The sequence below is a fragment of the Nesoenas mayeri genome (genome assembly GCF_963082525.1).
Source record: "Nesoenas mayeri genome assembly, chromosome: Z".
Classification (NCBI taxonomy): domain Eukaryota; kingdom Metazoa; phylum Chordata; class Aves; order Columbiformes; family Columbidae; genus Nesoenas; species Nesoenas mayeri.
The window spans coordinates 48,327,961-48,394,153 of record NC_137542.1 but is presented as its reverse complement, the minus strand read 5'-3'; the positions used below and the strand labels follow the sequence as shown (position 1 = coordinate 48,394,153).

The following is a 66,193-nucleotide window of genomic DNA, read 5'->3' as shown; positions in this document are numbered from 1 at the left end:
ATTACCTTATCAATACTGTTAAGTGAGAACAACAGCTGAAAAGGCCTTTATTTTACAGTCCAAACCACCTGCATTGCCAAAGACTAACAAGTCCTTGTTATGAAGCTTAGTATAGAGTGCCACACCTCCAGAATAAGATGCACTTACTACATCACAACGCATCATGACATGAGCTTGCTGTTATGTAAAACCTGGCAAAAGATATCTTTTCAACTTCACGTACATAATGAACTTTTAAGGAGTATACAAATGAATGTAGTACAGAAGCTGGCAAGGCAGGAAGGTCACATACACAATAAAATACATTGGCACAGGCTCCACATACAATGGACAAAAGGAAAAAAAAAAAAAAGGAGAGGAAAAAAGATATCTAGACTGAATTCACAGAGGTGAGCCTAGCCAGTACAAAATGTATATGGAGGGCAATAATTCCTAGGACACTGTCTTTGAGGAGCTATTTTCCAAGTTTTTTGGCACAGATGCCTACTTAGTAAACAGACATCCAACTCAGGGTGGTTCCCCCATTAACCAACAGCTGGAAAGGTGCTTGGACCTTCCAGGAGAGGGAAGATTTTTGATGCGAACACTGCCCATTGTGGGGATTCATGAAAAGCATTTGTAACTTCATTAGGGGACAGCTGGAATATATTCTTATACTCTTTGTATTAGAAACATGAGCTTGGGGAAGGCTTTGCCAATACATGATTGAGTTCCTCCTCAAGGTATGCTTGCTAGGATATGGCAGCCTGAACACTTGTTTGTGAATTATGATAGAGATGATACCGGGTGCGGAAGAAAGACAAAAGCTGCTGGTTCATTACACCAGTCCTGCTGGTATCCTGTCAAAGCACTTTTCTAATCAGTTCCTTCTTGGGATCATCCCCTTTGAGGGTCCTACCAGCTGTGGGTATAGATAAGGGCTCCTAACCATGCTGCTGCAAGGATGTACACTTAATCATACAAAGAATTTTAAACTTAATCTAAGCTGAGTAGGCACAGTATCACTGGACAGTTTGGCTACATGGAAACTTGAGGATCAGTAGAAGACACCAGGAGGAAAAATAGAAGGTCTAACAAACAACTACGTATGTAGCAGTGAAACGCCTATATTTTGGACAATAATTACAGGCATCGTAACATTGGGTGAAGCTCAAGGAATAAACTTGCCATAAGTGCTGTCTAGTACATGTAGTGTAGATTGTTTTATTGTATGTATTTGACTGGTTTTGTTGTTAAAGTCTAGGAAAGCTACTGATAAACGGTAAATACGAGAACATTAAATGAAACTTACTGGCATGTATGTTGTTGCAACTGTTGGCTGAACAACAGGTTATCATTAAGCTCTACATCTACAAAACTGTATTACATTGATTTTGCAACCTAAGAAAGCAAAAGACCCCATCCCTTCTGTAAAGTCTCATTACATGTAATTATGTTTAACAGGAAGCTCCACGGTGTTCAAACCATAAACCTGGAAATGTCACATGAGATTAGTCAATTTTTGTACTTGAGCAAATTTGCATGTTAGGCTCGGATAGTCTCATCAGGCAAAGTGAAAGCAACTGGCAAAATCCTTTCAAACAACATTATTCCTCTGCTGTTTACAGAAGCACACACACAGGCACTGAGCACAAAAGAAACTGTTTGCTCAGTTTTCTGTTTAAATAGCCAGCTTTTTCGTGATCTTTATTGCATGTGACACCTGCTCTGTAAATGCAGTCTCCCATGTTATTGGGAGTAACGCCTCACCAGCAGCCGCTGCCGAACCAGCTGAGGAATAGCGCACAAAGGCCTGTTTAGCAGAAATCTGGAGATTTATTTAACATTTGTCAGCTCACTATGAGCTGGAAACTTATTTATGCTTATAACTATCTCAAGGGTGGGTGTCAAGAGGATGGGACCAGGCTCCTTTCAGTGGTGCCCTGCAATAGGATGAGGGGCAACAGGCACAGACCGAAGCACAGGAGGTTCCATCTGAATATGAGGAGAAACTTCTTCATTTTGACAGTGCCAGAGCACTGGAACAGGCTGCCCAGAGAGGTTGTGGAGTCTCCTTATCTGGAGACATTCAAAACCTGCCTGGATGGATTCCTGTCTGATCTGCTTCGTGTGAACCTGCTTTAGCAGGTGGGTTGGACTAGATGATGTCCAGAGGTCCCTTCCAAGTGCAACCATTCTGTAACTCTCTGGTATGGAAGAAGGGAGAAATGGAAAGGACTCCTGGTCTTGGCAACAGCCTTAAGATAGATGAGTTCCCAAACATCAGATAATCATACCTATAATATACTTCCTTGTTTGCCCACGCCTCTGCACCCCCCCACCTTGAAGCTATAAGCTATTTGGTACACATTCACACCAGCAAGGTGGAAAACAACACTTTAAATGAGTCTCACCACACCAGGATGAAATGCCACCACTTGCTGCATATTGGCCCAATGTCCGTGGATAAGTTTGGTCATGTGTATGACTCCTACCTACAACTACCAAAGTGATTTGGGAGCTTCCTCAAAATTAATTTTCTGAGAAAGAAAATAAAGCACTTTTTTTTAAACTTTCTTAGAATAAGCACTCACACAAAATGTAGATGGTCGGACTAACACTCTTCAGAAAAAACAATTCAGTCACCAACTCCAACTAGAAAAAAAGACTAGTGATGTGTCTCTGTTGCCTTCCATACATCTGCAGTTTCAAAGCATCTTTCCAGAAACTGATACTACCAGATCCTTCACAGCTGGCAGAACCCTGTTGTTTTTCCAGCCTCTGTGCTGTGAGTGACGACAGACAAAATTTAAATTTGAAAAACAGAACCAAGACGAAACAAGAAAATCAACTTTTAAAATCAGATTTCCAGGCAGCCTGTGCAGCACACTATAGAAAAAGTTACTAACACCGTGTGCTAAGCCTTTGCTGCAGATTGCTCGCTTCCTTAAAGCTGCACATCTTTCCCACTTAGTTCTGCAAACTAGCACGTCACCTTTGCCAGACAGCAAAATGCTTCCTTGTGGCTTTTGTTCACACTACCCACTGCAGATGCTGGGAGGAAAAGCCCCCTCGCCCTTTGCCTGCCTCCCATCCTTGCAGGAAGAAGGTTTTTCTTGCTTGTCACTGCTGCTGTTACTTCCCTCCCCTTAAATCACCAGACTGTATTGCAGGATTGGAAACTACTGCCCTCACACTTCTAAACTTTGCCCTCACAGGGTCTCCTGTGTCCTGCATCTCCTGGTCTGCATGTAACACAGTACCACACACTGCCCCACTGTGCAGACGCCTTGAGACACCCTCCTCCTCCTCTCAGAAAACAAGGAGCAAGGGTACCAGGTGAAGAGCAGAGATGTGGCCACACTGAACTGCATCAGGGACCTGATGTGACCAGAGTCACATGAGCCACACGCCGCTTCTTTCTTTGGAGGGTCATTTACTTCTCCTCTGCCTGAAAGAGGCTGTTGCACCTCTGTCCAGACTCACCTCCCTCAGCATGCTGCTGCACCAGGCTTAAGGGCATGCACCCACTTCTGATTACTCATTTACTCTGGTAATTACTCTGTTCACTTACGGCTAATGATAAGGGTTTAGCCAGCTTGTTTTACATAAGGCACATGCTAAATATTATCGCTCTCCCCTTGTTTTCCTACAGCAAAGCATGTCCTTGCTGATGCAATGGAGTAACAGGCTAACTCAGTTCAGCTGCTGGATACGATCAGGTTTCCTTGAAGTTCCTTTGATAAAGGTGACTTGTGGCATAAATTTTTAAACCATAAACAGAACTACAGACTTATGTTACTGCTACAAAATTAAAGGGAGTGAAGTAGAGAAGAAGGGAGAGGATGAGGCCAGAATCCAAAATGTTGCATAAGTGTGTAACTGTGGAAAGACTACAGAAAATTATGGAAAAAATAAGAAAAAATAACTTATTTCAATAGTTTTCCTGTGAAACCAAGTATTAAAATAATCTCACAATAGCTGAGGAAGAAAAGGCAGAGGCTGCAACAGGTAGCCTGGAAACACGAGCCAGGAAGGCACATCGGGCTTCCTCAGCTGTCTGAACATTACAATACTCATCCAACATCCTTTGAGAAAACGACTCAAAAATCTGGGGTCCAAATTTCCTCCACTGTTGCAATTGGGGAAGACCCCGAGCACAGCTAAGTAAAAGGAAGCACGTCAGGAACATGCAGTTCCTAACCCTTTGTGCTGGGTACCAGGTTTTGTGCAAAATTTGTACTGTGAGGTGGAAGCCTCCTCAGGTCATGAACGTCATGTTTGACTAAAACTGATGGAAGGAATCAGGTTCATCCAAATTATAGCACCGAGTTGCTTGTTTTAAAAAGGTTTATTTAAACAAAGTAGGTACATTTCACAGAAATGGTTATAAAATGCATAGCATATTATAAACAATACTGTTACTTTATAGATACTAGTTGTTATGTTAAATATTGCTTTTTTAAAACTAACCAGAAATGAGAAAGGTAAAATCCCCATATAGCCCATCTTAGGCACTGTGAAAACAATAGTATGATATAACAAAGGAGTCCACTTTTCATTCACTCTACTGATTGATTGCTGCATTATTAATTCACAAGTTCCCATTATATGGAAAGATCTAGTCTCTGAAGTCACATAGCAAGACAAGACTTCCATCAACTTGAACACAAATTGTGCCTCCTCAACCAACCAAAACCCCATGCAACTCCACGGAAAGGTGACTGAGGGTCTTAATGTCAATTAACTTAATGGACAGAGACCATATGAGTGGACAAAAAAACTAGCAGTTCTAAGTCGTGCAGACATGTCGCCCTTACTGCTATTCGTAAGCAACTTGATCGTAAGCTGCTGAGTCCATTCATATTTCAAGCTTGGCTTCAATGGAAACTGGATGCCCCGTAGAAACAGATCTTACCCTCAGCGGTGATGCAATGCCACAGAAAGTGGAATTGAGCCTTTTTACAGCACCTGAGAACTGAGCACAACTCAAACATTCAGAACTTCACATAAGCAAATCCAGAAGTGCCTGTTTTCTGATCTTCGGGATGTTAGGGCACGACGAAGTAAAAATGAAGAGCACAGCCATAGCCGTAGCTGAGACAGTATCAGCTCATTCACACAACATTTCAGCACATGAGTCATGACTGAAATTCTTCCCATTTATGCTTCAGTGACAATATGAAGAAAGCAAATGCTGAGGTAAAAGGAGTTGTGCGAGGTTTGCACTGCTGTAAAAGCAAGTCTAGAATCAAGCAAGCTATAAAATCCATTAATTCACACTCAACAGAGAAGGAAAAATCCCCTTATTTTCAAAACATATAGATACATATAGATCAAAAGATATGTTTTCAAAATATATAGACACATGCTCAAGAATAAACTTTCTGTATTTTGACATGAGCTTTACAGTAGTTTAAGCTTGGCCTGGACTAAAGAAGCCTGAACTCTGGCCAGCAGAGCTCCTTTGGAACTGTTCCTCAAGAGGGAAGAATGAGGTCTGAAGCAGTCCAAGAACATTGACATTTCATTCACCATCTTCAAGTAGTTTTCGTAAGTTGTCCTGTATCTTAGAAAAAGAGAGAAAAATAATTGAGATGCAGGAAGTGTTATACTGCATTAAAAACAAAAAATCAAGACATACTCTTCAACATACTCTTTGTGTGCATAGTAATTCTGTCACAACTATTCATATCAATGACATTCATGTTAAATTCTTTCTGCACTAGAGTCAAAGGAAACATCTGGATACAATCAGCCAGCAGCACATCTAGCTTCTGTACTATGAGTAACTCCTGCAGTTTCCTCCTGTAGATGCTCTCCTGTATTGGGTATGAGAAAATAAGACACAAAAAAACAGAGCTAGAAAGAAAGAGACAAGGAACCCAATTATTTTGAACTTGATCAAAATCGAGTAAAAGCCTCAAAGTTGCAGCTCCTAGGTCTAGGTGGATAATTCAAATATTTTTATTACCTTCAGCTGACATACGCACAGCAAAATAGGGTCTTCTAACCATTAGCAGACATGTCCCATTTGCCAGATTTAATATACTGATTGTGGGTTATCTTCCCTTAGTTGCACTGAAGGCAAAGTCAGCCCAGTCACATCCTCAAGGATGACTTGCACAGACCTATTTTACACAGCCTATTTATCCACCTTTCATCTCCTTGTCCTTAAAAACAGAAAGGGAGGAATATAGTGGGTCACATCCCCTGGCACATATGTTGGCTACATCTTAGTAACTAGCAGTCACTGGCTACAGAAGCTTTAGTCATAGCTACTTTCAGGCTTCAGTTTGAGGGGTCATTGTACTTTCTGTTCAAGGATACAATTTCTTAATCTTATCTCATTATTTTTAGTCCAGATGCACACCTTTTTCAAGAGATGCATTTTGGGTAAAGGAAAACAGTAAGAAGCACCTACTTTTGTAAGAGTCACTTAACAAAGGAATTTCCTTTCAATGAGCTACATTAGAATCAGGGAATCAGTAACATTAGGCCATGTTTTCCCTCCCTCAATTTAATGCTTTATCCTCTGATAGACATGGTGCATTTTAACAACCTGTTAAATACACTTAAATGCCAAAGCAAAATTCTGATAAGCCATGGTAATACCTTGGCTCCAAGTGTAAAGCAGAGCTTGCTAAAATCACAAGGTCACACTGAAAACAGCATTGCAACATACTCTTGCACTGAACATTTTTAAACTGGAGAGCAGTTTCTAACCTAGATTATTTTTGTGCTCTAGTTTAGCACGCTGCGGTCACACTGGAAGCAAAGGGAGAGATGAGAAGTTAGACTGGAACTCATGCTTCCTCAGCAGCTGAAGCCAGCTGCAGCCCGCTGCCAGCACTTTCAACTACGTCATATGAAACACTTAAGCAACTGCAGTAACTTTGCTCAGAGAACATACAGCTCTTCAATTTCTACCAGTTTTGTAGTACAAGAGTAGGGTCAAAGATTCTGTTCTAAACACTTCTCATCTAGATTAGAGAGGACTGGGATGTGCCCATGTGCGGCTGCAGGTGATAATCATTTAGCTTGTATGCACAGCATGGATTGTGTCTTGAGTGACTGGCAAATACAACATAAGGCTTTAAGGATCCAATCCTATAGACAGTAACTGAAAAAAAACATGCAACTTAAGACTCTAATTCAGGACAGAGGGCCATTTCTCTGGGAAAAGCTGAATGATCTGATCATCCAGCCACCTTTTGCTGTGTCTCCAAGCAGAGACTATATAAGGGAGTGGGAAAGTGCCTCCTGCTGCTGCAAAGGGCTGCCTGGCTGGCTTCCCGCTGAAAGGAACTGAGGTCTCCCATGAACCATCTTGCCAGCCTGTTTCAGAGAGCTGGAAAGCAGTAACCTCTTAAATTACCTAATTTGGCTAAAGATTCTATTGGGTAATCACCTGGTGAGCATTTTCCCCTTGTATTCATATTATTATCCAGAGAGCACAGAGCGGTTATGCTAGCATTACTCTAGACTTCCACAGGCAAGGAGGTGGAGATGTACGGAGAGAAACTTCTTTTTGGCAGTCTTTGTAAAACCTATGCCACATAGGCAAACAGTGATATTATATAATCCTAGCTTTATGCTATTTGAGAAACTGGTCTGGGAAAAAAAAACGTGTTACAAGACCTTGACAGGCACTTGGTTTTAGAAACAGAGGCAAAAATATTGCACATGACTTAAGCACAAAGGAATTCAAGTAACTTTCGTTTTCACTTCACGCATACTTTTTTCCATGCTTGGGCAGTATATGTGTTCCCAACACATAACATTACATACACCTGTACTGGGTGCAGGGGTCAAGGTTTGGGGGCAGGGGTGGGACAGGGGGCTGCAGGGGCAGCTGTTGTGTCCCTGTGCAGGACACAGCCATTCCAGAAGACTCCAATGGACCCACCACAGGGCACAGCCAAGTCCCCCAGCCACACCAGTGGTGAACCCTCTGGGAGGGTGTATCTAAGAACAGTGAAAAACACCAAACAGAGAGAGAAGGAGAGTAAGAAAGTGAGAAACAACAGAAGGAACATCAAGGTCTGAAAAGGAGGAGGGGGAAAAGGTGCTCTGTGGCAGAGAAGATGTCCACACCACAGACCATGGAGAACCTATGTCAGAGCAGGCGGTTATTTCCTGAAGAACCGGAGCCCTTAAAGGAGCACTTGTTGCAGCAAGGGGTAAACGGGGGAAGAAATGATCAGAGGGAAAGTTGTTACGTACTGACTATAAGCACCCCCCAGCTGCACTTGGGGGCCAGGGAGTGGCATGAGGAGTCAAACAAAGGAGTGAAGTTGAGCCTGGGACAGGAAACATTCTGTTGTATCATTTATCCTTGTTTCTCACTAACCAAACCTATTTTAACTGCCACTATATTCAAGTGATTTTCCCCAGGTGAAGTCTGTTTTGCCTGCAACAGTAACTGGTAAGCAACCTCCCTGTCTTTATCCTGATCCACAAACTTTCCCATTGTATTTTCTCCCCCTGCCCTGGTAGGAAGGGGGACTGGGAGAGCAGCTGTGTGGGCATCTGACTACTGGCCAGGGTTAGCCTACCACAACACCTAAAGTGGAAACAAGGTCTGCACACCCACTCTTGTTTTGCAAGGGTTTCCAATTTAAGTCAGCAAGTGCATTTAGTTTTGCAATTTGAGAATGGTAAAAAGTAAATGTCAGGTATAGGGAATTACACAACTGGTGCAGCAGCATTTGTGTTACTAAAGTGAAACAGGCAGATTCCAGACCCTTCATATGAAGAGGCTGACTACATATGTAAGTCAGCACTGTTTTTCTTAATCAAAAAATCAAAACTCAAAAGCCCCAGAAAAGTTCATCAAATAGTAATAAAGGTTAAGTTCAGAATCCTTAGTTTTGATGGGGAAAAAAAAAAAAAAAAAGAAGAGTTCTTACACGCAGTAGTCACCCCTGAAGTATCCAGTTTATTAGTATTTCTGGTTGTAAGCCTCAGCTCAAGACAAAATATTTGCATATACCAATGCTTGCACTTGGGCTAATTTATAGTCCAAAAAGCAGTCTTTTGTCTAGGAAAACATGCCAGCTCCTGGTAGCAAATCTGGGGGTAACTTGGCACTTTTCAAAATAACAGACTACAGAAATTCAGCAACAACCTGGTTAGTGTATCAGCATTTGCATTATATCACAAGAAGTTACCTTTTCCAATTTTATAAGATTAGCAGTTAACTCATCACAAAGGGCATCAGCATTAATTTGCAGATGAGATCCCAAGCCTTGGCGCACTGGATGTCTGTCAAACAGAATGAAGAAGTGTGACAGAAGCAAAATAGGGGAAAACAGAACTGAGAGATACATGCAGAGGGGAATACAGTGGTGACATGGTGAACTGTACTTGTTTACAGAAACAAAGGCCTGAGTTGTTTCTGCAGTCTTGGGTACATTCTTTATGTGGTCTTATTCTCCAGAACGTTGGCTGGAAAACTTTACAGATATTTCCACTGGAAGGAAGTTGAAAAGTTGCATAAATTCCTTGTTCTGTGACTTGGAGGAAATAAAAAAATCCCAAACCCTTGACATTGTAGAACTGTACAATAGATCACCCTGCATCTTGTACCATTTGGGATCAGAGCAACAGAAAACAGGACTTTCTTGTGTAAGAGTGCTTCAGAAGAGGGACACAGAGTCCTGCTAATAAAAACATGTCAAAAGTGGGAAAATGGCTTTTGATATCACCTATTATTAGAGGTAGGTTTACCCCTTTCCTTGCACTATTGGTAAAATAAAAATGCAAGCCTGTTTAAGAGTAATTTTCTTCCTATTCATTTTTTATCAACAACCTAACTCAGTCTTCTGACACAAGCATGGAAGTCCTGCTGCCTTCCACAGAAGACAGCTGAGAGCAGCTGGATCCTAAGCAGCACAGTCATTGTTCAGTATGACCTCAAGCACATCGTCAGAACGACCTGTTTGTCATGGACAGGTCATCAGAGAAAGCTGAATTAACAAGCACGCTTATTCAAGAGCTTGCTACAGGTCTGAAACACTTTTCAGACAGTTTCACCCAGTGTGGGAACAGCTCTGTCTTGAATTTCATTTGTCCTGTTTTTCAGATGGTGCTTCTCCAGCTGTCAGCATTCCCACCCATACTGCATGTGGCTGCTTGTTGTGCACTGACATTTATAAACAACTTTTGAAGCCATGTTTTTAGGAGCAGCTCAAGAATAAATCACTTACAAGGAGAGAAGAGTTAATGCAAAATTTAATGCTAAATAAACTGATCAGTATTCTCAGCGGTATCTAGTTAACTGCCTTCTGTCCTAAGAGAGGAGCAGGAAGCTGATAAAACCTCCAGCAGCATATTGCTGTGATGTATGCCCCTGCAATGCGTCTCCATTTGTTGTCTGCGTATTTCCTATCCATGCAGCACGGAGATTAGAAGAAAAAGGCAGAGGCAGATGACATCCATGACTCTAACTATAAAATTCACTATGGAACTATGGCCCGTTTCCCTATATCCTCTTCAAATACACAAAGGACCTTCCCTTGGTATGTCTGGATTGGTTTTTTTTTTTTGCTTTGTTTTGGTTTTGTAGTGTGTTTTGAAATCTTATTTTAGCAAGACAGGGTATCAGTTTCTAAAGAGAATATAGGTAGCCCAAAGCTTTAGAAAACATAAAAGCAAGTCAGATGTGTTCGCCTAAAGATTATAAAGAATCTTCTTTCATGTCAGGCTAATCAAATGACATTAAGGCTGAAGACTGAAGTTATACCTTTTCTACAGAATCACTGCTCTGGAAAGGAATTGCTCAGTTCAGCAGTTTACACTGAAGTTACAGCTATCTGAAACATTCTCAAGACAGCAGTACACCATAATATATCACATTTGTACTAAAAGTCTTAAACAGAAAGCTGTGAGATGAGGCTACTACAGATACAAGAACTACAGGACATGAAAGTATCACAAAGGCACTACAGTATCTCAGTGCTTTCTGAAGAAAATAGATGAGCATGATGGATACTGGAAAAAGATTTTAAACCCCTAAAATTTTACAGAGTGTATCTTACTCCTTAATATGTGAATCAAAGGACGTGATGGAAACAAGACGTTCCTCCAGGACACTGATTTTATATCTCATGTAGAACGTAGAAAATATTAATATGCAAACACTGTAAGAAAGAAAAATATGGTATGTCAGTTAATGGAAACTTTAGAGATATGTGACAAATTTAATGTTTAAAGCCTTAAATTGTTACTTGTACATGTTGAACAGTAAAGGTATCATTCTTAGAAACACCTTAGGAACACCCAGCAGTGGCATTAAGACAGTTATGAAATTCTCAGCCTTGAATATAGCTTTGCTAAGCCACATGTAAAATGAACCTGCAAGTAGTTAAACTCTTTTAACATTCCAGAACCAAAAGACCCTTTGCTTTTAAAAGCAAAAGACCTGTAAAGTAAGCCTCCCCCAGCATTTCTACTTCTGAAAAGCATAAACACCAAAATTATTAATCTATGTAAGCATAAGAAAATCATAGTATTTTGAAAATCTTGGTATTAATTGCTAACTTACAGAATTGCGTAAAATATAAGTACATGGTTCAGAGATAAGAGCTTCTGGGACTTCACTTTGTGGAAGAACCTGAAGGTTTCAGAATGGCCTGCAAGGAAAAGCACCAAATGTTACTTTTATCAAAGCAGACCATGGCACATAAATGGTGTTCTGAAGCATGCAATAGATAATATGAACAGAGGGATAAACAAGAAAGAGATCTTTCAAATTAGATGAACTGATGTAAACAAACTTATGTCAACTAACTCCAGCTGAAGATCTGCCCTTGACTCCTTACCATTTCGAGGACTGTTTTGGGCTTTTCCATCGGGTCCACGTTTATTGTGTGCATCTGAACGGACAGACTTTGCATCAGTCTTGGAAACTTTTAAGTGAGTCTGTGTCTCAACAAGATGATAATCTGTGAAAAGCAAGATTTTTAATAAAGCTGAACTGTGAAGTCAAAGGAAGCTCCTGGTAGCTTAAGATAGTCAAGGAGCAGGGGAAGAGGACGATTTTAAAAGGTGAATTTCTGGACTTGGACAGAAAGCAACAGTTGGTTTAGTAGCCTTAAAACAGTTTGCACAGTAACTCCACATCATCGTGAAATATAAAGAAGCACCTGGACTGGAAGAGGATGATTTATTCTGCACATACATTCCCAGATCATTTGAAAGATGGCAACCTATGCAAACTTTGAAGGTTATCACTCAGTTTCCAGTCACAAGGTTATAGAGACACAAAATACCTCTCTCAAAAGGGCCAAATATGCTGATGATTCCAAATGACTTTAATAGCAACATCAAATGGAGAAATGGCATTGATACATTAAAGAAAAGACTGTAGCTCCATTTCCTGACTGTTCTTTAAATGCAGATGATGTCTTGAAAGGGGTGGGACAGAAAAATCCAGTCACAGTCAGTTTTGTTCATGTTTTACTTGCACACCTTGGACTGCTCTAATAATGCACAAGAAATGGAATGACAAGTGACAGATGTGTTTTATCCTACCCCTCAACTCCTTTTGCTAGGGTGATTCTTTAACTGGATACTGGGTTTTAATTGTGGAAAAGGAAAATGGATAGGTTTGAAGCAGTTATTACCTGTGAAGAAGTAAGAGAGTACATTGTTATTCAGAAGCATTCATGTGGAAAGTGATGACACAATAATTTAGTCACTGCTTCATGAACACCACCAAACAATTAAAAATACACATACAGAAAACACCAAAGACCAATGAAAGCAAATAGCCCCAAATCATACCACCAAACAAAAGACAAGTAGGAAAATTAACAAGTTGATTAAAACTAACAGGACAGAAAACTGTTATAAAGAAATGACAGTACTTCATTTAAAAGATGGAACCAGGAGTAATAATATACCAATGTATTGTTATGCTGTTAATATGTATTAATTGTACAGCAGAATAATACCCTAGGTTCCGCTAATAACATTCACCATGATCTACATAAAACTAGTTCTGCTGTTTCTACACAGCATTCCTCATTCCTGCTAATTAGGTGAAGAACATGAGGCATATAAGACTACAAACAGTAGTGTTAAGAAAAAGTAACTTTGGACAGTATCTTCAAATGTGTTAATAACTGCAAAGAGTAAAATGAGGGTTTAAAAAACAAAACCACAAAAACATGTGAAAAAGCTTTTTTTTGACGACCAAAAGCCACCACGGGACAGAACATTATTTGTATAGATCAGAAGAAGTTACACTGTGTCTGAAATACTATAAAATACGGGGTTTGTTTGTTTTTCCCTTTTTTTTTTTTTTTTCTGAAGGAGGAATACCTCCTGCATTGTACCTCTGCCAGCATAGCTGATGGGTGATGTAGGGAGCAGACAGCACATGGATAAGCAGCTGGAGGCACTAGTGACAAATCAGATCTGCTACTGACCAAGTAACTGCCTGAGTTTGGAATGCAAAAGATTACAATAACAGAAACACAGCTATTGTGGCTTTGAGGAACACCTTAAAAACCATGGAATTCTCCAGGACTGTGGAGAATGCAGATTCCACATCAGAAGGGCATTAGAGAACAAAAACTGAGAGTTAAGCCCTTCTCATTTTCTTGGAGCCTCACAATCTCACACACCTTGGAAGCATTCCAGCTCCGGGGTCTGAGAGCCTGTGCTGCTGGACTCTTCCATCTCTTGTCTCCGCTGCTGCACTATTCCATCTAAGTCAGAATAGTCTTCATTGAAATCCTGACGGGGAGAAAGAGTCATGAGAAAGCTCAGGTCTGTTCTAAATCTAATAAATCTTATTTCCTCTGACCTCCCTCTAGAAATTGAACCAACAATTACAGATTTAAAACTGCTCAATCAGGAACAATCTCTGGCATCAAGATGTTGAGATCAAGTTAGCAAAATAAGCCCTGTATGACCACCAGAATTGAAGTGTCATCCTTTGCCTTCATTTAAGTGAAGAGATTAAGTCTGTTAAGACTGTCAAGTTAGACAAACTCACAAGTCCAGGACAGGCATTACTAGAATTAGACTCCGGTCATCACATGTGGCTACAGAGGTCTTTCAGACATCTGAAGTGCCTCACAGAGGAAACTAGAAACACTTCAAAAACTGTTTATGGCAGAGGAAGAGGCAACTTGAAGTCAGTACAAAGCTCTGTGAAACCTGACTGCTAACAAGAGATATGCAGAGCATGCAAACTTTGGAGTATATCCAAAGCATACACATGTATATATATACGTACTGCATGTGATCAGATCAACTTACTTCTATGACAATCTTTCCCCATTGCTTCCTGATGTTAAAAAAACTCATGGAAATTTTAGAAATAGATGTCACTATTTCCTTCAGTTGCCTTTCTTCAGACATTGTAAGCACTACTTGCAATGAAAGGTGCCATGCAATGAAAAAACAAACATCTAAGCCATTTACCAAGGACAGAGTTGTAGGATGATCAGCCCTGAAGCTGTTTTCTAGAGAAGAGGGATTTGGACTGTTGCCTGTGCTTGTATCCTGAAAGAAGCAGCAGTGTTAACAAGGAACACACTCAGAAACTGCCTAGCATTTAACAGTAGGAAAGTAGTAATAATGAACACAAAGCTATGTACCATCTTCACTCCCATTAGTACTTACCTCAAGATGTCTACAGATAGATTTTAATAGCTTGTAAGTGGTATCTCTGGAGAGTAAGGAGACAAACATGTACTGAAAAACAGAAGTTTCAAAACTGTTTGAGAAAAAACATACAGTACAAGCTTCCTTTTATCAAAATGAAACTGATAGGTGGTTTTGCACATCAAGTAACTACTTTGAAGAACCCCCACCCCTTCTAACCCTGCAGCTAATCACAAGGAATATAGAACTTGTACATCAAAAGTTACCATGTTCTGGTAACCAGAGCAGACTTTGCATACTATGTTTTACCTGCCCCTTTAAAACAAAACAAACAAACAAAGCTACCAAAAAAACAGAACTCACTTTTTTTGTACACTCTCCTGCATCCACAAAATACTTGTGCAATGAAAATGGACTGGTTCTAAAGCTGCTTGTAGGATAACCATATTTTCTACTGATTGATACAATTACTAGTCTGGAACATTACTGTAAGCATCTGTATTTTGTCATCTAAGGTACTGCTGGTCAGGCAAGAGACCCAAGTAAAAGAAAGAGTACTCTCAAAGCTGCCACAACAGGGCAGGTAACTCCCTGTGCAGGCAATTCCTGACCCAGCTGTTCCAGTTCTCCCAGAGCCACCACACAGCAATCTTGGAGAATCTGGAATGATGGGTTACAAAGAACAGGTGGCAACCAGAGATTCTGTCTCTTATTTTCTCACAGAGTTCTACCTAGCTTTGTTTACTGCAGATCCAAAGAGAAAATACAGGGAGTTAGTAGGAAGAATAAAAATAGTCCTTGACAAGAGAGGAGACAGAAGATGACAAAATCATCTCTTAAGAAACCAGATCCTCCAGGGTCCCAAGTTTAAATGCCCATACGCAACCAATTCCTATAGCTCTTTAAACAGCCACTCAGCACCTTCAAGGATCCCTCATATTACTGCCAATAAGTAAGGAGAAAAAAAAAAAAAAAGGCAGAAAAAAAAGAAAAGCAGATGGAGTGCAATAGCTTTGCGCTCTATCAGTACTTACCCTATCTGTGACTGTTGCTATGATCAAAGCATTTGGCACAAGAAGAGCAGTTTTTGTTTTCTTCAGAAGTGTCACTGAGAGCACAGGTATACTAATCTGAAACAAGATCAAGGTAGCGTTAAGAATCCCAATAGACGCATACAAATCTGCATGCTCTCTCACAAAGAGCCAATTTACCAGCTGTGATAAGCCAGACCTTCTACACTCTTCATATAAAGATTTCTCCATTATGTCTCTGATTACTAATGTCATGCGGAACAGATATGGTTTCAGATTATTACTATTAACTATTTTTTCTTCTATTTTAATGAAATGCCAATCCAGGCTTTTGCTTGTGTCTTCCTTTCCTCATTTGTTCTGGCTCTGGCAAGGCTACAGGCTTAGTTCATTGTGTATCTGCAGAAGAAACCTGTCTTAAAGCTAGGCTTCTTTGTTTAGAAACAAAACATTTCAGAACACATCAGACAAGAGAGGGTTGTTGAAGAATGAACAAAAGTATTCTCACCACTTATAGATCCTTCAGTCTGCAACAAGCAGCTGAGTAAACAACTTTTAGCAATGTTGAAAGATCCAACAACCACACACCTACTGACGTAAAACTGATTCTGGTGTGTGCCATCCAGACAGTCTACACTTACACTGAAAAGTTTTCAGTTTTCCTTCGTGCTTTGTGTTTACATCCAATCCCATTAGCTTAATGCCTGTTCAGTTTCAGAGTACTTCACATATTCTGTATGGCCTCTTCTGGTAAACTCCATATTACAAAGGACTGAATACCAGGTTTGACTTTCAGTTGAAAAGCCTAGAGCTTAGCAAGTTAGTTAGACAAATACAATAATTCTGGATACACAGGATTACAAGGCAGATCCTGTTAAAAATTCCTTTGCCACACACTGTCACAACTACCTGAGAAATTTGGAAGCAAGATTAAAAATGTCTGAAGATTGTTTGACAAGTGATCACAGCACATGTCAGTGCAGAGGCAGAATGAATTTACTCTGTGCACAGTTTCATAAAACCTTGTTGACTTTTGTTCACAACAGCAATACAAAGTCATGAAACGAAAAATTCTGCCAGGTAACAAAAATGTACTTGTATACATTAGTCTGGGTGCAAGATTGCCAGCCACTATTCAAGAACGGCTAGTCAAGTATCTGCTTGTCATCTATGGGCTAGAAACTTACTCTTTAGTTGGTACTCGGTTTAGTTAAAAAAGTGTGCTTGCAGACAAAACCAATGCCACCACAAAACAAAAAAAACCACATACCTTCCCCGTGCCGCCGCCCCCGCCCCCCCCAGCAAACAAAACCAACCCCCCACTTCCCAAGCAAAAAACACCCAACTCAACACATATAATTTTAATTATTCTTAGTTCCAGGCCTGGGTCTAAGAATCTGTAAATCTGGGCATCATCTGTTCTACTGGTTTTTTGACACGTAAGCTTTATTTGTCCTGCTTCAGACAATGGGTAATTAAACAGGTCCTCCACTATACTTTTTCTTCTTAAACTAGGTATTGCATAGTTCCACAAAATTTTTGCAACACTTAAATGCAGCTTTATCTGGGAGTGGGGAGAAGGGAGCCAATATGATGTGTGTTTGATAGGAAAATCACAGAATCCTCAGGTAGTCAGAAGAGATACTGCATCGCTTCTTTAAAAAAACCCAAACAACCAACAATCCAAACTAAAATAGAAGATTTTTCAGCAGAAATTCTGCTAATAGTAATGACAAAAAAGCAACTTAGAAGTTTTCTAATTGGTTCAGTTCACCTGAAAGAACCTTAAATCACAGATGTTAATGACATTCTACTGCATGCTATTTTGACGGATAACATTACTGTAATCAAGTCTGAAGTGTACTTCAGCGGGATTAAGCACTTGCTAACTGCACTGTTAACACATCACTAGATTAAAATGGTAAAGTCACTGCAAAGCACTTTATGTCTATCTGGAGTAATAATTATTTCAGGAAAAAGGTTTACCTGCAGGCAACTTGGAAAGCAACTAAAATGTAAAGACTCAAGGCCCATATATACAGGCAAAACAGAACTATCTGGAAAAGGCAGGGATATGTTTCAAAGCCTATTCAATCCCACTTTTTTTTGGTGAATTTGCATAGTGTTTACACTGAAGAATTAAAACCTCCTGACTTGAACGGCTACTCCCTCCAACAAAGCTTTTGATAAAAAAAAAAAAATTCTGCAGGTAGAATTCATTTTGAAAAATGTATTACAACAAGAAGGCCTGCTGTTTTTCACAGTAAAACACTTTATCACTAAGCTTAAATTGTTTTACAAGTTCAAAGCAATGAAAGGTTTTATGTCTTAGAAACTTTATCAGTGTATCTCACTGCTGGGAAGGCTCCCCTTCCTGCTAAACTTGATTTCCTGCTCCCCCTCCCATTACATTGTTGTTCATTATATCCCTGATTTTCCTGCTTTTTCGTTCATGGCATCATAAAGCTTGTGCCTGCTGCATGTGACTGAACAAAGCTTTAAGTGTGTGTTGCAGGGGTAGGGGAAGACAGCTGGAAGTAAATGATCAAGCCTATATAGTCCCTTCATTCTTCATTTTCCCTCCAATATATATTGAAAACAATGACCGAAAATTGAATAATCTGGACTATCACTATAGCCACATTTACAAACACTGTCCACTCTACGCTGTCTTCTAGTATGTTTTCCCTTTTCATCATATTCACAAATATGTATATATTCCTGCATGTAAAACCTTGTTGACAGGGAGAATTTCCTAGCACTACATTATTACCATTCTGCATCTTTTTATCTCGGGTCTTTCTGGTCTACTTGGTGGAGTTCTGCTTGATTTTTGTAGACATTTAGCTTAGCTTGGATTTAGAAAACTGTCCACAGTTTGAAGTAGTCACACTTGTTCGTGATGAACGGGACACTGGTAGTACAGCAGCTTCAATTTTTATGAAGCTAATTGTCAAGATAGCTGTTACTAATTATGAATGACAGTATCCAACAATTTGGTATCTTTGGTTTCCTTGTTCGTGTCATCGTGGCCTTCACCAGCAAACATACCATTCACTTTAACATACGACTATCACTAACAGAATCCACTACCTAGGAATTAAAAATAACTCAGTTTCTTGGGCCAAGCAGTAAAACACAATAACCCATACCAGCCACTATGAACAATATGTTGTTAATAATATTAGGCATTCTTTAAACCTATTCCAGCTTCTTAAAAGCCATTTAAAAGACAGACAGTGTTCCATCAAAATGGTTGACAGCAGAGAAATAAGATACTGTCAACTCCTAAACTGGTTTCAGCACCCAATTCACTGACAAAGGGCCTCAATCTAACCAGGAACTTCGTTCAAGGAAGTACTTCAGAAAGAAGCCAAAGAAATCCCCACAGTAAATCGAGCTGTTTCCCAATAAAAACTCAAAACCAAAGCTGAGTTTATGTAAACAAAGAAAATCACTCCAAAAGCTTGGAATCAACAGAACTAGAACACAAATCTTCTTGGCAAGGCTTTATTTTTATCTGTATCGTTCGCCACAGGGGGCTGAAGACTTAGGTGAGTCATATCTGCACAAAGAAAGAGTAAATTATGATCTTGTAATTTAGGATCTTCCCAACTGTTCATGTCCCATTTCTGCTCTTCATACTAGGCTTACAAGTAAAAACTTAGCAAACTGTTTTTAATTTCCCCATTCTCTGTTTATGCAGAACACAAGGAATGCTAAAGAATCCCTCCAAGACCTTTGCCATTCAACTCAGAAGCCAGTTTTAGTTCTTCCTCTTTAACGCTCTCAATACATTTGATCTTCCTCTCTGGTTCCTCAACTACAGTCTTGTGGTCCTTATACTGTTCGGCCTTCTTTCCTCCTCCTCCTTTCCATACTTAATTCAAGAGAATAATTTTTTACAGTTTGTGCTACATGGGCTTGGCAATGTCCTCACCACTGCATGACAGGTCCTTTTATCTATTTTTTTTTCAGACAGGACGTCCTTAAGAGGGAAACTTATTCTTTAATAATAATAATAATAATAATAATAATGATAATAATAATAATAGTGTTTTAGTTCTAGAGTGACTTTCGGGCGTTGTTTCTGAATATTGATTGTATTCAATAACACCTGGAAGTATAACAATTAATAGTATTATAGCCTAATAATGTGAACTTCTGGTGATGAATAAATTGTTTAGGAATGGCATTACTGTTCTGTACATAAAGATTTTACTAACCTTAGTGTCTTTACCAAAAACCTTGGAATAGAAGCAAATCCAGTTTTCAGAAAGGAATAACTTTCCTTGGTACAGAATTTCTTTCTGCAGAGCACAGGTAAAACCTGTAATAGATAGATACTCTATAAAGGTAACCAGAACCCAAGCCAACTGTTATCAGTTTGTCTTCTGTTTTGCTCTTTTTTCAAAACCATGATGTTTCAGTTTATACATTTTGACAAACATCATCAAACTCTGAAATGTTTGACAAGTTTAACTAATAACGATGAGCTCAGAAGATTTCACAGGCCTAAGTTTAGACTCAAAATATCTGAAGGACAAAGACTGAAATGCATAATAACACGAAACTGGTTCCGGAAACCAAGAATCCTTTTTGAGAGAGTACCACCTAGCTTCCTATAAACTTTTTTACTAGCTTTCAGGTAAATGTAAAGAGCTTAATTAAAGGTTTTAGCTTTAAACTTTAAGCTCTATAGCAGTTGTCTGGACTAGGTGACCAAAACAAGTACAACACATAAAGCAATACTGCTGTTACTTCACAGCCATCGAGCAAACCATTTCTTACTCATGAACTGCATTCCTTGTATTCCTTTCAAGAAACATTTGTTATATATACCTTAGTAGAACTCACTTGTTATAGCTACCACAGAGAACAGCAGAATGTTTAAACATTTGAAGTTCTTTTCCTACCAGTATTTTTAAATCTTAAAGTATTGCCAACAGCAAAATCTCAAGCTAGTTACTTGACCAGTGCTGTGCCAGTTAAGTAGTGCCTTCAGCAAGGAAGCTTCAGTACCAAAAAAATGTTTAGGTTACTCTGCTAAGAAGTGCAAAGGGGGCTACAGTTCCCAAAGATGTCCAATATCTGAAGACTTAAGTCTTGCAAGATTATAACAAAAACCACCCACTGCATGCAGATGAAGGCCATATAGCTCCAGGTAGCTGGGGTTCAAGGTTTTTAAAATTTAGATGGTCCCTCTTGCATAACACCATGGTTGGCAGGTAACAACATTATCTTAGACCAACAGCTAGCAATGACAGCAGGATTAATACTTACTTTGTTTTAGTGGCTCATCAATGGGAACATCTAGAAACAGCTTATGAAAGTGTGCATTTGCCTTCAGCTAAAAAACAAAAGCCCCACACCCAGAGACACACACCTTATTAGATATTATTGCAATCAAGTGACCCATTCCACTTGCTGTCCTCCCAAAACCTTCTCATTTTGCCCACCTGCTTTACAAAAAATCCTTTTTTGCTATGTGGCTACTAAGTCTGTATCCTGCTTTACCCAGACTCTGACACACTGATGAAAAAGGAATTCATGTCCTTAAACAACCATGAACTAAAATATTGCTAAACAAGGGGGTTCTCATGGTAGTTATGTATTTACTTGTACTATATATAAACAAATAAGTCCAACCTCTGCCCTACCTGATTTGAGGCATATTTTTTCCTTTCAATCTTGGAGTCACTCTTGATATCCATTGTCAGGAGTGGACTATCTGTGCTGCTCTTTGTCCTGGAAATTAAAAAAGGCATCCCATATAAGCCTGGCCTCAATTCATTAGTCTTGGTAACATCAACAGGAGTGCTTTTCCATGAAACATCTTAATACTTTAATAATAGTTATCTGATTCATCAAGGATTATGCAGCAATAAAGAGCAGTATATCTTACTCTTAAATCATGCCAGCCCTCACTGAGTATCTTCTTTTAATTTAGAAGGAATATTCTAAATTACTAGTTTTAAGGAAGCGAAAAAAAGTTGAAGACATTTTTACACCTTAATGAATTATCACAGTGCTTAGTACCATGTTAATTTTGTTTCTGGGTAACATATGAAATACTAACATTAAATATGTTACTTACTAGTGCAAGATAAAATAAAACTTAGTGGCTGAGAGTGCAAGGTAGTGTTCTGAAAGCTATGAACTTGTACTACAAAATGGGAGTTTATTTGGAAAGTGCAATGGAGAAGACACATAGATGCAAATGTCAGAGGATGGCCAAGAACTGTGTAGTCTAATGAAATCATTAAGATAGCCAGTAATCCTAGAGAAGATGAAAGGGAATTTTGAGTGGCAGTTATACAGAAAGATGCATCTGTAGAGCCCTACCCATTCATATTGGAAAAAGAAAATTAACCAAAAAGCCAACAAATCTGGAGTAGGACAAGTACGGAGAAATGCCCCTGTGGATGGCTGGGAAAACACATTTTATTTGTTTTACACAGAAGAAATTAATGGCATTAACTGTTCAAGAAAAACCAACCAAACAACACACACACACAGAAAAAAAACAAACCACAAACAAAACACCAAACCAAAAGCAGAGGTAGGATAACAGTGTTTCATAAATCAGGAAGAGAAGAACATTATACCTGAAAGCTATTTAGCACTTAAGCATATAAACAGGCTATAAAAATAAGGCAGCTGTGTTTCAAGAGTCCTTCAGATGCATACTGAAGAACAGAAGGAAAAAATACAACACAGGACTCCTATAACGAATCATCTGACGAACATGTTGTGCTAAAGATTCAATGGGGAAAGAAAGGTGCTACAAAAGTTTCCATTTCTGCATCTTATCCTGCACAATAAGTATTCTTTACTTTCCTAAACTTGAGATTCAGGATTTCCAGTAAAAACTGTAAGTGTGATCGGAAGAGAATCTCCAAGTGTAACAGAGATATAGCTGGATTTAGGAAAGAGATTGTATAGTAGGAGTTGTTTAGATAGCAGGGGGAGTTATTGCATATCTCAAGTGGCCCTTCATAGAAGAAAACTACAAAACACATGTGTACATGTATTTGTGTGCCTATGTAAAGTTCAGGTCAAACTGAAATGAACAGTGGGCCTTAGAAAAAAGTTTTGCCAACAGCTCACCAACAAACAGTTAATTACATTGTATGTGAGAGGTAAAACTGGAAGGAGCATTTGCACCAAAAAAAAATAAAAAAAAAATCAAAAAAAAATCAAAAAAAAATCAAAAAAAAATCACGTATTTCTTCAAATACTTTCTCCTCAAAGATGCTTCAGGAAATTAAGTGATATCTTCCCTGTGACCAAAACCACAGTGCCAGGTTGACTGCTGACTTCTGCATTGGCTGCTTAATTGACAAAGTAAAAGGGATGTAAGATTTTTATTCAAGCCCTCTGAGTGGCGTTTTAGTATTATTTACTTTTCTTTTAGAAGAGTTTCAAATGCATTCCATTTCCCCAACAATGCAAGAATGACTGGTTTTCTAGAGACATTACAATAATCTGATGCAATATACAGCAGAGAGTCGGAAATGAAAACTTTCGTCATAGCTTTACCATGGACAATGAATAATCCAGCAAGAAAGCTCAGTTTGACTGCCTGTCAAATCAAGTGTGGAAGGGATATAACTAGCAGTGGCACCAAACAGTGCCATGTATTTTTTTCTTGGAACAGGGAAGCCAAGCCAGCCCAAAGTCAAAATTCTCACTACCGTGACTGCTTGTGGTGGGTAACAGAGTAACCCCTGGAGTGGCTCTGATTCCTGTTTACCTGCATAGTGTGCAAGCTAACCCACAAGTGGGACGTCTGATACATCTTGCTACTCAGCATAGCTTCTTGAATGGGTTGTAACAACTCGGATTATTATCTGACTATCTAGAAGCAAACTGACAGCATTTCTTACATTACCTAGCAACATCAAGTTTTTTCCGGTCATCAAAATATTCCATTTCATTGGCAGAGGTCTGCAGCAACACAGTAGGCGATTTTCCTGCCTTTCTTTTTTCATCTGTTCCATTTTCTCCATCTGAACTACAAAGACAAAATAAAAAGTATTTTAGAAATGTGTATTGCAAGATATACATCAATGTCAAACTCGACTGCAACACATGGACAATACAGCACATACTGAAGAACAAAATTATTATGTATCTTTTATATTACAGTAATGCAAAGTTTTCATCTACTGACTTGACATTATTATAAATCTGAGCAGCATTCTGAGCTCCAGTACTGGAATTTCAGCAATGAAGAGAGGAAAACTGAAATACTGCCATGTGTATTTCAGCACTCATAACATTTGTAGCTCTAGCTTCTGCTCCAAAGAGAATGTTTCATTTAGGAAAAATGCATTCCATGTTCAGTACTCAGACCTGATGCCTAATGGAAATTAATTTGATTGGCAAGTTGAGAAACAAACATCCTGCATGACAGTACCTAGTGGTTAGCAGATTTGCAGCTCAGTGTTGCAAGAGGAAGCTGGGTCCTATTTTGCTTCTAACTCACCTCTTCTGTGAGAATCCACCTGAAGGATTCTCAAAATAAAGGGTCCTCTCAAAGTATCAAAAGTGCTTCCCTTTTCATAACTTTCTAACAAAACGTTAACTCAGAACATTTAGGGGAAAAAAGCTGTCATTAATAGCAGGGTCTGAAGAATTAAAATACTTTAAAATAAAAGAAGAAACCCAATCTATGTTGCCCATTAATTTAATGACTGACCTGAATTACCCCATGTAAAGAAGCTTTCCTTCAGAATTTCTGCAAATTTACACCAACAACATGGCCATTGCCACCATGTGAGGGTGTCCCCGACAAGAAACAGCTTGTTTTCCTGCTAAGACAAAAGTTTTACTGACAGAGGTTCCCAAACTAATTCAATCCTATTTTTCTTTTTGGAAGGGCATAAAAAGATCCATTGACTTGATTACACTTCAGTGAATAAGAGCAGAAGACACACCTCACAACATCTTAATTGAGATCTAAGTGGGTGGTATCCCACAGCTAAACTAGAGCTTATGTTACAGGACAAAAGCCATGGAGTTTTGCTTTAGTGGTCTACATACAGCAACAACTGCCCTATCTAATTCTTCCTCAACTCTTCACACCCCCCACCACAGGGGCACGGAATTGACACCTCCCAAGTTACACTTCCTGTGTACTTGGAAGGGTTACAGCCCTAATAAAATCAATGAGGAAAAAAACAATTGTTTTCCCACTGCTTCATTCTTGGATCAGCCCTGCCTGACCACAAGGGATCAGCTTTTATTTTCAGCCAGTAAAAACTATAATTAAATGGGCAATTCAAGAGATTTAAGATTAACCCAATCTCTTGCCTGAAAAACCCAAATAAGCAGTTTTATGTTCGAGATTTTAAGGAAGGAGAACTGCCAACCCAAGGTGCTCCCCACAGCATACAAGAACTTGTATTCCAGAAATCTGCAAATCCTGCAGTCTTGCTATCTGTTATTGTTCTGTCCTCCAAATTCCTGGGCTTCCAGGGAGGCCAGAGAATACCAGACATGAGTGGGATGAGGAACAGGGTGAGGCAAAATAGTCAGGTTCAATCACACCTGCATTTCAAAAGAGCAGCACAGCAAGGAACCTCCCAAGTGAGTAAGACCACATGGCACAGCAGCATTTTTAAGATGGACTTACTTGAGTCTGGAGCCTGATTTGTGTCTGTCATTGCCTTGTGCAGCCTTCTGTTCCTACACGGCAATGCTAGCATACAAAGCAGCCTGTATCACACCCACGCCTCATACCACCAATTTGTTTCAAAAATACCTATAACACAGGTTTTAGTGTTCACTCATGCCTGCGAGCACGATTAGATATTCTGTTGCTCTTAAATGCTTTGCTTACTTAGCACTCATATTGCCCCTCCCAGCCATTAATGAATCTCTATTTTGCAGTTAAACCTATGAGCCTGTTCTGTCCTGTCCACCTTCCCTATTAACTACTACTGTTTCTGAACCTCTACCATCCGAACTCATCCATTCTAGTTGCTTTCAGATGGCAGAAAGCCAGGGCACCTCAACATGCTGACCCTCCTGACTGTTGTGTGTGGAAAAGCTGAATTATCTCATGCCACTCCGGTCACCTCTCCAGGATCATCTTGTGCAGCAGAGAACAGTGAGAACGTACTGAAACACAGCATGAGTTTCCCCCGAAACAACTTGGGCGTGATGAGATTCACCCATGTAACACATGTCACTGCCAGGAGCAATCGGGTATAATTCCTACTAGCTGATATGGTCCTGCTGTGTCTGTCCTTTACCCTACCTCTCATGTGCCCCATTCACATAATGAAAAACTACATAAGGATTTGTCCTTACATTTGTGATAACTACAGCTCCGCACAGCAGTTAAGTTCCTAGTAGGTGTCTTTACAGTTCAGAAGAATCTTAGCTGACTTTCTGGAGAAGCACAGTTCATAGGTATAATCTAAAACCAGTACAATTTTGCTAATCAAGTCACAAGCAAATTAAAGCACTCCTTACATTTCCATATGTGAGTCAGGATTCGTAAACGCTTTGTACAAAGAACACAAAAGTCAGTAATCCATGAAAAAAAATCAGATCAAGTACACTTCAGAAAAAGTGATCCTCACTACACATGCTAGCAATAAGTGAACTGTATTTCCAAACATCACAGCAAAACAGGTAAAATTTGCAAAATTAGCATTTTCTTGATATGACAATAAACATTTTTCAAATTGAACACATATAGTGTATTTGGTACTACAACCAAGCCTATTTAAAATAACAGCTAAAAGTAAAAGGCTGTCTTTAGTTTCCAAATAAAGAATAGTTGTCATGGGGAGTATTTTCAAAGCCAAAGCTTGTGCTTACTACAGGATCATATCTTATATCTAAGCAAGTTAAAATAAACATTAATTGCAAGAACTCTAACTAAACTTTTTGCAAGAAATATTTCTTTTCCTTTTTTATATATACACCAATAACTGAGCTAAGTAATTTAAGATTAAATCTCAGAAAAGGGAAAGTGCTATCAAATACATTAATCAAGGCAGTGGACTAAGTTTCACTCCATTGACATGTTTAGAAGTATGCTATTCGTCAATGTATTTTAAAGTCTGAGGATTTTAATCTCTTCTGATTTGATTTCTGTGAAACAAAACCTTTCTGACAGACAGGTGTGTCAAGATTCTCACACTGCAGGAAGATTTCTGAACTTAAAAATATTTTCCTGTTTGGCACTGACCTTCTGCAGCACCTGAAAAATTTAGACTTCCTGTGAAAATTATGCTGTGTCACACTAATGAAAATCTGGAGTGCTTTAATCAAAATCTGGAGTGCTTTAACTGATGAGCTTGTTTTCATACCTTAACCAGCTGAATTATTTAATCCCTGCACTGTAAACTTTGCTGCTGCCCTCTTCACAGCAGATTAGAGTGGTCTCTGTACTGGATCGACTAACAACAGTGCTCAAGTCAAGGATTTAGGTGTTGTCTGTTTCTACAAAGTCTGGTCACTCAGAGACAAAATGCCTCTCTGGTAGATCTATAGCCACACTCCAGTGCTATGTGGCACAATGCACTACTCATGAGAGAAAATATACCTCCTAAAAAAAAAAAAAAAAAAAAAAAAGCCTGAGAATAATGCTATGACCAAATATCACTTTTACTGTGCAAACGGAAAGCCAAATATTGACTAGCGTTAAGACTCTGAAACTATCAAAACAGGCAAAAAACGACCTACAGCCACCCTCATCACAAAGCAGAAGAGAGTTGCTTAATGACTTCTATAACAGATGTAAAGGATAGCCATAATGCATGCATTTGGTATTTGTATAATTCCATATACTTAGTACACAGCACGTACTTAAGTCTGGAAAGTGAAGAAGTAAAGCAGCTAATTCCAAAGCACAGCATTTCTTATGAGTTTTGTATGACAGATATACAGCTAGCAGATGTATTTATACCAAATATGGGGAGCTGCAAAACGTTAATGAAGGAGCAGAGATGCAAAACCCTGCACAAGAGAAAGGGTCAGTTTGTTAATATGAACAGGTACGAATCAGACCGAGATTTAACTATTTCAAGTTGTTCAAGGAGCAGGCTAATGCTCTTCTCATGAGATCCCAGATAAACATGGCATAATGGAGTCAAAGTTATAAAGATGTACATTAATTAAATACCATATGCATATGGATGACCATACATGCATATACAGCACATGTTTCCCTATGGATTTCTAAGATCAAACACATCTGTAGGCACAGGTGGAATCTCAATGTCAGCCAGCACTGAAAGAGGAACCAATCCAACTGTTAAAGACTTTTCACAAATTGCGAATCTTTTATATATCAAGATAAATAATTTCAGAAATATTTACTGTGTTCTGTTTCACAGCTGTCTCTTGGAACACAATTATTCATGCGCGAGTAGTTTTGTATGTCTGTGTTGCTAAATCTTTATTTAAAGGATGAATGAAATTTTGAAGTTAATATTGAATGGAAACCCCTCCAACACTGTTAGGCATAGAGGAAGTTAGGTTTTCTTCCCCAACTGAAGAGACATTTCTCTTAACAACCAGATCAAGTTTCACACTACCTCACCACTTGGACATCAGCAAGATCACTGTGACATTGCAGACGTCACTAGCAAGTATGTAAATTCTCTGCTCTAAATACCATCTATTATTAACTGGCTGTATTCCCTGTCTAATCAAAACCAGGCTGCTATCAAGTTCCATAGAAAGAAAAAAAAAAAAAGGACACAGAAGAATTCCCTGTGCTCTGAAACACGAGACACTATGACAAGATATTTTATTAACTTAACACGAGAACGGGAACATAAGCCATTTAGCTCTCTTGTCTTTTCAGTTTCCGTTTCAGATATCCACTTCAAAAAGCAAAAGCCCTCTCACATGTATCTTCATTCAACGCCACAATATTGTAATTTATGTAGTCTCAGCAGGGTGACCAGCAGCTATTTATTTCAACCTAAGCATGGTCAAATCTAGCACACGACACGAATCTTGACATACACATTTCTGAAAAAAAAGGTGAAGCAAAAGATATTACGGGAGACACTGATTCACATCTACTTTGTACTGGAGCATGTGTTCTTTTCATTCTCCAACTCACTGGCAGCCTTTAAGGGGAAAGTTTTTCCTATTTCCCAGTTCTAGCCTACCTTCTAACCCAGACCAAGACAAAAACCAGGATCATAATTCCTACTGAACCGGAAGCATGCAGCCTTAGATCACATTTTACCTTTAGCTTCTAGAGGTAACAGGAAAAGGGGAAAGGAAGGAATTCCTGATCCATTACTTGTTCAGCGTGCAGAAAAGAAGGCAAAGACAGGTCTACCAATTGTTCTATACCAAATAAACTGATATAAATTTAATAAATAAATGAAATTTAAAAATATAAATACTGCATCTATACACAATCCATGTGTTCAGCATGACCTCAGAGGCATCTGTCACTCAGATCTTCTCCATAACTCAGGCAGAAACAACACAAATCTCTCCTTGGAACAACACCAGCACCTTAACAAATTACGCCTAACCACCAGGGTATAAACATAAAGGTTTGTGCTCATTAGTTGAAGCTACGTCTCTGTTTCTTTGGAAGAATAACTCCAGAGCAACATGCCTCCACACGATACAAGACTTGGCGGTCAGTATTCCAGCACGGTGTTTTTGAAAAATATTGAGTAGTTACATCAGAGCTGAATTATAATATTTAAAAAACAAACAACAACAAAAACCCCCAGACACCAGCAATTATATTAACAACTGCTACTAAGAATGCAGAAGGGTTATAGATGAGAGCAGAGGTTTGGGAGCAGTCCTACCAACACCCTTATTCCTTTTTCCACTGCTTAAGAAAAAAAAAAAAAATAAAAAAAAGAAGTTACCACTTGATCAGAAGCTTCTGTTTTATGGCACTTTCAGAAATAATGATTCAATATCTTGCATAGAAATAATGACTCAGTATGTGGCAAAGTGTTTTAATCAATGCATGAGGGAAAAATAATTTTGGTTCTTCAGACAGGATACACACAAAGAGAGAGATGGTTTTGTTTGATCATACAGCACTTTCTTTAAGAACCGGAACTGACAACAGATAATCCACAATTACTAACAAGGTTTCCCTGTTTAAAAGGCAGTACTAACCGAGTACAGAAAATTTAAAGTAGATATTTTAAGAGATGTCCGAGTACAATGTTTTTTTCTAGGCTCCCCAACAAGAACACTGCACAAGAAGGCCTAATGCAAAAAACTTCCTGAGATGAAAATATGCATCTAATTGTGTTCATCCACGCTGTTTCATCACACCTTCCACCAGGGATAGAAGCAGATCAAAGTGGAATCACTGCTGGAGGTTCACAGTTCACCAAGGGTCTGATAACGCTGAATTCCTGTAATTACCTTTGCAATGTTTTGTTTTGTTTGGTTTTTTTTTTTAACAGACCTGTCTAGTGTTCACGGAAAAGACTAGAACAATGTAGATAACCTAATACAAAAGCTATTATTTCACAGTAGGAAATATTAGCTTCCAACAATGAGTCTAACAGACACCAACCACAAGAATGCCTTTGACTGCAACACTGAATATGAGGAACCGTTTTCCTTCTGAAGTCTGGGAAAAAGATATTCTTAATAAAATCAGATGTGACAGGTGGTGGCCAGATCCCTGCTGGGGCCAGCTTGACTTTATATTTTCTGTGTCACCAGGACACAGAGTCTGAATGCTCTGTAAGCCACCTTCTTCAGTACAAGCCTTTCCACCGCCCTCCACTGCAACACCCACTGTCTCCTATGCTGGCCATAGTGCATTTACACGTTTTGTAAAATTTCACAAAACCAAACGGACATAGATATAATTTTGTTATTTACTGGACTTTTGTTCTATCATGTTCCTTCTTCTCCAGGAAAAGGCTGACCAAACCTACATGGTTCTTGAACTAATGTAGCATAAATGGTAGCTACAAAACTACCAGCAAGAGTCTTTCACCTGGGTGGTCTACCTTTTGTAAACAGCCTAAACTAAGATTCCCAGAGCTCTAAACCACTGATGGGCTTACAGGAATGGATCTTTGTAGAACACATACCAAGCTACAGTTTTTTTGGGGGGGCCGATGCCAGGAACTGTTGCTTCATCGTCAGGGAACTAGAAGGCTTCCCCCATCTATCCGCAGAGAGGAATGCTTCAGTTTGCCTCTATAGCCTCTATGCTGCTGAGTTCCCCTGCTGCCTGCCTGCAACCTCCAGATTATTTCCTGCCACTACTTTTGGAAGCTTATTAACCTCCCTCAACTTAGTGTGCTGTTTTTCAAGGATGGAGGCAGAAGCCAGGCAGAAGTTTAGTTAAAGGAGGTGAATACTTCAGTAAAGCACTGAAGCTCAGTTACGAGGGAATCGAGAAGAAGCAACTATGTTCTCTTTATACGTACCCTACAACCCCTGGTTCTCCCTTTCATTCAAGTGTCCTGCCTCCCAGTACTTAATTTCATCACTATGCCGATCATCCCAGCATGAGAAAGCACACTATGCCATTTTACAGAGACAAGGGCCCTGTACAGTGGGCTAGCAGGGAACGGTTGCCCATGTCCTCCCTGCAATCTCTCACTGACCCTCACATTACTGAAAAATGGGTGTTTTAAATATTTGTTTACAGCTTTCTGGCAGGAAAACATAATCTCTCTCTGTAATTCTGGGTAGCTCAGAGATCAAGATCAAGCAAGAAGTTTCCTTTCAAGGAAAAGTGGAAAAAGAGGGAAAGAAAGCTTGCCCTGACAAATTCCTATTATCTGTGGAGAAACTATTTGCTCTGTGATGACAGTATTTGAACAGAATTTTGGTGATAGGCCTGGCTGGATCCAGATGGCTACCCATGAATTTTGGTTAAAATATCTACTACAAAAGAGATCTGTAAAGATTGCTAGACCAAACAAAAGATCCCTGGCATAACAGTAACACAAGTGTAAAAAAGCTAACTGGAAAGGATATATACGGGCTTGGCAACAGCTATGTACAGAGCACGAAGATTATTCCTCCCAGCAGTGGCGTGATTAGATAAACACATAATTTCTAACCACATGACTGCAGCATTTATGGAGATGGTGGTAAGAATACAATACTCTGATACTATGTTTATGCATCACCTGTCAAATACCAGCAACAAATCCTGCTGCCCAAATCTTATCTGTAGTATTATGTTGCCTAACAAACATTTCTCACAAACTGCATATAACCAGTAAAGCCAACAGGTTTGGGAGTATTTCAGGTTTGCCACTGAGGCACTTCAGTACAAAGAAAAGTCTCTTCAGATTCATGGTGTGCATTTACACATGGCACAATGATTTTCAAAAAGCTGCTTTTAAAACTTAAGTATGTATACACAGTGAACAAAGTACGAATGACTGGAAAAAAAGGAAAAAAAAATAGGAGTGATTAAAAAAACATCACTATGAGCAAATACAGGTCATCCAGATTGGAAATCTCTTTTCTATCACACATCAAATTCAAATGTTTCACTTTGCAAGCCTATCCTTCTTTTCAGATCACACATTACAACTTTTGCCAGAAGAGGAGGGAAGAACTACTGGGGAAGAATTAAAAACCATTATACTTAGGATGTGTTAATATCTTCATCCACTGAAAGTACCTAACATGAATAATGTATGCACATACCTACATCTCTTTTCCTCAGAAGTCTGGCTGCTGGAAAGGAGTTAACCTAGATCAAAGCTGAAATGAAACTCTGAATCAGTAATAAATAACCTTCCCTTTCTGCTCTGCATTTTGTATTTCTCTCAAATAAGAGAGTTTAGGAAAAAAAGCTAGTGAGTCATCATAATGCACAGGTCAGTAAATTGTCTTTTAAGTTAGACTGGTAAACAATTATTAGGAAACATCTCTTAGGAAGCATAACACATCAGACAAACAAACCATAAAAATCACTTTCTCTCTTTTCTCAGAAGCACATAATTTGCCCATAAGTATTTTCCACTGCTTTTAGTAGCATATTTTCTCCAGTATCTGCAATTGTATTTTTGCTCAAAGAAAACCCCAAACAAAAAAACCTTTCCCTATCTTTTAGAGTCTTAAGTCCCAGCCTCCTCTTTTCTTTAAGTTACACTCAGTCACAGGACATTACCTTATACTGCCACTGACAGAGGACAGAATGTGCCACTTAATGTTAGCAGTATCTTACCATACAGTAACTCAGCACATTGTCCTAATACAGTCAGATAGTACTGGTAGTAGGCCAAACAGTACTAGGCTGTGGAAACCAGAAAATGCTATATTGACTTCTACAGAAGCAAGTGTGCGTGAAGGCAGAAGGATGCCATCATCGAATATGAACTGCTTGTTATTACACCTCTGCCATTTCTCCTTAACAAACCACAGTGTTTTCAACAATACAACTGTTTCAGCAGCTGTCCCTGTAGTGGGGCCAGCAGCTTCTGAGGCAGGTACAGTGACACCACAAACATAACACACCCCACTTTCACATCAGAAAAATAAATGTCCTCTAAATATAATGCAAGGTTAATTCCTCTTTGGTCTGAGGCCCCGTGAGGTCATGGAACACCACTCGGAAGATGTTTTCTGTCCAGGAACTTTTTATTTGCTTTGGAGGAACTTTACATAATTACAAACTTCTGGCACATCACTATTTCGGCTTCACGTAATAACAGTGCCCACCATCCACGCGGTGTTATCTCTGGGGTTGTACAATCCACAGAGATGTACTGGAAACTTTGCAAAGATATAACTATCACTAAACATGTCAGAAAAGCCCATTTTCTACATCAGTATGAGTGTAATTAACTCTTTCTGTATGATTTCCAGATTCACTGGCATATAATTTAATCCTCCTAGATCTAATATTGAAATAATTTTTAAAAACCCAATCCAACAACAACAACAACAACAACCACAACAAAAATCAAAAAAACCTCTACAGATTCAATCTTCCAGAAGCACCTATCCTCCAAGGACACCTATATGGTGGCAACAGAAACATACTGAGCTATAAAGTCAATTTCTAAAATGATCAACATTTTAAGCATACCTCCAGGAAGTACCAATTACAGTACAAACATAAATCTCTCTCTCTTGAGCTTTGAAAACACTAAAGGTTCCTTGAGCCTCTATAAGTCTGCAAGGATTTTTTTCAAATAGAGGTCAGCATGAGCTCTGTTGGGTGCATAATGTTCCCTGGAAGTAAATGAACGGAATGAAACTCCACCACAACCCTGCACACTTATTTATGGAATTTTCTAGAAACAAATCTTCATCAGTTCAACTTTTGGCAAGTTTACTTCTAAGGGAATAAAAACCAAGATCCTGTTCTTCTTCTTCAGCTAAATAATCCCCACTGTAGTTTCACATTAGTCAAACCACAGTTACTTGGTTTCTGAGACTAACTCACAGTCAACTGAACATGACATATTCTCAGAAGGATCCAGCAACCAGTTAAATGTGATTGGGAAAATAAATCTCAGCTTTGTTTCCAGCCAGCAAATGCTTAAACAATTTTCTAGTTCAAGACAAAGCATTTCAACTTTTTGACTACCCCAACCTTTGCACTCTCCTGCTGCTGAGGCTAGTATTGCTGAATGCTGTAGCTTGCAGCATAACAAACTGCCTAGTTTTCCCCTCTGTGACACTCACCTTCTACTGAACAGCAAAAACTGACAGCTAAAAAATGGAGAGTCATAGCGAGTAAGACTTCTTAATTTATCACACTTGTTAAGATTGACCTGACTTCTACAACTGTAGCTGATTCAGCACTTTAAAATTACTATAAACACCTGGGGACAAATCAGAGGGTCAGTTAGTCTGCACATGTGCAATGTCTCTGACATCAGCCTTTCTTGGGCTCTTAGTTCTATTCTCAAGAGAAAAATCAGATACAAATCTTGCATACCTGAAGAACTTCATTAAATTCATTGGCATAATTCTGTGTGAGGGATCAGGACCCAAGGCTTGAAATCAGAAGGCTCTAGAGAAGGTCAGGGAATTATGTCTCATCTGGAATGTGAAGTCACTGATGTGACTACACCATACCGGATAAAGGACACTTATAAGATACTTTGATTCACGGTGCTCTCTAACAAGGAAGATGTTTCTGGCAACATATTTCACTGTTTTACACACTTTGAGAATACACATCTGCTCAGAGATAAGAGATTGGGAAAAGAAAAAAAATAACAACCACCAAAAAAACCCCAAACAAACAAACAAACAAAAACACAAAAAAAACCCCACAAAAACCAGACCTTCTTAGACTCTCTTTCCAGAGAAAGAGCTAGCTGCTGGTAACTTGTTCTCCTTTCTCCTGGAGGCTGTTGAAGATTAAATCTTTGTGAAGAAAAGTGCTTTGGGGACAGTAATCTTTCTAGGTTAGGAGAATGTCACTTCTTCTTTTCTTTTGAGGAGAAAGTCCCAGATTTTTTAGTTTCTTCTTTCACAGATGCTTAACTTCTCAAACAGCATCCTTGGAACTGTCAAGTCCCACATGAATTGGAAGCCAGCTACGGAAACAGACAGCTGCTTGATGCCAGCAAGATTTTAACATGATGGTCAGTACCATGGCATACAAGCACCTAAACCATTTAAGACCTCCACAGGAAGCCAAAGATCACTGCAGGAGATGCAGCATTTAACCCCTGACATCCCCAGCCACCGTTAGAGGATGGGAAAGAAGGTCAGTGGCCTCAGGAGAGTGCACAGCGAGTTCTGTCCATGGAAGAGGAAGCCCTCCGACTTCCCTACTTTCCATCAGTTAGCCTTAGCCGCCTTTATCAGCCAGCAAGGGAAGTACTTCTGATCTCTTCATCTGCTCAATTTCTACAGTACCTCTCAGGTTAAAAAGCAGACCGAAGCCGGGTGCGGGTATGGCCGTGCTGGGTGAGAAGTGTGACGGGGAACCACGCCGAGGCAGGCAAGCGCCCACCGCCTGGCCGGGGTGGCTTGTCCCACCTCTGGAGCAGAAGTCAGGCTGAACTTCCATTTGACTGTAGTAAACAGTCTGTGAACTTCTGTCAACATTCTGGGTTCCGTGGCACCCAGAGGGGATCACAGCTTCCCAGTGCAGCCCATGTACACTACTCTAAATGATAAAGCACGGCTGCTGGATTTCTGTGCCACAGCAGAGAAGGATTTCCATGCTGATGCATGAAATTAGAAGCAATATTTATATGCCTTGCTCCTAAAAGTACGACATCAGAGTTTAACGCTGTGCTCGGGCCGCCTCCTCAGGGGGGTGGATCCCGACTGAGCGGAGATATTTGTGCTTAACTCCAGCCTGGACGCAGAGACCCCTCGGCAGCTCTTCCCCACGAACTCCAAACCAAAGCCAACGCCCAGAGCAGCGCAGCCCCCGCCGCGCTGCGCAGGCACCGTCCGGGGTGCTCCCCGCGCCGGGACTGCCCCGAGTCGCTCCGCGGCCGCCCATCCCCTGCGGGGCAGCCCGGCCGGGACCCGCGGCCCCCGCAGCGCTGCGCCGCGTCCCCGCGCGCTGCCGGCCGCCCCTCCCGCCGCGGGCAGTACTCACAGCCGCACGGCGCCCTTGTTTTCCCGCCTGCCGGCGGCCCGCGCAGCCTTCGGCTCCTCCGCATCGCACCGCTGCTCGCTCATGAGCACCATCGGCACCACACCGCACGCCGCCGCACGGCACTCAACCGCCGGGCCAGGCCGGGCCGGGCCGGGCCGCACCGCCCTCGCACCGGCCGCCCCGCCCCGGGGCGGGCGCCGCCGTCCTGGGCCGGCTGGGGCCGGCGCGCGGGTCCGCGGCGGGAAGCCGCTCACAACCGGTTCCGCCCGTGCCCGCGGGAGCTGGCTGGCGGCGCGGGCCGCGGCGGGCGGGCGTGCGTCCCGGTTGCGGCCGCCAAGTGACAGACGCGACCCCCGCGTGTCCGATCCGTTACGCGCCTTAAATTATTCAGTCGGGCCGCTGTCGCGTGAGCCGCTGTGTCCCGCCGGCTCGAACAAAAGACGCCCTTAATGTTTCATACGGGCGGGCAGGAGATGCGGTTTCACACAGACATGGCCTGAGGAGGAAACGTGGCCGTGACCGTGAGCGGGAGGGGAGGGGAGGGCAGGGCAGGGCAGGGCAGCCACGCCGGGCTTGGCGCAGCCTGGCAGTTAGCGGGCCGGCGGTAACGGACAGAAAATGGCCTTCCAGGGGTTTCTGCGAGCCTTTCGCTGGTGTCGGTGTGAAGCGGACAGCAGTCCAAATAGCGGTGGTGGCCTCCAGGCAGCTGAACTAACGTGAACGCCTGTGGCGATTAGCTGACATTTCCACTGGTGGCTGCCACAGGTGGTTTTTTGTTTCCTTTCTCTTCAGCAGCACCCCAGACTGGTTTGTGTGCCCCGGAAATGACTGGTGTAAGGGACAGGGCGACCGTGGCTCCCCCGGGCTCTGCCAAGGCAGCTCTTGGGGAAGCTGCATTCCCTCAGAAACGTTGCATGGCAGAATTTGGGACAAGTCGTCTGGTGTGGCAGACACAAACACAAACGCTCAGTGTGTGTGTGAGAAATGTTTTCATCACCTGGTTAACGCCTTAGTTGGGGTTCGGTTTGGTAAAAACGTTTTCACATAGCAAAGATGGAGCCCGTGGCTGTAATGATACAATCCAGGGAAGGCCAAATTTGAGATTAGAGTTCAAAGTGACATCTCTAGAAAAAGGTCCATTTTCATGGCTTAACGTATTAGAATAGATTAACAGAATTACTAATATATTATTAGGTTTTCTTCCTATTTAAGTTTTCTTAATATATTATTAAGTTTTTTTCCTAGCTGCTGGACTGTTCACAGGAGGCAGGGGGAGAATACATACAGAAGAGTGGTCTCACTGAGTGGACATTGGGGTGGGAGATAGCTACTAATGTACATTTCAGATAAAGGTGTATGAAGCAAATCAGTCAGCCTTCCAGTGGCATTGTTAGGATTGCTGGATACTTATACAGTATTTTGAAGGTGCAAAAACTAAGTATCAGGTATTGTTGCAATATATGCAGGAAATCGGTAAAAAGAGATGTTAATGATGAAAAGGCTCAGGACTGCCATAGCTGCTTGGGCACACAGGTCCTGCAGAAAATGAGAGATTGCTGTATGGTCTTAGCTAGACGAGGTGGATTTAATTAGCTTCAGTCCAAGAAAATTCAAAGACTGTGTGCCAAGCTGCATGGAAAAAAAAGACATTTTAAATGGTTGTATTTCTGGGAGACAGCATTACCTAATGTATTATTTAACATGAAAACCAAGGCACATGTGGAAAAGAAATTAGATGTAATTTACAAGAAGGATCCTTCAGACCTCTTGGGTCCTGTGCCTGTGAAACTGTGCCTTACGCTTCCCCTGTGAAGCACCTGACCAGGTTTGGCAGTGCATTGCAGAGCCTCTCCCACCTCCTTATGCCAGATGCAACCTGTGGCTATATAGCAGCATCCCATTTATCCAAGGGATAAAAGAACAGGCCCCATTTTACCTGTCTAGCCTGTGAACAGAACCAGAACTGAAAGAGTCAGGGCAGGCTGAGTTGGCACTTGTGTCGGTTTGGACCCAGGACCCTTTGCTAGCATGTAGCAGCCTGTGTGAGGTTTGGGTTCCCTGGGAATTTGTCTCATATCAGTGTGCACTACCAAGGCATGTACAGTATGTTCAGAGTCAGTGGGAAAAGTGACTGCCTACCCTTTGTCTCCTTTTTGGAGGCCTTTCATTGCACTAGAAAGGCATCAGTTGCTATTTTAGTCCTAATTTTGAGGCTGAAGGCAGATGTGTGGTTGAATAACTCTGATGTAGCTTTACCCACTCCTGCAGAACAATGCTAGTTTACAGTAGATGAGAATCTGACTTCTAGATATTTAAACAAATAAAATCAGCTGATTTTTGAGTGCTTAGATTTTCAGTCTCTGGTAATTTAGCTACAGGACATAAATGCTCCCACTGACTGCTTTTTCACTCACCTCCAGAGTTTATTGTCTCTCCCACAGTAGTGCAAGAGCTGGAAAGGAACTGCTTGATCCCAGGAGCTCAGTCTCTGTTTTAGTTTAGTCTGACTCCATTCTCAAGGTATGCAAAGCTCTCTGTTTCAATTAATCGAGATACAAACTGTAGAAGAAGCTTAACATTCAAACAAATTGATGCCTGCAGCCTAGACACTAAAAATGAAAATACTTACTAAATACTTCGCTCCATATCGTGATAACTTAACTTCTGACAGGGACTTGGTTCTGGCAAATTTTCAAGACATGCCTCTTTAGTACATTTTGTTATAATCTATTAGAGGCAGTGGAAGTAATAAGCAATGACTACAGCTTAAGTTTTTGTGAGGATTTGAGAAAGAAACTCTGTGGGCAAGATTTGTTGGACTGTGCATAGTACAGCAACTCCAGAGCAAGAGGACGTACTCCCAACTGATAAAAGTCCTGAATGCTAGGATTCTCAGTAATGTGTATGTGGAGTGCATTACATTAAACAATCAAATGTGCAGCTGCTTATATGAGTGCAATATACTTGAGAACCTTGTATTTTCTTTTGATATGATGTGGCAAGTCCTAAATAGGTAAACAAAAAAACCCAGAAAGGATATTTTACTGTACAGTTATAATCGCTCACAAATAGAGGTGCAATAAAGCAAGTATTTGAAGACCAAGCTGTCACCAACAGAGACCCATTGCTGTGTGAAAATCTGGACTGTGTTTTTCTCTAACTGGTGGAGATTAGGCAGAGAAAGATAAATCAGTGTACTATAAAATTACTGATTACTGTTTAATGCCTGCATACCAGTGGTGCTATGGTGCTACGTAGGCAAAAGTTGACATGTTCCAGCTCTAAAGAGACTACATTAAGCCTCAGAGAGGGTTGAGGGTTTTGGATAATCAGGAGCTTCAATATTCTGTATAACACAGCAAATGATGAAAAACTAGAGATGAAAAAACAGGAAAAACTTTCATTGTAAAAAATTATTTGAGATACATATGAAATCACAGAAAGGCAGAATGGGGAGAGACTCACTGAGTCATGGAGTTCATTCCCTATCCCAAGGCAAGGCCTGCTATTCCCGTGTCATTGCTGACAAGACACTTTTCTAAGTTGTTCTTAAAAGTCAGCAGTGTACCCAGGAAAACAGTTCCAATGTTTGCTGGAAGGTGAAGTCTTCCTTAATCTCTAACATGATTCTGAATCCTTCCTGCTGAAATTTAAAGCCATTGCTTCTTAATTTGTTCAATATGAAGAACAGTGAAAACCTGACTCCCATTTTCCCCCATTCTCTTTACCCTAAGATAAAAGTTATAAATTGTATTTTCTGGATTTCTATTTTTCTTGTCAAGTGTCTCTAATAGGTTCAGATCTTTTTGGAAGTGCAGTTGCCCAAGCTGGACACCAGAAACCTTATAAAGGCTGAAGAGAAGCAAGATTAAAAGATTACTTTATCTGTCCTAGGCACGCTACTATTGTTTATGTTTTGTAGTAAAGTGTTTACGTGTTTCACAGCAGTGTGAGGCTGGCTCAGGTTTAATTGTTGAAGCACTATGACCTAGTGAAGCTTTTACAAAGGACAACTGAGATGTTCTCCTCTAGTACATTAGCAGCCGATCGTTCGATTTGATTAAGTATGACCTTCTACATATCCTTTTTGAATTTCACTATTGTTTTTTGTTTGTTTGTTTTCTTGTTTGTGGTTTGGGGTTTTTTTGTTTGTTTGTTTGTTTTGTTTTCAGACTGTTTCTTCAATTTATCAGAATAATTATGAATCCTGTCTTGAATGACATGAGCAAACGAGCCCAATGAGACATGCTGGAAAGACCTAGAGATTCTTGGATAGGATACTGCTGATGAAAGATTAAAAAAAAGACAACCTGGTTGGAAATAAAGAGGGCTAGAGATGGTCTTAATCAGCAGTATTTTAGTGCCCTGGGGTTTTATTTCAGTACAATCATTAAGGTTGTTCATAAAGTATTTCTTGGCTTATACGGGGTGTATTACCTCTTGTACATGTGAGGAAACTTTGTTGGAAAGGAGCAAAGCAGAAGATTAGTATAGTGATTTCAGGCATTCTGTATACTTAGAGCACATTCTTTCTCAGTAGAGAATCTTCTGCACTTCTTTGCAGGTGCAAAAACTTACAAAGTGATACAGCCTGAACAACCCGGATACAGGTACTTTTGAATTAGAGGTCATTATATGTCTAGTCTCCAGTTTTCTATATGACATTTGGCATTGGTAGGATTCTGTGAAAGCTACTCAAATGCCTGGGAAGGCATTCAGTGATTAAAGACCCACTAAATACGTCCTTATATTACTCCATTGAAATACGATAGGAAAGCAGACTTATGCTAGATACTGTAGAAATAGGATTTGAGATAGTAGGAGACACAAACTCATAGACATTTGGAAATATGTTGAAACAGTGACAAATTTAAATTTCTAGAATACATGTAAGTCAGCCACAAGCCAGAGTGAAATGGTTTACTGCCTAGGAGGTGCAGAACAGAAGAGACAAAAAGTCCCCAAACCCTGCATTAAAATAGTGGTGCCCAGAGAGGCTGTAGAGTCTTGTCTTTGGAGGTTACAAGACCCAGCTAGGCAAAGACCTGATCTGGTCTGGGGTCAGTGGTACTTCTCCCTCAAGCAGGAATGTTCAGAAACATCTGCAAGTCAGGTAACATAACCTGAAGTATGCTCAAAATTAAGAGAGTAAATAAAGGTCCTGAATAGTCTGTAGAATATAACTAGGGCCAGAACACTGTGAGTGGTGTAATTCTGTAAGGAGTGGAAAGCAGTTTTGGCCAATTGATCCCCATTCCTTGCCTGGATTAAGAGTCTAGTAATTTGCTTGGTTTTAAAAAGAGGAGATTGCTTTATAGACACCTATGTCAGGTGATTGGTTTCTTCTGAGTTGTTCGCTAGAAGTCCTTATCTGCTTAGCTGTTCCTGTTTTTTGTTTAAACGAGCCTGGAGTATTGTATTCATTGAACTCCTCTTTGGACAGGGAAGTGCACAGGGCATACGAAAGCTACGTGGAGCCTGGGTCACCACAGATGCTGAGGCCTGCTGAGACTGTTTGTTATGGCTGAATACTGAAGCAATTGGATGAAATACACAACACTACAGTTATGTGCTATAGCAACCAGCAGGAAAAAGGAGAGAAATTCTCAGACAAAAATTCTGTGGTGTTAGTAATGTGGTGTCAGCCTCCCTCATGGTGAATGTGTAACACATTGTATGTGTATGTACTTCCATTTTCATACCAGTGGCCTTCACAGAACTTACTCTGTAGAGTCACACACTGCATGCTATGCATCTAACCGGTGTGTCTTATTGTGTGTCATACTGATCAAAAGAACAGTATGGGAAGGAGGGTTAATGACAAAACACAGTAGAACTAGTGAAATAAAGGAACATTCATCTCTCTCCAAATTGTTAATGGCAATCTTCTTATATTCTGAAAAAGCAATCTGTGATGTAATAGTTCAGTTTTGCTACCTATGAGGTGGCACTCAGCCAGTTGGCACTTTGCTGAAAAACACAAGTCAGTGTCTCTTCTTGGTTCGTGAAAAAATAATGTCATGCCATACTTCCCAAGCTGTGGATGCCTCATGGATGGCATTAGTAGAATGCTGTGATACCTAGATCTTGTCATTTATAATGAAAGTACCAAATCCCATGGCAGTGAAATCAATTTTTCTGCATTCATAACTGTCATTTAATATATTGTCCACCTAGGGAGGAAAAGATAAATAAATATATTACTTGTTCTATCCTGGTGGATCAGTTTAGCTTGATTTGTCATCCTCTGCTTATAAATGTCCAAAGGAAATCCTGGCTGGCATCCAAGGGTAACATCTCTGTGTACAGATTATGTGAACAACAATTTTAAATGAGGTGCAGCAGTATGTTTAGGACATCAAACACATTACATTCATCTAATAATATGCATACACGTGTCCTGGTTTTGTTAAAAACAAGACCAGTTCTCTTTTAGTGAATTTTCTTTTCAACTAAGTTCTTCTAAGTAACTGCATGTTTTTTTGACACTGTACTCTGAAATTGGTAAGAGTGACAATGGAATGCAGAAGAAGTTCATGTTTAGATTTATTGCGATACCAACCAAGAAGACTGATAAGATTTCACACATCCCATAAGTAAGATGGGCATGTTTGCAGGGAAGGGTGGACAGAACAGGTGACTAAAACTGACCAAGTGTTCCATCCCATCCATGTCATACACCCTATAAAAGAGGGTGATCATGAGGGTCTCACTCTCTTAGACCATGGCCGGCATCTGAAGAGGACCCTGCCTGTCGTGCCTGCAAATCTGGGGCCTGGCTCCAGACATAGCATCCCTGAATCCAGTTTGTTTGCTGTGATGTCCCACCCAGGACTTCTGGGTGCCAGCCCTGCAGCCGCTGGAGTGACGCCAACTCAGCTTTGAGCAAGGCTGCTACCCTGGGAATTTCAAGATTGTTTTTGTATATTTTCTCTGTTAATTAGTAGCATTAGTAAAGCCTTTAAAACCTTTCCAACTTGAAGCCTCTCTTCCTTATCCTTATCACTTTTTCCTATCAAAAGAGAAGGTGGAGGGGGTATTAACAGAGAATATCTGCCATGGTTTATTGTTGCCTTGCAATTAAACCTTGACAACATGTTTCTAATTATTTGAGCTGTGTGTCATAAAGGAATATACATGGATATCTCTTTGAAGCAGGTATGCACACGTGTGCAAACATTTATGGTATATCTAAATATGGTAACCATTTTTTTGAGAGAAACCTTTAGTCATCTGGCAGTCTCTGAAGAGTAGCAGTATAGTGTGTTAACTATACAATAATGTGAAAACACAGCTTCTTTGAGGATAAGTTGAATCTTCCTCAAGAAGAAATAGTGCCCAGACTTGCCGGAGATTATGAAAGGATTTTTGTTACTCTGAGGAGAGGAAGGTAAAAGTGAGGGACAGAAGCTAATGTGAAAGAAGGAATCATGCTATCAGTTCTGTCACAGTCTTTGCATCACATGGCTTGTGAATAATAAGCTATTCTACTGAGCTGGGTAGACTTACTCTTTTGTCTCATTTAGAAATAGGTACTACCTTACTCTGGGAGAAAACAGAACAAAACAAAGCACGAACAACAATGTAGATATGCTTTGCATAGCAAGGCCACACAGAGTGAATGCCAAATCCTAGGTGCAAGCCTTTGAGCAGCAAAGTGGTTGCCAGTGTTTTGGGTGCTCATAATTGAGCTATAAAGACAATATACCCTTAAGAAGATCATAGAATCATTTAGGTTGGAAGAGACCCTCAAGATCATTGATTCCAACTGTAACCTAACTCTGGTACTAAACCATGTCCCTAAGAACTTCATCTATATGCCTTTCAAACACCTTCAGGAATGGTGACTCAACCACTTCCCTGGGCAGCCTGTTCCAACCCTTTCCGTGAAGAATTTTTTTCCTAATATCCAATCTAGACCTCCCTTGGTGCAACCTGAGTCTGTTTCCTCTTGTCTTATCACTTGCTACCTGGGAGAAGAGACCAACACCCTCCATGCTACAACCTCCTTTTGAGTAGTTGTAGAGAGTGAGAAGGTCTCCCTTCCAGCCTCTTTTTCTCCAGGCTAAACAAACACAGTTCCCTCAACTGTTCCTCATGAGACTTGTGCTCCAGACCCTTCACCAGCTTCGTTGCCCTTCTCTGAATGTTCTCCAGTACCTCAATGTCTGTCTTGTAGTGAGAGGCCCAAAATCAAACACAGTATGCAAGGTGAGGCCTCATCAGTGCTGAGTATAGGGGGATGATTGCTTCCCTAGTCCTGCTGGTCACACTATTCCTGATATAAATCAGGATGCTGTTGGCCATCTGGCCACCTGGGCACACTGCTGGTTCATGCTCAGCCACTGTTGACCAACACACCCAGGTTCTTTTCCACCAGGTAGCTTTCTAACCACTCTTACCTAAGCCTGTAGCATTGCATGGGTTTGTTGGTGACCCAAGTGCAGGACCTGGCACTTGACCCTGTTGAACTTCATACACTTGGCCTCAGCCCAACGATCCAGCCCGTACAGATCCCTCTGTGGAACCTTCCTACCTTCTAGCAGATCAACACTCCCACCAAACTTGGTGTAATCTGCAAACTTACTGAGGTTGCACTCAGTCCCCTCATGCAGATCACTGATAAAAGAGATTTGACAGAATTGGCCCCAGCACCGAGCCCCGGGGAGCACCACTCGTCATCGGCCGTCAACTGGATTTGTCTCTGTTCACCATAGCTCTTTGGGCCTGGGCACCCAGCCAATTCTTCATTCCTTGCGGAGTGCATCTGTCCAGGCCTTGAGCTGCAGCTTCTCCAGGAGAATGCTGCGAGATACGGTGTCAAAGGCTTTACTGAAGTCTAAGTACACAACATCCACAGCCTTTCTCTTGTCTGCTTGGTGGGTCACCTGGTCATAGAAGGAGATCAGGCTGGTCAAGCAGGACCTGCCTTTCATAAACCCATGTTGAGTGGGCCTGATCACCTGGTTGTCCTGTGTGTGCTGCATGATGTCACTCAGGATGATCTGTGCCATGACCTTGCCCAGCACCAAGGTCAGACAGACAGGTCCGTAGTTCCTTGCATCCTCCTTCTGGCCGTTCTTGTAGATGGATGTCACATTTGCCAACTTCTAGTCAACTGGGACCTCCCTGGTTAGCAGAGACTGCTCATAAATAATTGAAAGTGGCTCAGTGATCACCTTTGCCAGTTCCCTCAGCACCCTTGGGTGGATTCCATCTGGCCCCATAAACTAGGGTGTCTCTAAGTGGTGTAGCAGGTCACTCACCATTTCCCCTTGGATTATTGGGGCTTTTGCTCCCCGTGCCTGTCTTCTGGCTCAGGAGACTGGATACCTGGAGCACAACTGGTATTACTGTTAAAGACTGAGGTGAAGAAGGCATGTAGTACCTCAGCCTTTCCCTCATCCTCTGTAACTATGTTTTCCCCTGCATCCACCAGAGGACAGAAATTCTCCTTAGCCTTCCTTTTGTTGCTAATGTATTTATAGAAACTTTTGTTCCCTTTTAAAGCAGTAGCCATGCTCAGATCTAGTTGGGCTTTGGTCCTTCTAATCTTCTCCCTGCATAACTGCGTAGCATCCTTGTAATCCTCCTGAGTTGCCAGCCCCTTCTTCCGAAGCTTATAAATTCTCCTTTTATTCCTGAATTCCAGCCGAAGCTCTCTACTCAGCCAGGCTGATCTTCTTTGCCACCAGCTCATATTTTGGCATATGGGGAGAGCCTGCTCTTGTGCCTCTAAGATTTCCTTCTTGAAAAGAGACCAGCCTTCCTGGACTCCTTTGTCCTTCAGAAATGCCTCCTAAGGGACTCTGCCAACCAGCCTCCTAAACAGGTCAAAGTCTGCCCTTCGGAAGTCTGAGGCAGCAGTTCTCTGGCTCACCCTCCTTACTTCTCCAAGAATAGAAAATTTGATAATTTCATGGTTGCCATGGCCAAGGCCACCTCCAACTGACACATTACCCACGAGTCCTCTGTTCACAAACAACAGGTCCAGTGGGGCCTGTAAGTTTCCTTAAAAAGGTTCACATTCCTGTTTCCTTAAAAAGGTTAACATTCCCACCCAAAAATCTTCAGGAAAAAAAACCTGTATGTAGGTATTTTTTCCTGTGTCCAAACAAAAATCCATCTGTAAAAAAACAATCGGTTTATGCTACAAGTTGTTACACAGTTTTTCTCTTATTCTGCTGCATGAAAAAGATAGGTAAATATTAATACTGGATCACAGACGAAAATGCAAGTATTATATTTAAGTGATTTATACATGGCAATGCACCATATGAGCTTCCAAGCAACGATTATACTTGAGGACCCTTTCATCTTCCACTTCCATGACTTTACATTTAGAAAACATACCTTTACATACTGTATTTTTTCTGTATTTTTAAAAATTATTTACAAACTTTACCTAATAATGTTACTGTCAAATGATGAATCTTCAGCTTTTTTTTTGCTTTTTTTTTAAACAAGTATTTGATATACAACCTGCATTTGATTATTGCTAAGGTTGATTTTAACATTCGTAGCAGTATGACATTCAAAGAGCTAGTGGCCAGTAGTCCTGATCTAAATTGCTTAAACATTTCATTCTTTTGTGTTCAATATGTTTTTTTTTTTTCCAGGGCCATTCTGAGGAGTGGTCAAAACCATAAGGCTTGAGAGTTTTCTGAAGTTTAGGAGATCTGGATGCAGAGATTACACATACATTTTAGAGATGGGCTCCAAAGGCAAGGCTGAGATCCCTGTTGTTTTCGCCAATGTTTTGATCTGGACTACTGGAAAATGTTTTGCTCTAATGTCAGAACAACTTTATATGTTCATGCTGATAAAATGCTGCATACACATGCAGCCAATACTTTTATCAATACAAATCTGTGATCTGTTATGCATGGCTGACACCTCAGCTATAACTCCAGAGTATTTGCTTCTGAAATCAGTTCCACTCTGTGTCAGGAATAACATGCTGCCATGGTGATAAACTGTAAGCTCTTCTGTCTGAAATGTTAATAACGTCCTGGATTCTGTAAGCAAATTTGTGCTTACCCACATGGTGCCAGTTACAGTGAGGTGAAAACAGAGGTATATAAAAACTTAGGCATATAGTCAGTTTTTGTCCTCAGGCATGAATAATTAGAATAAACAAGAGCAATCAGTAATTCAGTAAAGTTTCTCTGTGGATTTATCTTCATATATGAGAAATATGCCCTAAGTAAATAGGACTGTATTGAAAATAGTACTTAAAACCACAGAGCCTGGAATTTCTTTTTCCCGAAAGCATTTTCCTTGTTTTTTCATGTGTCTGGTCTTGCGTGAGTGTATCATGACTATGACAAACATGTGAAAAGCATGTTTGGTGAGAGCTCAGTCCAGCTGCTAGCTCGTTGTGTGCAATCATGCATTCTTCTTGTTAGATTGTCTAGTATTTTCAGCCTGCTATGCCACCTTTGCTATTGATAGAGGTATAGTTTCACAGCACAGCTTTATAGTCATATTATCCTTCTTACTGAAACAGCAGTTGTGTAAACTGGGTTTCTAGGTGGCCCACACCCGTGGCTTGCTACTTAGCAGGCAGGTTGATTATTGAGAAATCTGAGGCAAAGGACACTGTTCTTTATATGGGCTGATTATGTTGCTGTCGAAACTTAAATGGTAGCTTTTTGTGTACTGGTTATCTAATAATAAATAAAAGAGTTGGTAAATCTGTCTGCCCAGTGTTCAAGTCTGGACAGAGGAAAGAGGGCAAACTTTCTGTTGCTCAAATTAGAAGTGGTTAAACATCACCTACTTGTGTTGAACCCTGCATATGCCACTGTATGTACTCATGTCCCATACCTAATCAATAAATAAGATCAAGAGAGGCATACAAAACCACATGTGGATGTTGTTTTAAAAAACAGGTTCTAAGTTATTGGTTCTAGGTAAGAGCCTTTGAGAACTCTAATTAAAACTTTAATTTTCTGATTCCTTATTTGCTGTTCGAACTGTTGGACTTTATCTCTTTGATGTTTGAGTTGGAAGAAGGGATGTTGTGCAGGTATAATATCAAAAAGCTCTAATAACATTTCAAAAGAGAAACAATGAGGCCAGCAAACTTATTTATACTTGTGACCCAATTAGTGATATGAGCCATTACCCCATATAACAAATTAGTGCACAGCTACAAAGAAATATCATTCAATCAACAGAAAGAATATACAGAGGTGCTCCTTCCAAATCACTCTTTGGGGTGGCTGGTTGCTGAGCAGATATTAAGAACAGTGCTTGGTAAAGAATTTTCAAGTTGGTTAAGAACCAATAAATGTCTAAAGCTACTTTGAGTAGCTTTTTAAACCTATTTTATTCATAATGACTTGACATAAATACTATGGATGTTTGCCTCTCTTCTACAGTAGATGGGAAAGGGTAGGTGGTAAGAGCAAGTAAACCTCTGACACTGCCTTCCCTCATATGTCTATGCTGTGTAAAATGCACAAGATTTATCCAGACCTCTTCATTAAAAAGAATTCCACCTCAATGTGAGTCCACAATCCAAAGTAAGAAAACAGATTTCCCCTTAAAAACTGTTTGTGATTTTTTTTTTATCAGCAAACCCTTTAGTAGTATTTGTTCACTGAATGCTTGCATGAATGTTCCTTGTGATTCTGGTAGCATTTCTCTTGAAAAATAACTTAATAAGCATTGTAAAGTTTCATATAGCCCAAAACACACATGAAAATATTTTGTTAAATTCTCCGTTTTAACCAAGTTTACATTTGTTTTATACAGAGATTCACTCAAATAGTATAGATAGTATTCAATGACCTTGCAGAGGTAATTTTAAGACTTGGGTGTATTAGTGTACAGTGCTATACTCATTCAAAGCCCTACTTCAGTGTAACAGGTAAGGAGAGAGAGAACAACACCCCCCTCTCCTCCCTTAAAAATTTCTTCCTTACAGTAGCATTCCCCTTCCCAGTGCAATCAGTACAATGAATGAAAATATCATCTCTGCATGCATTGCCTTCTCATATTAACCTTCCTCTTCAGGGTATTTTCACTGGTATATCTGCCCCTGTGCCCTTGTCCCAGTGCCCTCCTGTGTTGCTGCCCTGAACCTCCCAACATCAAGTACATACAGAACATACAAACACACCAGGATTTACCTTATAAATACTGATCCGCAGTTCTCTGTAGGGCTAGCTGGCGTGCTATTACTTGACTTTTGGAAGCTGCTCTGACTTGCAGGGTGAAAAACTGAGTCCTCCAAGGAGCTGCCTTTTCTCAGCATTTTAATGGAGTTAACTGCAGAGTTAGGCAAGTTCAGTTCTAGGCCGATTCTTCACATGCACAGCCTTTAACTGCTATAGGAAGTGCAATGCTCATGTGACTGCAGCTCGGGCTGGTTTTTAAAGCCTGTTAATGAGTAACACATTGATGAGACATCATAAGGTGGTTTTCTTTTTCATCTGCAGCACTTCATAGCTTTACTTGGAATCAAAAATCATTAAATTTATGTTCACTGTGTCTTTGGAATATAATTGTTAATAGCAATAACTTGTTAAGATTAATTAGGAAAAATAAGGAATGCAAAACGAGAACTCCAAATGATGTTTCATAGACAGATCTGTACCAAAAACTGTAACATGGTCTGTCATAAATTCTCCTTTGTGAATTATCAACCTGTCTATAACTACCCATGACTGAATAACATAATTGTATCTCTTTCAGGGTTGACTATATCCACCTGTGCTGACAGAGTGAAAAATTGGTGCACTTGTTTTTATATAGTTGCTATAAAGCCACGTCATTATAGTTCAGCTTAAATATAGATAATCTTTTAATTCTTGATGCACGAAAACCAAACTGAGCAAAACCAGTTTGCCTAACAATTTTTTTTTTCCATAGGAATTGACAAACATTAACTGCCAGCTTGCCCAGTTTTTTGTTTGTTGAAGATGGCAATAATGATTAGGTTAGTTAAGAAAATGCTAAGTGATGTTTCTTTGGATTGCAAGTCCTCTTATAATACCAATTAGCACCACAAGGCCTCCAGATATACTGTTAAACTTCATTTGGGACCTGCATGATAATAAGGGTTTGACTATGAGACTGAATAAACATACTGAATGTAATGTTCTCTTTCTATTCTCAGCATCAATTAATAGATTGTGAAGGCATATAAATGCATTTGGACTGTTCCCGTGTTTTACTTGTGAGCTCAAAGACATCTAGTCAAACTGTGATGTTTGTTTCTTCATGACTTTTTGCTTGGTTGCTGTTTGCTTTTTTTTTTGGGGGGGGAGTCTCTGGTTTCTTTCCCTGACTAAACAACTTGTCTTTGCTTATTTAAATATAAAATTTATTTTGTGATCAGTATTAAGCAAACTGTAATGAAATCTGTAAATGTCAGGAACAACAGCAGAAACAGTAACTATTAAAATACAGGATAAGCATAATAGCTGAGAAGCAAAGGTAGAAATGAAACAGCAATTTCCGTGAAGAGAATATTCTGGCTAAACATGAGAAGTCTTGAAAGTTAAAAGACAGAAAAGGAAATACACATTCCTTATCATCGTAGGTATTCCTTGTGAAATGGAAGAAATTGAACACTTGTATTTAAGATGCTTGGAAACTGAGATAGACTGGGCTTTTTTCTTACTCTGATTCTACTTGACCCTGTGTGATCATAGACTACAAACACAGGGCTGGCTGTCTAGGCAAAGTCTCTGTACTTTATTCTTCCTCCATAAAACAGGCTATATAACCTTCAAAAATACAGTAAACAAAAGCTATTTTCCTCCTCTAGTCATAAGGAGAATTGGCCATGGCTCTGTTGTGTTGTACACATCTACCCACTTAGGATAGGAAGTCTTTATTCTTGTTAAAGAAACAAGCATCCCTAAAACTGATTAGAAAATTTAAGTGACATAGTGAGCTTGTAAATCATTACTATGAAATATTTATATTTGAAAACAATATATTTGTATAGTAAAATGTAAAGAAAACCCTTCATTAAAAGTCAGAATGTCAACTGTGTTCCTCTGGTATGTTAAAGATTAAGTACAGAGAGAGGGTAATTTAATTTTTCCCTTAATGGGTAGTTGCAGGAGCATTTTTAGCGAGTAGCAACCATGACACGATTTCCTTCCTTCAAGTTCAGGCATCTTTGCTGTTGTCTACAAAGCACTGACATTCACTTACAGAGCACCATGGCCCCCTCTAAACTACTGTATGTTGCCACACACTACCACACTGTATATCTAGGCTTTCTAGCTCGCAGTTATATGACCACATCGTGTGTCCCTGTACTGAAGGGCTTCTAAGCTTGCCCATGCTCGTGTTATACTAACCAGGCCAGGTACTTAGCTGGTGAGTTAAACGCTCCTGCAGGTACACAGATGGTATTACTGAGCTAGTTTAGGACTAGCTCAGGCCTGACTACATAGAATCATTTTGTTTGGAAAAGACCTTTAAGATCATCAAGTCCAACCTTAAACCTGTCACTGCCGAGTCTACCACATGAACTTTGCTGCGGTGACGCTGGTGTTATGTACGGTCATGTGTAGCAAAATGGGCTTGTGTGAGGGTGCCCTGAGACTCTTACTGCTGCTGCTTGTTAAGAGGACTCACCTTTCTCGACTGTTGCAGCAGTAACTGCCTGGATTGATGGAAAGGAGAGGAGCAGGCCTGCAGGGTGCGTTTCTGGTGGGAGCAGAGAGTTACAGTGGTGATATAGATGTCATTATGTGCCCAAGGGATCAGACAAACCGAGTTTACTATTTATTTCTAGTGACTGCACATCTGTGATGTCGCGATGTTCTGGAGATTGTTTTGCGGCTTAAAAAGAAGGAGGTGCTAGATTGCAGTTAGGAGCCCAGAAGGGCTGACCTGATGGTGCCTGTGTAAAATAGTAATGTAAGACCTGAATTCATGTCGTTCTTGTTGGAAGGGGATCTAAGCTGTCTGATCAGCCTTGGGATTGCCCTGTTTTGATGCAAGCATATGCCAACCTTGAAGTTTATAATCACTACGCAAATATTTACAGCAGTCAATCACTCCCTGTCTTTCCAATTTCAGGTATCCATACAATTTTCCAAGGGAGATTTAGATACCTACAGAAATTTTGCCTATAGAGGCATGTGGTAGCAGTACTTACTGAGCTCCTTGCTTCAGATCTCTTAGCAGTAGTTAACAGACACCAATATCTTTTTCTGGTGCAGTGGATCAGGTGTGGGGAGAAGCTGATACTCCTGATGGTGTGGCTATCTGCTGTACACGGACTTCTCCCCAGAGAATTGTTCTTCATCTTCTGAAGAAATTGGTAGCTCTGTGGCTTGTAAGCTTGAATACATTTTTTTTTTTACTGTCTCTTGCTATCCCATATAATTAAAATAGTTTTTCCTATCTATTTCTTGTTTCTCTTCCTGTAATCTATTTTACTTCAACTCCATATGCATTTTTGGCCAAGTGTATCCTTATTTTTCTCAGATATCAAACTATGCCCTTTAATTCTGACCTTTGTCACTGACACTCTGTTATCGCTTACCTGCTGGACTATATCTTATGGAGGCTAGCACTTTTGCAATTGTTTCTATTAGGCAGACAGAGGGAAAAAAAAGTTGTTGGTGTCCTTGAACCTCATACAGTTTTATTATCGATCTGCAATCGCCAACTGAAAGGTTAGAAATTGTTCTGAAAAGTTTACAGTTCTCTTTTATCCTCATGATTACTGTGAATCTGTTTTCAAAGTGAGTTACTTCAGGAAAAAAAATTGGTGGTTTATTTTTGCTTTCTCAATTCCTGAATTCTGAAGAAAGAGATACTGGGAAATATATTAGGAATGAAGTTGTGTTGTATGTATTTTAAGTCCATATATCTTTACTAAAATGATCTCATGTTATTGATAGGAAGAAAAAAGTGATGAATTCTGGGTATTCAGAGTGAGAACTTTCATTTATGCTAGGAAAGCCTTTGTGCCTTGTGATAGGTAACTGCTAAGAAGCTGCATAAAGATTGCAAGTTGAATTGATAATAATGGGAGACTTTATTAAAAAAAAAAAGGTAAAGAGATGGCTGGAAATAAATTCTGAACAAAACATTCAGTTTTATTACTACCTAAGAATGAATCAAATCAACAATAAAACATCTGTTGTACTTGTGGCAGAATGTCATACAAGTGATTTGAGATGGTAGTGAATGTTTGAATGTTTTTATGGACAATCTTAGAAGGTTTATGTCTTGGCTGGAGTGCAACCACAAAAGCTCATAGTTTTCATAATAAAGAGCAGGGTCATGGGTAAGTGAGGATTTAATCTGTTTGTTCTGAGCCTCAGAATTTACAGGTCTGTATGATCCTAGAAAAACTGAGGGAGAGCAGCAACATTTAACTAGTAGCCTAAAGTACTGAGTTCTTGCTTTATGTGTTTGGCTTGCACAATTTTTGTTTTCTGTGGTATATAAAGAAGCATCTGCTCTGATTCATATCTGACATTGTTTTTTGTGCTTAGGATTGCCACCTGTTTTTGTTTTCTTTTTTGTTGCCTGGACCAAGCCTGTGTAAAAACTAGTTCAGGCATTTTTAGTTGACATTTATGTCTAGGTTCCTGTATTCTGTTCCTTGTCTAATCTTAGATTTCTTGGTTTTCCTCTGGAACTTGTATTTGATCTGTTCCACCCTATGCTTAGTCTGCAGCCGTGAGATACACTCAGTCTGTATGCAGTGAGTTTTGAGTTGTGCCTGTTTCTGCTAAAACTTACACCAGTTGTTTGTTGAGTATGTGGATGCTACAGGCAGATACCAAGGGTTGCTGTGGCTCCTTCTTTGCTGCTCTGAATGCCAGATGAAAGCAGAATGGTAGAATCACAAAAGCATTTATGGAGCAAAGAAACAGAAAACTGCTTCAACTGGTCAGGTCCAGTGAGAGGTAAATGAAAATGTAGCACGAAAGAATGATACCTAGAGGTATATACGAATGAAGTGAATGGTGTGGTGTACATGTTTGTGGAAGCCAGTGACTGTTTTTCTCTTCAGTAATGTTTTTTGTAGGAACAAGCACTTAAAACAATGTCTTTTTTGGTCCCTGGCATGGTGGTCACCTCAATAGGTGCCGTTGTGCTTACTCTGGTGTATGCATGCTCACCTCCCTCCATCTGGTGCTCCCTTATGCTCAGGTTCTGGAGCCACATAAGTGAGACTTACCCACTTGGAGTATTCAGGCTTATCTCTGTTTGGGAGCTTCTGCTTCCAGGCAGGAAAAGAGTTTTTTGAAAAACAAACTCCCACACAATGAACTTGGAAGAAAGCCATGGGGGTGGAGATGAGAGTCTGATGTGGTCAGGTTATGAAAGGCAACTCTGGCTTGGAAGACAGGGTTTTGTAAAATTTTCTTGTAGCAGTAGGAAACCCAGAAGTCTGAAAATTTGGTGTGTGTACAGCTTTAGTGCTTGAGCACCAGAACCCAATAAAGAAATATAAGAGAAAAAGTGTCTGAGTATTTTTTCCCCGTGTGAGAGATTTGGGGTTGTTAATAACAACAAAAATGTACATCATCTGGTTGATTGAAGAACTCCAGCTTTTAATAATGCCTGGCCTGGGTGGCTTGGGTGAGAATGAGAGTATAGAATTTGTGGTAGTAAACAAGAGAATATAAGCATGCAAAGCAAATAGGCTACTAACATTTGATTTTTGTAGGGTGCTGCTTACTTGAGTGAATGGCCCGTTCTTTGCCTTATGGATGTTTGCAGGATATGCTTTAAAAATATAAAAATATCAGCTTTGTAAGTGGCTACATTTCTCATTCTTGAAGTGATATCTAGAGGCCAGCAGTACTATTTGTCCAAGCATTATAAAAATATAAATTGATTTTGCTTCTGTTATCTGAGTAGTGTAAGAAGATAATTAAAAAAAAAAAAACAGAAAAAAAGTTCTATTTATGCATTTGAATCTGTTAAGATTGTCAAGGTCATGTTTTCAAACCTCCTGTGGTAACAGTGAGGATTACAGCCAGGCCTGGAGTAAAATATTTTAAAGAATGAGTGACAATATCTTACCAAGCTGGTGGCTGCTGACATGAAAGGAAGAAATAAATTCAGTGAACAGCATTGTAAAATGTTGAAAATTTCTGCTTACTGACAGTAATGTCATCTCTCTGAGGTAAGCTTATGCTAGCTGTCTTCTACCCAGACCTTTGCTTTACCAATCACTTTGCTTGATAAATGAGGTACTGGTCTGCACAGTGTAAAATACCATTGCTGACTGTGCAATGACACCCCCTCTCAAGGGCCTCGTGGTGAAAGGCATCAATGAATAAAATAGGAAATTCCAGCAAAGTTTAGCTAGTATAGCAGCACCAGGAAGATGCAGGAGATAGTAATAATGTTGGTGAGATAGCAGCTGGTAATAGAGTTGTCAGTAAAACAACAACAAGGTGGTAATAGGAATAAAACTCCAATGAGGCCAGCTGGAATATGTCAGTGTAACGTATTGTTAAAAGAGGGTGTTTGAGACATTATGCAAAAACCCCACTGAGGTGAACAGAAGCTTCATCAGACGTGATCAGATTACTGTCAGACAGCCCTGTGCTGCAACAGTGAACTTAATTTGTAGGTAGGAAGCGTGGAAAAAAACCTCACTTGACAGAAACTTGCCTATAGTGATCAATAAAGATAGTCTGAACAAATCAGGGATTTGATTACTTTGATTTCCTCAGGAAAAGTAAACAGATCAGCAAGATTAAGGACTTCAACCCTTTTTTTCTGTACTTCTTAAGAAAAGTGGCAACTTACTGCTCTGATGTAGTCCTGATCAGAATATGGGCCTAGATATTACATTCCCTTCCTACCCCTTACCATATATTTTTATAATATTTAACACAAACAATAGGAGGAAGTGTTGGAGAGACAAGTTTAATCATGCGATTGCACAGTAGACTGCTTCCTGAAAGTTAAATAAAAATACTTTTTTTTTTTCTAAAAAAAAAGGTTTCCTTTTGAATATCTTTTCAGAGATAAATTTCTGTCTCTGCATATCCATCCATCCATTTTAATCTTCTGTCTTTTTCTGTGCAACTGCTGAAGGCAAGACTTTTTTTTGCCAGGTATGGTCATTAGAAGTAACCTTGTCCATGCAGTGAGGGAGCTGAGGTTTAGGTGCAGCTCTTTTCCCATGAAGATTTTATTATATTTAGCCATGTACATGATTTAAATCACATAAGCCTCATGTTTTTCCTTCTTGAAGGGTAAAGAAAAGCATAGAAATTACATTGTTCAGAAACAAACTGTTTTCAGTAGCAAACTTCCTGTTTTGCAGACTGGGTATTTATTGGGCTGGTTTTGCTTTTGTTTCTCCCTTAATTTGCTTAACTTCTTTCATTTCAAGACTCTCAAACGTGTTGTGCGTGAATTGTTGTATCTACCTGTCCTGCCTAGAGCATTAGTTGCTGCATTTGCCAAGTGGACCGAGTCCATGGGTCCCTCCTGCCTGCGAGAGCGCAGCTGCAAGAACACGGGTTTGGGGACTGGTCTGTCTGTCCAGAGGTGGCTTCTCTTCTAGTGTGAAAGAAGCCGGTGAAATACCTGAACAGAGGGTGCCACTGAAGCTGCTGCTGGAAAACACGGGCGGGGTGAGCTGGACTTTGCCACCTCTGTATCTGTAAAGCCTTTGTGCTGCTGCGTGTGCCCGGCCAGCAGGCCTGGCTGTGTGCTGGGCTTGCAGAAAAGGCAGGACGGGCTGCACTGCTTGGGAGCAAATGGGCAACATGTTTGTCACGTGTGTAGCTTTCTTTCTCTTATTTTATTTTCCTTTTTCTTTTCTTTTTAAAAAAAATATTTTTATCTGAAGCTAGTAGGCATGTGCTCTGCAGCCTAACAAGAAGATGTATTGAAAAGTGCACTTCAATGAAAACTGATTGCTGTGCCAGGATTTACCATTTAAGAGAGTTTGCGCTGCATCAGCTACTCAGAAAGAAATGGCAATTATGCAGTGATAGGTTATACCAGTAGTGCCTCATTAATCTAAAATACCTTTGTGCATGTTCTAATGAGGAGCTTAAAACAGTGTACAAACAGCTCCTAATGCAGTTGATGCCACCCTTGAGAGTTGAATAACAGTACACCTGTTTTTACAATTTCATTAAGTGAAACTTGAAGATGTGAGGGTTTTTGGAGAAGGTTAAAGAAACTCGGCTGATTTTGATCTAATCTCTGTTAACCAATTAATGCTGAGTGTTTGAAAAGCCTATTCAAGCCACCCATGTCATTCAGAAAGTGAGTCAGGGGGAGCCTTCAAAGCTTCAGCTCCTCAGTTTGACCAGCAATATAGGAATGTGTCCTTGGAGTCCATAATACTTCAAATGAATTACATAAAGCTACTGTGTGGCTCAATTTGCAATAAGTAGCGTCGTGTAAACGAGCTGAACCATGGTAGTTTTGGTCCGCTCATCTCTGCATGTAGTCCTCAGATGGTGGTGACTGGGCCTAGGTTTTTAGCAGCCTTCTTTACATATCTGTTTTAATATTCTTATGGTAGTTCTTCCTGATCCTTGAATGAGACTGAACAAAATATAAAACAGATTAATGAAACTAAGTTGGCAACTTGCAGGACAGACATTTGTACTAATCATTAGTATATGCAGAAAAGTTTGAAAACATAAAGAAGCGCTTTTAAAATCTGTACTAGATCTGGCATTATGCAACAAGCATTTTTGGTTTCCAGTGGTTACATAGGATATAATTTAAAATTAGAAGAATTAGAATTTCTGTCCAGACCATTACTGTATTATTCTGTATTGAAAAATACCTTCCATAGTGAAAAAAAAGTAACAAGCTACCTAGTAAGCTAATTGCATAAGAAGCCCAAATAATTTGTTGATCTGTCCAGAAAAATCTTTCATGTTTAAACCTAAGTATAGATTTGTAGGTCAGTTCACTATGCCCAGCTATCAGTTTGTTATTGATAATATGCTAGTACCATAAGTGAAAAAAAGTCTGTTTATGCTTAAGGAGTAGACATAGACCAGTGTTCCAGAAAAACTGGAAACAATACTACTAGGCTTTTTAACACCTAGCAATTTGAAATGAGAATAAATATTACGTATTAATTTGCTTTCTGAGCGACCTAATCTGGCAGTAAAATATTTGTGTTATGGAAAGGCAGAAAATGTCATAAATAGGGTTTTTTATCTCCCTGTTCTGTTAAAACTCACTGTTTTGTTCTGTTTTGTACTAGGTTCTTGAGGTGTGATAGTAACTTTCCATGTATAATAGCAGTTTTCATCAGCAGATTGCTGTTTATTGTTACTCAGTCTAGCATTGGGTTTTTTCTTTGCCTGTCATATGTTCAGCCTAACTTTTTGAGCTTTCCCTTAAAAGCTAGGAAAGGTAGATTGTAATGTAATTCTTCACTGACCATCTGCATTTACTGTCATGGTTACCTCTCTAACTTTATTTAGGCCTTCAGCAATAAGACACCTATTTTCTAAACTCTGATGAAACTGCTAGAGATTAAATCTCCACTGTTTTTTATTGTGAATCTTTTCTGATGCAGTTTACTGTACTTCATCGGCTTAGTACTTTCCACACTTCTCTGCTCCCCTGCTTCAGTAGTTTCCCTGTGACTCAACTGGTTATCACTCCCCTCGTAACACTTATTTTTGTGTGTGGGTATGTATATATATATTTTTTTTTCTTTTCCTCTCAGGAGAAAATTACCTCCTTTTGTGGTTCAGTTGCCATTTTTACACCAAAATTTTATGCAAATAGTATCTTTCCTGCCCCTCCCTTCCCCCCTTCACCTATATGCCCTCAATGGTTATGAACAGGCATAGGCTATTACTTGGAAGTGAAGACAAAATGGAATAGGCCGTCTATAAAAAATAGTCGTTCTCTTTCTGTGCAGTGAACTTGTGACATTTAGCACTGTATAGTCTGCAAAAAGTTCACAAAACAAAAGGTCAGGTTCTGTTTCCTACAATCTAAATTATTTTTTCCTCACAATCTAATTTTTTTCCCCTACAATGCAGATTATATTTTCTGTGTAAATTATTTTCAAACATGTTGAGTGTTGTTGCTTGTTTGTTTGTTTGTTTGTTTTTTATTAATAAAATAAGAACACTCTTCCATGGAATTATTTAGTATTTGCTTGAATAATATACATTATTACTAGAGCAGTGTAGGCCTTGAATTATTTTAGTGAAAAACAGTTAAAAATGAGAAAATACTTCTCCATGCTAGCAACACCAGGACAAAGTTTAACTTTGTGATCTAATGATTCCTCAAGAAAAGGATGTGATGGAGCCAGTACCACTCACACAGGTGATAAGGGCAAAACTGGTAAAATATTATTTTTCTTTTTCTTTTCTTTTCTTTTCTTTTTTCTTTTCTTTTCTTTTCTTTTCTTTTCTTTTCTTTTCTTTTCTTTTCTTTTCTTTTCTTTTCTTTTCTTTTCTTTTCTTTTCTTTTCTTTTCTTTTCTTTTCTTCTTTTCTTTCCTTTATTTTTTTCTTTTCTTTTTCTTTTTCTTTTTCTTTTTCTTTTTCTTTTTCTTTTTCTTTTTCTTTTTCTTTTTCTTTTTCTTTTTCTTTTTCTTTTTCTTTTTCTTTTTCTTTTCTTTTTCTTTTCTTTTTTTTTCTTTAAGCCACGCTTCTCCCCGCCCCCACTTGAATATTTTCCTGTTCGTATGTTTTTTGCGATTAAAAAACAAAAAATAATAAAATTCCAAATGTCCCAACTATCCGTAGGAACAGCACCACCTAGTGCGTGCCGCCCGGCGGCGGCCGCTGCCGGGGGTTCCGCTCCCCGCTGCCGCGGCCCGGGACCCCGCAGCGCCGGCTCCTGCTGCTGCAGCCGCTGCCGCCTCCCGTCTGCTCGGGATGGTGGCTCATAGAAGGGACAAGCGGCCGTCGGTTTTGAAAACGGTGCTGCATAAAACCTAGCGCATGGATTTTCCTCACCTTGGAGTGAGTTCAGGATATATATGGGGTCCTTCTTCTTAACAGAAGAGTGTCGACAGCAGGTCGAGGGAGGTTATCCTCCCACTCTACTCTGCATTGGTGAGGCCACATACGGAGAAGTGTGTCCAGTTCTGGGCTCCTGAGTTTAAGGAGGACAAGGAATTACTGGAAGGAGTCCAGCAGTGGGACACAAAGATGATGAGGGGTCTGGAGCATCTTTCTTATGAAGAGAGACTGAGGGAGCTGGATCTGTTCAGCCTGAAGAAGAGAAGCTGAGAGGGGATCTCATCGATGTTTATGTCAAGGGTGGGTGTCAAGAGGATGGACCAGATTCCTTTCAGTGGTGCCCAACAATAGGATGAGGGGCAATGGGCACAGACTGAAGCACAGGAGGTTTCATCTGGGTTTGAGGAGAAACCTCTTCACTTTGAGGGTGTCAGAGGACTGGAACAGGCTGCTCAGAAAGGCTGTGGAGTCTCATTTTCTGGAGACATTCAAAACACATCTGGACACATTTTTGAGCAATCTGCTCTGGGTGAACCTGTTTTAGCAGGTGGGTTGGACTAGATGATCTCCGGAGGTCTCTTCCAACCCCAATCATTCTGTGATTTAATAATTAATTTAGTTGTTCTAAAACCTATTCTGATAACATTTCTGTTAAAGAGCACCCTTTAAGTATTCCCTATTTGAGAATGCCTTTATCTCTGCAGTGCACTTATTAATAGTTAACACAGCTTTTCAGCAGTGGTCTTCCTTCCAAAGAACACTTTTGCAACTGTGATCCATTAGTCCTTCTGACTCACATAAAATAATGCCTAAATACAGCTTATTTTTGCAAGAACAGAAGTTAAAGCTACTTTAAGGGATTGAGCCAAGAATGATGGAACAAATGAGAAAGTTGAGATCTGAAAGCAGCCAGAGGTCAAAACAGGTGCTTGGTAGGTTACTTCTCTTGAGTTATTTGCTAGTTTTAAAGCAAAAATCATAGAAAATAATAAATTTACAAATTGAAGGAAGTAATATATACTTTTTTCTCTGTAGAAAAAGTATGTTTATTATGCTGCCTTTTATTCAACATTGTCTACATTCTGTGACAATGTTGTATTTTCTGCATCTGAGGGTAGAACATGTGTCCACCTGGGATAAGTGAATATTAGTGAGATCGTCCTACATCAGCTGTATCTCATTTGTGATGTGGATGTTTGTAGTTTGTTAATAATAAGGGAGGCTATAAAACTTAGGGTAAATAAATCATACATTGTATAGTGGTTGTGGTGAATAGTAACTAACTTCTGTGAATTAATTGCTTGAGCCTTCAAAAAAAGAGGGAAGCAGGGAAAGCAAACACTTGGGCAAGTGTAGAGTTCTGAGAAGGCTAGTTATCTGCAGAACTGCTGAGTCTGTGCTCTGCTTTAGCTTCTTCAGCTTGCAGGGTTTAGTTGTCTTGTGCTTTTTTCTCCCTCCTCCCCAGTCCTCTGGGAGTATATTTCTCATGATCCAATTCATATGCCAGAGCTTTGAAGTATGAGGTGTTTGGTATATGAAATTACATATCTGAAATTAATTATGGAGAGTGACACCTAGTGGATCCTAATCTGATTTGATTGCAAAATGTGAGAGTTGAATATGTCCTGTATATGATGGGGAAAAAAATGTAATCAAAGGAAGTTTAGCTCTGGCATCTGAATTTAGAAATAATTGTTTTTGCGTATGCTAGAGAATTTGTACTCAGTCACAAACCCTTCATGATAACTGTGTAATCCATAGCTTCTCTGCTTTCTGGAATACACTTGTTAAAATGACGAACGCTAATCCATACTGCCTGTTGTATAGTATAAGCTTGCAGACACAGTTAATGCAGTAATCTGACAGTGGATCAAAGTTGATGTGAAGGCTGTTGCCAAGCTTGCATTTGGAGGGGTCCCATTGATTACAGTGCTTCATGTGCTAGAACGGTGCACAGAAGCGTGAACAGGACATAGACCCTGATTTATGGAACTGAGAGATCTCTGGGAGCAATTCAGTGATCTGACTTGTGTTGCTTTTTCTCCTGTAGCAATATACCTAATAGTGTGAGGCTCTTCACCTCTTACACGCGGAATGTCCATGTTAGTTGTTTTCATATGCACAGATGTGTTTATTCTGGTTATTACTTCCTTCCTTCCTAGTTCTGCATAGCGCATAATGTTGGAGTATGGTAGTAGTAGAACATGTTGACAGACTGATTCTCTGCCTGTAAACCTGAATAACAATCTCACAACTATACTCTGGAAACACTGAGTTTGTGTAGCTGAATACAGGTCCACTTGAAGCCAGAGATGACACAGTCCTGAAGCTGATGTAGAAGTACCTACAATGCTGGTTGACAGTAGCAAGCAGTGCTGCTCATTGAGTACTTGACATTACACATGGAACTGCGTATGCATCTTGAATTCTGAAAATTTGATGGAAACTTTGCACTAGAATTATTTATGGGGAAAAAAAAAGTTTGTGTGATTCTCTTGTTTGTCTTTTGTGTATTTAAAAAAGCCCCTTACCCCATAGCAAAAAAAAAAAAAAGAAATCCCAAACTTGCTTTTAGCATCTTCGGAATGAAAAGTCTCTGAACAGCATTTTCAGAACAGAACTTTCTCAGAGGGGACAGATAGAAGAGGGATCAGAAATATCACGTTCTCTGTAAAATATGCTGAAGAAGTGTTCTAGTTTACCTTTACTTCATCTACATCTATCTGTTTATGGACCCCTGGCTTTTGAAGACTTCTTCACCGTGTAACTTCATCTCCTGATCTGGAGATGGAATTTTTCTGCCCAGTTTCTCCTCTAGGTAGGGAGTAGCCCTGCCTCTTGCATACAAACAGCCACACAGTCCATAGTCAGGGCTCTAGATTGCTAGAATTGCTACTGCTTGTATTTGCATCATATTTACCTTAAACATTTTATACCTTTGCTTATAAAAACAAGCCATGTGGTCTAGAGAAACAACACTGCACAGCCTAAAATAATTTAATGTGCTTGAGTTCTGTGTCATCATAAACACTAAATTTCATGGTTCAGTTACACAGATATTGGACGAAGCATAATTTTAGTGGACATTAAGTATGTCTTGGCATGGTTCCTTTGACCTCAACCACAGCAAGAGTGTTTAGGCTAACAAAAACTTTGCTATGCATTTTCATAATCTGGCTATTAGTATATATTTTGCCCTCTGTTATATTATATGCTTATTCTTGTATGTTTCCTTCTCTGAGTTTTTCACGGGTTTTGTTGAAAAGAGTAATGTGTTGGCAATATTTAGAAATGTATGTAAAAAATTGACACAAGCAACTGCTATATTCATCAGGAGAAATATACATGTTTGTCAGTGAATTATAGCAGCAATTTGAAAAAGAGCATTTTTCAGTCTGTAACCTATCAGTATGTAACATCTGTGGAGAAGAAGCTCTCAAATCAATGTGAACCACTTTGGTGGGCTTTTTAACTATCTGACTGATGAAAAGACAGATTATATATGCATGACACTCATCTGATTTGTTTTGTGATTTAACTTAATCTTAAGTGTTATGTTAGAGATACGAAGAATGTATTCAGTTTGTCATGTACTTAAAGGCCTATCTGGAATTCCTGGCTTGCATGCGGGCTAAGCTCTAATAGCAAATTAATCTTCTGGCTGGATTATATTGAAAAGCATATATTTAATAGTTTACCTCTTGAAGGCATGCAGAGCAGTTGCTTTGAGAGCTGGTCATTACAAATGCTTGAGGAAAAAAAAGATTTTTCAGTAAGTAAAAAATGTGGGTTTTTTGAAGCAAGTAAACTTATACAGTTCTAAATATTTTAATTCTTTGGGATTTTGTGTGTTTGTGCTACCCAAAACTACACAGGAACACTTGGAAAGCAGCTTTTCAGACTGTAGGAGCTTACAATCCTACCACAACTGAAGAACAGTATATTTGGTATCCTTTTGATTATTTTCCTGAGGAAAGTAGTTATTCAGATATTTCAGAATTGAAAATAACTTCTAATCCCCTGTGTCTTTTGCTCTTATGGTAACTTCTGGATGTGCTTGTGCACACTAGGAAAGACTCAAGATGTTTCGATATTATGGTATACTTGACCTTATTGTTTGAAACAGGAAGGCAGAAAGTTGTCAGCACACTCCCTGCAACAATCAACACCATCACCAAGAAAGAATTATTAATTTTGGTAATGCTGCCCATATTACTTTTCGAATGGACTTCATTCTAATAAATACAAAACTCTTCCTTCATCGGGCAGACAATCAAAATGCAGGCATTTGTGTGTGCTGTTGGAGAATTGGCCTTTCAGCTTGACCTAAACCATGGAAATTAAATCCAAAGTGTGCAGGTAGTGATATGTAATCTCCAAGGCATGTTATAAAGCTAGATAAAGCTGTGAGCTGAACATGCCTGTGTTTACTTATCCTCAAAAGAGTTTCAGCTGGTGTGTTATATTAAGAGATCACTTGCTTTCATTCCAGGGTTCAGGCTACCCAGTCTTTAAAAGGTTGAAGAGGTTATTAGTGAAATGTGCAAGGAATGCAGCCAAAGTTGTGCTGGCCTGCATGTACTGAGGGTCTGAAAGTACAAAGGTCGCCTTGAGTCCTGGGTTGCCTTTTGGTTTTTTGGGGGGGCACAGCATCAAATCACATCTACCCTGTGAGGCACCAGCTTGTATTCCTGATATGTCATTCAGTCTCTGTATAGTTGTTTTGGTTCTTTTATTTTTTTTTTTTATTTTTTTTTTGGGGGGGGTGCGTGGGTAGGAAAAAAGAGGAAAAAAAAGTTGTGCTCTTGCTGTACTTAACTGACCAAATTGTCTTTGCAATTTCACATGTAGAGTTTCAAATGCCATTCTAAACTGAGCTAATGATCACATCATTAAAATGTAGGTATATCTGAAGATACAGCTAATACTGAAAAAGGAAAGTTAAAGAACTTGAAAGATTATTTATTCTTTTAATAATCCACACAAATTTAGGGTTTGTAGAATTCAAACAAATTTTTATTTAATCAAATAGTTCAATACTTGCAAGATTAGGAAGGTGTTTTCATTTTATCAGAAATTAAGGTGCAAACAACTGAGGCTTGCCAGGAAAGTACTCTTCACATTCTTGAATCTTCATATTGTTTGTACATGATTTCAGCAGAATAATAGAAGACAGAAGGAGAAGATAAGTATAGCTGCATACCCTGAACTGTGAGGACCATTTGTAAATTTCCAAACTGACTTTCTTCAGGTGCTTAAATGCTGATTACAATTTTAAGTATGTCCTTATCATTTCAGATATGTTCTCAGTATGGAGGCCTTTTCTTGTAAACATGCAGGTCAAACAAGTGTTGCAAAAACAAAACAAAGCAAAACAAAACAAAACAAAACAAAACAAAACAACACAACCTAGGAGAACTGTTTTCTTGCTTTAATATTCCCATAATGCTAGAAAGCAATAAGAGATCATGTTTTACCAGACAAGTAATGCCAAACATTTCGTCAGCCCCACAAATAGAACCAAGGTGTCACTGCGCCCATCATCCCCAATACAGTGGGGCTGCAGAGAGGGAAAAACTCCTGTTATAAAACACAGTTGGCAAAAAACATTGTGCAGAGAGTGGCCTGGAATGTCTGGATGTATGTCCCACTGATGTATATATAAGAAGACCTGTAAGTAGAAAATATGGGCTTTCACCTCATGAGATTTTAATGGGCAGACCTACATGACTGTCTTACCATCACACCCTACAGTCAAACATAAAACGAACAGATAGCGCTCTTCTGAAATGTTGTCAGCTATTAATGAAATGTTTAAGGACTTTCTGCAGAACACTGAAAGATGTTTTACCATTACCCAACACTGAAGTCTGTCACTCATTGAAATCAGGAGGCTGAGTCTACATGTAGGTCTATGAGTTGCGAACATGTGTAAAAGGGTCACACCATCTTCAAACAGAATGCAGTATGTCACCTGTCACGGCAGAGCTGGATGAACTTCGTTTGATCAAATGTAAACAGAAGTACAGTCTACAACCCTGTGATTAGACTTTGACCCTAATCATCTTTGTAGCCTGCCACTGGACTCCCTCCAGTAATTCCTTG

The 66,193-nt window shown here is 39.9% G+C and overlaps 1 protein-coding gene across 1 annotated transcript; it reads right to left on the bottom strand.

The window, feature by feature from the left end:
- Positions 1–5,506: 5,506 nt before the first annotated feature.
- On the bottom strand, positions 5,507–36,223 carry GRAMD2B (GRAM domain containing 2B; the record flags this gene model as incomplete). Its single annotated transcript, XM_080362425.1, is given in 16 exon segments — positions 5,507–5,548; positions 9,153–9,246; positions 11,022–11,123; positions 11,528–11,615; positions 11,805–11,927; positions 13,614–13,725; positions 14,419–14,499; positions 14,620–14,691; positions 15,636–15,731; positions 19,859–19,962; positions 20,916–20,982; positions 21,293–21,380; positions 23,527–23,649; positions 34,531–34,595; positions 34,599–34,659; positions 36,156–36,223. Coding segments are annotated over 16 exon segments (1,386 nt in total).
- Positions 36,224–66,193: the final 29,970 nt, after the last annotated feature.